Here is a 72,089-nt window from a genome sequence, read left to right as displayed (position 1 = left end):
TCACTATCCAATCCGCATCATATACCTTTCGCTTTACTCTGTTATGGGTTTGTTATTAAATCATCCATATTCACATTAAATTCCAGTAAATATTTGACACATTTATCCAACCAAAGGTCTAGGCACCACTCTGCTTTTTTGTTGCATACATAAAGTAAAGGCCTAACTCAAAGGGAATCAGGGCAAGGGGTGACCCCTCCGTCGGTTCAGCACCCAATTCCAAAATCTACCCTTTAAACTATCCCACATTTGCCAGGCAGGTTCAGTGCCGTCTCTGCCCCATATGTCAATATGGGAATTACCTTCATAGTATAGAAGGTAACAGTAGGTATCAAGGAGAATTTTCCATATCTCCTGTATATCACTGGCGCTTGGCATGCTAAGTTTTCTGCTTTGGATCTTAACCTATGATACCGAGGGGTTTCAACAGAGCTCTGATTTATGCAGACTCCAACATAGGTAATTGTATCTGTTTTCTCAAGGGTTTCTTTCCCCAATGCCAATTGAAGTTACTTCTGCCCACCCAACACCCTGGGTTGATGATCATAATCCTAGATTTTTGGAGGTATACACGCAGACCATTTTTTCCATATAGGTTTCCAAATGAGATAATCTTTTCTGCAAAGCTATAGGAGATTTATACAGCATTATCAAATCGCCTGCATGTATGACCCAGGTTATCGGCCAGCCATTTATGCTTGGTGGGAAGGCTCTTACCTTTGCTTGGTGTTCAGCAAGGTCCGAGGTAAAAAGGTTATGCAAACTTGGCACCAAATGAAAACCTTGTTTAAGTCCCCAGTAGATCTTAATTTCTATGGGTTACCCTCCTTGCATGCTTGTTTGTACATGCATCAATGTTCCTGAATACAGTTCTTTAACAGATTCCAGCAGATTTCTAGGGCAGCCAAATGATCTCTATTTTTCCCAGAGCTTTTGTCTGGATATCCCATCGAAAGCTTGTTCCAGGTCCACAAAGAGTAGATAGATTTTTACTTTTTTCCCTCATGGCCTGCAGCTTCAATAGGGGCATAGCTGATGGACCAACTCTCCTGATTAAACTTGTTTGGCGGGGTTCCAACATCTATGCCTCTCTGGCCCATCTCGTGAGGTGTCCCAGTATCAATGAAGCAACAATCTTTCCCAAAATATCAAGGAGGACGATAGGCTGATAATTCCTCGGTTTCCTCCTACCGCCCTTCTTCCAAATCGGCAGAATTATTGCTCTATTCCTGCATGAAGGGACCCTCCTCTTCTTCAATATTACCTGGAAAAGTCAATAGGCAAACTCCGCCCATTGCTCTGGGTTCTGTCTCAGGATACTATTGGTAAGCCCTTTTCAAAATGGAAACTTTGACATTTTAATCTTGCTCGCCAGTTTTTATATTGTTGTTTCCTTCGCTTTAGTTTTAAGTCGCGAATCACCCCAGTGAGTTTTTTTGTTTCTCTGATGTCAGGTCTGTAGAGTTTCCGGGCCTCAGCCAGTTCTATGTTGTAGCTGGGTATACCTTGTTTTGCCATTATTAGATTTCCTCAACACAAACTGTGCTAATAGTGTAATCCAGGTCACCTTCTCCCACCCAATAGTCCTCCCCCTACCACCTTGTCATATTTACAATATCTCTTGTAGTGATCTTCATTGTATTTCTACCCTCTGAAACAGATACTTTATTGTTAGCCATTGGTGCTATTTTCGCCGGGGAGGCACTTCCAGCGTAATGACAGCACAAGTGGTCACTGGATCTCATTTTAGAGGCCACTTCCCTCTGTACATTCGACAAAAAAAAATAATCAACGAAGTTCTTCAAATGGCCATTACACCACATATTCTTAGCAGGAATATCCCCTTTGGTTTGGCCATTGAGGAGATGTAAATCCCTGACCTCCATTTCCCTCATCCATCTTGTAGCCCTGTCATTAGTACTACAATCTGTTTTTTTCTTAGTTTGATCTTGAACTGTCACTTTGTCTCTACAGCATTTTACGAGTATTGTGTAGACAGAGTTTTTTTCAGCTCTTTTTGAATCAATCAAAATGGTAATACTTTGCAAAAACGCAGTTTGGTTAATCTTCGCAGGGTTCCAGTAAACATTCAGGAACTCGACTGATCTAGTGCGCTCCCCACACTGCTTCCCCATTTCCAGTGACACTACGTGTACCCGAGGATTTGGATTCAGATGTTCTAGGACACATTTGACCCTGCCCTCATTGATGGTATGATGGCATGGTATGGTAATGTTAATTTATATAGTGTTTCAAAGCGCTCAAGTAGGGAGGAAACAAGGGGAGAAAAACAGCAGTCATTCAGAGCCTTTGAATTTCTGAATGATACAAGTTTGCACAGGCAGAGTAAGTGCATATAGTACAGTTAACAGTATAGATAACAGAGAATAGGTCTGATGACGATTCTGCAGCTTTTCCAAGTGCATTTACGCGCCTCCATGCAAGGAGCGGAGACAGGGAGGATAGATTGGCAATCTTCAAAGGCATCCTATGTTCAGATCATGCAAGTACACAGACGTGGAGGGAGCGTTGGGTGAACGAGTGCAGGGGGAAGTAAGTGTGTATAGTCAGTCATAAACTGCAGTAAGTGCAGAGAGATTCCACTCTCATGGGTCATTGACCAAGTGCAGTAGTGACGAGGCGAGTGCAGGCCCAGAGGCAAGTGTGAGAGGACTGGGGAGGGTACATGAGACCTGTGAGACTCTGAGGTAAACCAGGTGGCCAGTTTGCAGGCTGTGTGGAAAAGGAGGGGAGAGGGATAGAGCAGAGAGAGAGATTAGCAGGGTAGATGGAGAGGGAAGGATGATGAGGAAAGGAATATCTTAAGGAGTTTCCGGAACTTAAGGAGATCAGGCTCAAGACAGAGGGCAGCAGGGAGGCTGTTCCAGAGTGAGGCCCCTGCTGAGGATAAAGATCTCCCTCCAAATATCTGCTTGGATAACCGGCTCACTCGCAGAAGGTTGAAGGTAGATGAGCGGAGGGCTCGGGAAGGACAGTATTTAGGTAGGCATCATTGCAGATAGGTCAATAGACCCGAATGGGGTCTCCCTTTTGGGCCTTCCTTAACATGGTTGAGGAAGGCTGCAAAACTATAAGAGATCAGCGATTCTCTCAGCCAGCACTCCTGGAAACATTAAATGTCATGTGTCCTTAAAATGAAATCTTGATTAGAAAACAGGTGAAGGAAGCCCCTTGTGCTTCAGCTTCCTATTATCGCCTCCTCTGACGATACTGGCTCCTTCGATTATGCATCCATTCCTTGAGATAGTGCCTTGCGCAGCCATTCCCAATATGACATTTGTTATTTTTCTGGAAGACTACCCTGTTGGTGAGATACACTTTGGGGTTCCCTGTGTGTTGCTGCAAAAGTCATGGTTTGATTTCCCAGGACCATGGCCATCATATGATGGAGGTTTCTTTATGATTTTTTGGAAAGATACGTTGGGCATATCGGTGTATCAGCTGGATGATTTCTTCCACACCTCTTACTGTCAAGTCATCCTTCCGGGTGCAAGAGTTTCCCCTTTATTCATTATTTGCACTTCCTACCTGTGTTATTGCTCACTTTCTTTTAAATCAAACCCCAATGGTTTTAACATTTCGGCTGCATCAAGAAGAATTTGTTTTAACCAATTTCGTTTGGAGGTGCAAGAGCACTTAGTCCATCCGTGTTTTCTTTGTAAATTCCACCACTGCAATGTTATCTGAAGAGATGGCAAAAAGACTTGGAATGTGGTAAAGCAGGGTCACTACATTTCTTCTATTTAGGATTGGGTTTTCTTTGGTTTGGAGCACATATCCCAGGGATAGGATCAGATTGTTATTGAGCAATAGGCTATTGGGTCTTTGATTTAGTTGTTTGATGTTTTTACTCTGTCCCATTTTTGGCCTCCTTAATTCGCCTTCCTTGTAGTTTTTGTCAACCACGTTTCTTTTGTCGGCCATGGTGCGAAATGTGATCCCCCTCAGCTGTCTATCTAGCAACATCGTAGTATATCCTTCTGCTACCCAGTGATCAAAGGTCAAGGTCACAGCCTATGGCCGATCCTCTGTTTCTTCATTAATTGTTCCCACTGAGTATAATGAAAATTCCATGGAGGATTTCGATGATGACTCCTCAGTTAGCGTCATTACGGTATTCTCAACAACATTGGTCTCTGAACACCCTCTTGTTTCGACTATCTACATTCCCTTCACTAGATGTCTTTTAGTATCTTCATTTATAATAGCTTTGGGCTGATTGTCAACCGGCGGTGGAGATTTCAGGTCCCTTAAGAAGGATTTTGCTGCGTTTGATTTCAAGCCTTTTAGAGCAGGCATGTTTTTTTTTCATGGTATGTCCTCCATTTTCTTTTGGCCCCTTGTCAAAAATGTAAAAGTTTCCCTTTGAGGTCACTCACTGTAGTATGTTTTTTGTTGTTGTTTTGACATTTCAAGTTGCACAGCTTTAGGCCCCCTGGCAGCATGCAACTCTTTATCTTAAATGTCTACTGGCAGACGGTCCTCGTCTTCGTTCAGTGTGACAGGTTGACCACAATGTTCCCAACAGCCCATTCCCTCTGTATTCACTCTCAGCCTCTGTTAAGATTTGATTCACTGAGGCTTCACACTCTTCATTCCGATGAATTATATCAACATTTCCGGGTTTCTCAATATTGGCATTAGCTCGGGATGAGCCTTCTGCTTCTTGTTCCGAGGCTGTTCCTTCTCTGACCTACACATCTTAATGTTGTAGCTAGATGTCCCTCCAATCAGATCTTTTTCAGGCTTCTGGATAAAATTCGACGTTGAATCAAACATTGATCACAGCCATTTTTGTGAGTCCAGCACAGCGTCCAGGAGTGCTGACTGGCCAAGTCACACAGGCGATTTTGCCATTGCGTGGATCTCTCCGCTTCTCTATCTAGGTGAGCCTGGACTGTCAAGGTAAAAGACTCCAGCAAATTAGTTTGGAGTGTAATCGCCAATAATGCGGCCTGGTCTTTGAAAGGTTCATTCATTGTTTCATATAATTTCATAAACGGGGCAAGAGAGAGGTGCAGGGCCAAAATTATTGTTCCCTGGAGTTGCAATGTAAAAGTTTGATTTCCCACATATCTGAGTGGCGAAATGTTTGGAGAAAAAGTGGGTTCATTTAGGGATGATTCGGTAGAGTTGTCCAAGGGAATAGTAGCTTCATTTCATTGAAAGTCAATTTCCTCTTCTCCATAGGATGAGACCAATTGTGTTTGCTTTTTCTTGTTTATTGGGGTTTCAGTCTGGCTCACTGTGATGCTGGAAACGCATAGGAAGGCAGGGCGTCCGTATCCTTGTCCTTTATTGCTTTATCATGCATTTTCTGTCTTGTTTCCTACGCAGGAGTTCAGGTGGGACTCCTGGTGCTGCGGCTCTTCCTGTATTTGTTTTGGAGAACAGACTCTTGGGATACTCTTATGGCAACCATGGGTGGGAGTACGACCCTGTACTCCTAGTGTATGTTTTTGGGCACCTGATTGTGGCCCACAGAGCAGGGTACGGACTGGTGGCAGCTCTGTGCTGAATTGACAGTTGCCCTGTGCGTCCTTCATTTTGGGATGCCCAGGCCCTGTCATCGGAATCAGTGGATTCCTGATAGGAAACAAGATGGCCCCTGTGGCCTCTTGCTTTCTATTGCCTGTTACCTTACTTTTCCCAAAGTCCCAGGAAGCCCTAACTCTTTCCTTTCCCCCTGACTGACTGTTGGGTGGAAGTTCCATATATGGTGTTGTGGGGAAGTCCAGGCCAGACCGGCTGGAGCCTTCCCATAGACTGTATGTTGTGGGTACGCCTGTGAGGTGGGACCTGGGTGAATGGAGTGTGTGACGAATACGCATTTTGTGTAATGGGTGTCTAGAATCTGGTGTTTGACACAATGACTGAGACAGCCCAGCCCGAAACTGGTATCAATGCAGTGTGTAGTGCTGAATGGCAGAGTGCTTGTCCGAATCCACATTCTGTGTTGTGAGTGTCTGGATGGAGAAGAATGGCCTGAATGCACCGCTTGACTGATTGGCTGCCTGACTGCCTGAATTCCCTTCAGAGTGATTGGTTGCCTGAGTGTGACCCAGCAGAGTGAATGGGTGATCAACCGTATATCTGGGGTCCTCAAATTGATACTTGATGCTTACACTCGAAGCCGAGCCAGAAGAAGAAGGTGAACTGCTGTTCCCTTTGTGGAAATCTGAAAGCTGCAGTGCCTTCAAGAACTGATCCAAGAGAGGACCTTGCTAGGAGACCTCTTCCTGAGCTATGAGGGACCATCGTGCACCAGCTGATCTTTACCAAAGTTCCCTAGTAGACAGACCTATGAAAGGCTGCCGGCCGTAGAAGGGGGCCGGTAAGGAGAACAGAGAGAAGCACCAGACAGCCGTCCACCGTCGCCGACCACCGTTGCCGACCGGAGCCGTATTGCTCCCCTTGCTTAAGAACATTTTCATCCAAGGACTCCCTTGTTCAACCTCGTCACCGCTTTTGTCCTGTCCAAGAAAGTCAAGGCTGCTGACAACTGAGGACAATCCGCTGGTGAGTTTCCCACCACCGGAAGACCTCAGAGACGCGAACAATGCTACTGAAGCCAGCCGTGGTCCCGTCCCGTTCGCCGATGCCAGATTCCGACGACCCAACGCTCTTGCTGGGCCAAGGTTCTTCAATGACTCTTTGCAGCAATGAACACTTGTCGAGGTGCACCGCATGCCTCAGCTTGCAGGACGTTTTCGACCATTCTTCAATGAGCACCGCAAGAACCGAAGCTGCTGCCACAACAACATTGTTCACCCTTTTTCCTCGTGGGATCTCGACGAGCCGTGGCTCCTGCCTTAAAGGGAGCTGATCAAGAACGATCCGTCGACAACCCGACGTTGAACTCTGCTATTCCAGGTACATTAGAGCTGTAGAACTATTTAGAAGGAAATAAGACTCTTGTGAACAATATATGGACTGGGTTTGTAGTACATCCTTACTTTACAGGTTGCCCAGGTGGGGGGATCTCCACACAGAAGTATGTCTAGTGGTAGGGTCCAGTATTCTGCCTATTGTTCTAACCAACTGCTTTTCCTCCTATGTCTATTGTTGGTTCTCTTTATTACTCACTTTGTGTGACATTTAAACTAAGTACAGTTGATGCACTTTAATGAAATCTAATAGTAATTGTGGTATCACATAGAACTGTGTATATATTTGCCATTGTAGATTAACTGAGTACAAAGTGAGTTATTGTGATTGTGTATATAACCTTGACCCTTAATTATATAAAGACTGTGTTTTCACTAATACCGTGTGTGGACATTCCTTTGTGGGTGCTTGGGGACTACACTGTACTTAAGAACCAACCCGCATCACCTCCTGAGAGCTAGGCCTTGATTGCTCCCCCATGTTTTACCAAATAGAGAATCTTGGCTGGGGTCCTCTGTGCCTCTCCTCTACCAGATAGAGAGCAGGAGTACAGATACCCCCCTTCAGTTTTTACACTCACTCTACAGGTGGATCACATCTTTTCTTTCCTGTGTAGTATTTTAAGACTCTCATCTGGCACGGTAAGGTCCATTTCTGTGGATCTTGATGGCAGGGCCCCTATTCTGGTCTTGGTTAATTTGGAAGGTGCAGCAGAAGGTGTTGAAACCACAGGGCTATAGATGCCCCTTTGCACCTTTCTGTCAAAGTTATCTTAGATGCATGCAATATCTTTGGATAATTACATTACCAATGAGAAAGTGGAGGAACCCCTGCTTGTCCGATTTAGATAATTTGCTTGAATTTGGGCTCGTAATAATGGACCTCTTCCTTAGATCTTGGAGCAATTGGGAATCTCTGAAGGGTTTTGTCATTGGCACCCGTCGCCCCTTCTTCATCTGTACTTGGATCGTGGGTCGAAAGTTGTAAAGGTTCTTGGAGGTCCGGGTCTTGTTCTGGGGTTCTTGTCCCTTATCATGTTTTTCGGTGTCTCCCAGAAAATCTCTTAGTGGGTTCTGGGCTAGCCCAATGGGGTTCTTCTAGGTTCCAGTGTTTGTCTCTGCATTCTCGGCAGCCAGCTGAAAGACCTCCTCTTCAGCAAATAGCATTTCCTGGTCAGTCAAGTCAGCCTGTTTATGATGATGCTCTGCTCAAGAGGCGGGGTCATGTCCTTACTAAATGTATTAGGAGGGGAGATTGAGGGAGGTGCCAGTCCGATATCAAACAATCCAACAGTGACACCCAGTCTACACCGCTCTGTCCCACTTTCCAAACCCCCTCACCTCAGTCACCTTGAGTTATATCAGAATAAGGTGCTATCCAGCTTCTATGCGGCAAACTCACACTAGTTCAGCATGTCGACGCAGGCACTCCATATGTTGTCATCACAGTTTTCAGAAGGTTTGGAAAGAGACTCATGTAGCACATGCAGCCCCTGCAGCCTGAATGGACTGCACAGACTGCCACTCTATGCTACCCTGTGCCGCTCTGCGGGCAGCTAGAGTGTTTATCAACAGGTCTGCCTCTCTGTAGTAAAGCTGGTAGACAGACTCCAGCAATAGGTTTCCACACACTGGAGGCGTTGAGGGTTACCGCAGACTGCCACTTTTTGCTACTCCACCTTTTGGGACTCTTTCAGTCCATGTAGTAATGGACTAGTGCATGTGGTGTATTTGAAAATCCAGACCCTGCCGTAATTAAACCATCCTAAAAACTTTTGCATGTCCATCACTGTCAATGGCTAGGAAGTGCTGCACACTTCTGCTGTACACTCAAGCGTTACCTTTTTACCATTAACGGAAATCAGTGGACCTAAATATAACACTTCCTGTTCACAGTACTGCCTCTGTTTGTCACCTTTATACCCTTTGTCAGTCAGCAATTTCAACAACGTTATAGAGTCCTCCCTGCACTGTTGTTCTTTTGCACTACACATTAACAAGTCGTCAACATATTGGATGATAATGCCGGGCACGTGAATGTTTCCCAAATCTTCATGGAGCACCCGGTTAAAAATGCTAGGGTACTCACAGTTTGCTGGAATCGCGATCCATGATAGGTAAACATATTGATTTATTGAGAATCGGGTGTATGGGAATAGAAAAGAAGGCATTCTTTCATTCAATAACGGTAAAGTGGGTCACTGTGATTGATATGTTACACAAAATTGTGTCTGGGTTTGGTACAACTGGAAACTCATCTTGTACTATGCTGTTTATGGGAGCAAGTTCTGCAGCATCTTCCAACTTGATTTATTCACTTTTCTAACAGTGTAAATCACTGTTTTGCAGGGGGAGTTTGATGGCAATGTAATGCCCTGTTGTAATAGGGATGTGACCATGTCATGGATATCCTCATATGCCTCTTTGGACAATGGGCACTGTTTGCTCTGGGCAATACTGATCTTGGTTTTAGGTGAATGTGTATTGGGGTTACCACATTGTGGGTATTGTTCATCCACAAACTGATGGGTACCTGGGCAAGATCATCCTGGGCCAAGTGAGAGACGTTCCCTGTTAATATCATTGGGACATTTCGATATTGAATGATATCTCACATGGGATGAACACTGTCAATATAATTCCCCTATCATTGTCCCTATTCTCGAATAGAGGATCATCGTACTCCCCACTCAATGGCTATGCTGGGTCTATGCACAAAACAGTGTGTCATTTCTCTACATCAGTATCTGTATCTATCAGTACAATTGTATCTTTTGACACTACCACTCCTTCCAGATCAATAGTTATGATTGTCCCTGCCACATGGTCTTGGGAGTGTTCTGGTCCAAACCAAATCTCTGATGGTATTGTTCACTGGCTTGTTCACTGCTTGTTGGCCACACTTGGGACTGCATTGAGCAATACGGCAGCACCATACACGTATAGGTCTGGGTGCACTAGTACAACCACTCCTTGCTCCCTCAGTCCCCCAAGCATGCACAATTAACATTGCCCTCACATAACACATACCTGGGGAGGAGCACACTACCCCTTCATCCGTGAACAATATGGTCATGTTTAATTTATGCAGCACGTCTCTACCAAGCAAATGTATTGGCAATGCTGTCGAATATAACAGTGGTGCTTGCACTTCTCTGCCCCTACCTTTATGGGCAGCTCCTCTGTGAATGGAACCGATTGTATCAACCCAGAGATCCCTTACATGTTCATTACCTTACCTGATAAGGGGGTGCACCTGTCCCGAATGAATGATTTCATTGCACCTTTGTCCACCATAAAAACAAATGTTTTCTTTCCTATCTCCAAGCCCACCAATGGTTCCTCTTCTGGTTTGGCAGTCACTGACAGGACTAGGCATGTTAAGGTTCTCTGTTGGATGTCCTAGTCTGTGTATGTGTTTGTCCCAGGGAAGGTAAAAGGATTTCCCCCTCACACGCTGGACCGCTGGTAATTCGTTATTCGTTATTGTGCCGTGAAGCACTGCATTGTTGCTTGGTACTTGGTGGTATTTGTGGCTGTGCTGGGTGCGTTGTGTATTCTGATTCATTGCCGGGTGCTGTGGCACGCACCTGCGGCAACTGCAGCAGAGGTGTATGAGGGGCCATCTACTGTGGTGCACCATATGTGACATTCAGAGGGGGTATGGTGTATGGCTGTGGTTAGGGAGGTGAAGCACCCTGCATGTACGGGGGCATTTCAGTCACTTGTCTGTTCCTACACTCCCATGAAAAGTGACCATCCACCCACATGTCCAACACAGCCCCATACTCCCTCCCCTTGTGCCCATTCCTCGAAACCCACTTCTTCCTCCCCAATACACTACAAAACCTCTTCTCCCTCTGTTGTAACCCCTCAGGGGCACCCGTTGATACTGTGCTTGGTACCCAATGGTATAGTCGTATCCTCCTCCCCATGTGGGTGCTGCTCGTACTTCTCCCATAATGATCTTGTATTCTGTCTGCCCTTCTTGCGGTGCAGCCACTACTGCCCCTTCCATTGACAACTTTGCTATTTTCTATTGCACCGTCTGTGCCTTTTCTTTCTCCGTCCCCGCCCACCCCTTTTTCTCAATCCCCATTATCTTATCGAGCACTTTCTGAATCCCCTTGGGGAGTCCTTTCTTATTGCATGGGTCGCCCATTTCTGCTCTCCACATTTCTTGTATTTGTAAGATATACTGAGCCAGGCCCTTGTCATCCTGCATAGTGAATTGCATTATTGACTGGAGATCTAGTGTTTCGGGGTATGCACACTGCTGCACCGCCCATAGTTGGGGCATGACATTACTAAAAAGGTCACCATTGTGGCTGTCACCCCCTAATTGCACCTCAGGATACCCTGTTTTTGCTCAAATGTCATCTGCCTGATCTCCCAATATTGCTACAAACACACTTTTCACGTCACCCACAGCCAGGGTAATGCCTGCTGTCTGCTTTTTGAATGTGTAAATCCATGTTCCTACTCATGCTGTTTAAATTAATTGTGTGTCTGAGGTGGGCTTAATGCCCAATTTATGTGATTAAACTCTAAGGAGAGTACTTTAAGAACCTATAAAAATGTTAATGTGTCGATATACAGCCCCTTTTAAATTTTGGAAATTATCATTATCAGTAAAAACAAAAAAATAGCCTAATCATGTCACAAAAACAAGTGGTGCGGGTATGTGATGTCATCAGTGATGTCATCAAACACTTTTGTGATGTCATCTTTCATGTCCTGGGTGTTAGTCTTAGCAGTGCACAGTGGTGGCACGAGTTATGGTTGCTTAGCTTACCATAACTGGCACATTTCTGAGGGGTTTCGGTTTTACTTGTAACCATAATTTCGCTTTAACAAAGTGTTTGCATTGAATTTCATGTTTTTATTAGTGCAACTTACTTAACCATAACGTTAATTTAATTTTTCAGTGAATTTCATAGGTTTTTATTAGTGCAACTTAACCATGATATCCCTTTAACCAAGTTTTTTCAGTGAATTTCATGGGTTTTACAGTGCATGCTAATTTTCTACAACTTACAAATATCATACCCCAATATAGCAACATTTTTGTCCAATTTGCGAAGTTTCACTTTAAAACTCCCATTCCCCAACTTCTAGAATCTTTTTTAACACTTCTATACACTTTTTGAAAGTTCTTCCACAGTTTTTTTGTTCGTCAATGTTTGTGAACATCTGACGACATTGCAGACTTTTCGGAGAGTGCCACGTGACCATGAGCTTGCGGCTTGATGACGTGTCCACAAACTCGTCTGCACTTTGTAAACAAGTCTGTGCTTCGCAAACAGTTCAGAACTGCACTTTTCAGCTCATCTTGGAACTTTGAAGCTCAAAATTTACCCTTGCACATATCCTATGTCTATTCTTACTCAATTTACAACTTTAAGTCCTGTCCTCTAAGGTTAAACTTGTTAATTACTTAGTCTTTTTGTATACTGTTCTGTGATCTAGGTTCACTTTTAGCTACTGCACTGTTCTTGATGCCTTGGTAACCTGATCTGCTTACTGCACTGCCTTATTTCTACATGCTCTTCTATTTGAGCTCCTTTCTACTTATTTAAATTGTCTACTATTGTCTGTCGTGTCTGCTTGCACACCTCCTTGTTTCCTCCCCTAGCGTCTCCACCCCTACCTTTCCCCTCCTCTCCTCTTCCCCCACCTGCTCCATAGTGCTCTCTGTTTATCCTATATTTTGAAACTGCTTATCTATTGACTATCCTGCTCTCCTCATTAAGTCTGTTAGGAAGAAGTTCAAAAGGGATATCCTGGTCTCCAACCCAGGTCTCCCTATCGCTGATAATTATACCAGTGCTTCTTCCAGATAGACCCTCACCAACATCCTCTTTGTTGTTCCCTCATCAGACCTATGAACTCTTCATATGGTCTCTATGTGCTCTCTGTTCTCTTCTTCTCCCATCAATGGTGGAACCGGGTGGGAGGCCCTCCTGGCCCCCTTCCACTCCTCTAAGGTCATCATTAATGTTTACCTGAATGGCACCATCTTGGTCCAAGGTGCTCATGCCAACCTTCTCCTCTTTTATAGATGCTTCCAGCACCTCATCAATTTCCATTCTTCTCCTGCTATCCCTTCTCGCCCTTCCACAGCTTCCTTGCCTCCCCCCTCTGCCTCCTCCTTGACTACCTTAGCTACCTTGACCTCTCCTCCCTCCTCTTCCGCCCCCCTCATGCTCCTTCTACACCTCTGCAGGGTGTACCTCTGATGTATACCCCTCCCCGGAAGTCTTTCAAGGCTGGGAACCTTCTCCATATTGCCACTCTTAACTCTCACTCAGATGTCAAACACTGCCCTGACATATGCCAGCTCCTGGAAGAACTTGACCTCAATGTCATCGGTCTCACAGAGACAGGGTTCACGGCCAGCTCTGTCACAAGCTTTGACACTCTCCTCCCTGATGGCTAAAAGATACTCTCTGCGCCCAGATTCAACCTTTCAAGAGGGGGAGTAACCTTGATCTTCCCGGTGTAGCCTATGTAATTCCTATGCAAGCCTACTCCTCTTTCAAACACCTTGTCTGCAGACTTTCTCTCTCTCCTGGCCACTTTCTTACCATGGCTACTATATATCGCCCACCTGGTCAGATCACCTCTTTCCTCTCTGAGTTGGCGGACATCCCCTCACCCTTCCTGGACTAGACCACTCAATTCCTCCTCCTTGGAGACTTCAATATCCACCTGAATGCTTCCTGTTCCTCCTCTGGACTCTTTTGCGACCTCTGCAACTCTCTCTCTCTATTTCTATTATGCCCTCTGGCCCGACTCACTCTGCAGGGCAGACTATGGATTTTCTGATCTCTTCAGACCTCCCACTCTCCATCCCTCTGACCACTCCTTTCTCCTGGAGTGATCACTTTCTGCTTTCCTCCCGTCTCTCCTGCTCTACCCCTCGGGCCAAGCCAACTCTGGCACTGCCACCTACCTTCTCGGTCATCTGACCCATGAAGCGTGTGTCATTTGAGGCTTTTTTACGCCACTTTCTCTCCCCCTCATCCACCTTGGGATGACTCACATCCTGACACAGCCCTCTCCATGCTCCACTCTTCTATCTCTGATACTCTTGATGTGCTTGCCCCTGTCATTAGGATCTGCTTGAAGCCCAAAGCCAAGTGCAACTCCTGGTACGACTCTGACCTCGTCACCATTAAACGCAAGTGCAGGGTTGCTGAGAGGAAATGGCTAGCTTCTTGTGCACCCTCTGATAAACTGGCCTGCCGCCTGTTCCAAAGGCATTACCGGCTCACTATCTGCTCTAAGAAGAGAGCCCACATCCAAGCGTGTGTCTCTGCGGCATCTAACAACTCAGCCAAACTCTTTAAAATCTGCAAGAAGCTAGCCAATCCTGCCGCAGTCTCTACCTCGTCTGTCCCCTCCCAGGCTCTCTGCATGGCCTTGGCTTCTCATTTCATCTCTAAAACCCAGGACATCTTGTCCACCCTCTCTTCCTCTGCCCCTCCTCCCTCTACTCTCCCCTCTACCTCTGGCCCCCCTGTGGCCACCCATCCTCCCTCTTTCTCTGCCTTTCCTCTGTTCTCCCCCGACAAGGTTTGTTGACAAGTCTGATCTATAAAAGTCACGTCAAGACAGGTTCTTCCCTGTTGTTCCAAAACCATCAAGGACCATATTGACACCCTCGCTCCTGCCCTGGCCAACTTCTGCAACCACTCCTTCACCACTGAAGCCTCCCTTCCCCCCTGAAGCACTCTATTGAGTACCATCTTCTCAAGAAACCCTCAGTCGACCCTCCCTGCCTGGCTAACTAACCCCAGTCTCGATCACTCCTTTCCTGGGGAAACTCCTGGAAAGGCTGACCATTTTAAAGCTGGCATCCCAGTTACATCTTCACACTGAATCTGTTGGTTGTCTCCATGACCATCAGTCTGGATTTAGAGCTGCAGAAGCATGGAACCTGCTCTCCTGAACAGCCATGAAGACCTGCTCTCAAACCTTGATTGTAATCTCCTCTCTGCCCTTATCGTACTCGATCTCTCCTCTGCCTTTGACACGGTCAACCATGCCACCCTGTTCAATCATCTCCTGGGTATCACCGATCAAGCCCTGGCCTGGCTGACCTCTTTCCTCTGATCGACCCTCTCAGGTCCAACTTGTGTCCTTCCTTTCCTCAATCTCACTCTCTAACTGTGATGTTCCCCAGGGGTCTAACCTCACTCCCTAACTGTTCAACCACTACCTGGCACCTCATGCCCACCACATTGCCGCTCTCTGCTCCAACTTTCAGTGCTATGTGGATGACACTCAGCTCGTTTTCAGGCTCCCCTCTGCCACATCTTCTCCTTCTGTCATATCTGACTGTCTGTCTGCTATCCAGGAGTGGTGTGCTGCCAACAATCTCTGCCTTAATGCCAGTAAGACAGAGATTCTCCTCATCAACACACCTGCACCCTCCTTTCCTGTCACTCTATGGCTGGACTCCCTTGACCCTCTTCCTGCTCCCACATGTGAGGCTAAGAACCTCAGGGTCATCTTCAACTCCACACTCTATTTTTCTCCTCACATTTCTGACCACTCTAAGAAGTCAAACTTCCAACCGCACCTCCTCAGAGGTATTCCGCCTTTCCTCTCCTTCCGGCAGAAGCTCACTGTCTCTAGAGCTCTGGTTCTCCCTAGGCTGGACTACTGCAACAGCCTTTATCTGAATAGGCGTGCTTGTACTCTCTGCCCTCTGTAACTCATCCAGAACAGGACTGTGAGAATTGTCTTTGGCCTCAAGCCCAGGCATCGTATCTCTCCAGCAGTGAACTCTCTGCATTGGCTCCCAGTGGCTATGAGGATTAAGTTCAAGACCCTCTGCATTGTCCACAAGGCCATCTGGGGCCTGGGTCCTCAATACACCAACTCTCTCTTCATAAATACCTTCCTACTAAAGCTCTTTGCTCCTCCACCGCCTAAACTCTCAGGGCAGTCGCTTCTCCAAACAACACGTCGGTGGAAGAACTCTTTCTTTGGCTGAGGACTCTCTCTGGAACAGCCTCCCTGCCACTCTAAAAATTGAGGAGAGCCGTCTCCGGTTCCGGAAGCACTGCAAGACCTTCCTCTTTGCTTCTGCCTTTCCTCTTCCTCTCCGCTGCTGAGTTCTTGTCTGATACTCTACTGGTCACCTGGCTACCCTCTGATTTTGGGCCCAGGTCCCTGCCCGCCAAGTTTCACACCTGCACTGCCTCCCGACAACCCTTGCACTTGGGTCTGTGTCTGTAATCCTACAGTCCCCCTACCTGCACTTTTGGACACCTGCTGTCTGCACTTACCCCTGCACCTGCCACTTGCTGGCCACATTTCTTGTTATTGTTGATCCCATGTACAGCACCGCCCCATCCCCCTTTCCCCTGGCACTTTTCCCCTCCCCTGCATTTGCACAAGCTCATTGTCATCTGGCCTAGTAAGATCGTTGTCTCTGTTTTCCCTCTGTTCGCCCTCCCTTGCCTCGTCGAGCCGCCTTGAAACACATGTGCATAGGCGCGTTATAAATGCCATATCTTATCATATCATATCATTATCCATTACTAATCTAGCACACAGCACATACTTTGAAAGATATTAGCAAAACTGCTATTTCTCATAAAAATAGCATCAGCTATTGCCATCCCCATCCCTCCTCCCCAAGGGTCAATACCAACAGCAGCTGGAGGACCTGCAAAAATAAAAGTGCAGTAATCCAAAAGACAATGAAGAGGACTAAGAAGATGAATAAGAGGAAGTGCCTACCTCTAGAAAGCATAGAGAATCATGGGTGTGGCAGTTCTTTCCCCTGTTGGGAATGTACCAAAGGCTAAAGCTACCAAAGTGAAATGCACTAAGTACTCGGTCGCAGACTACCTGGACAGTACTTCTATGTGGCCAGCTCCATGCATCACCACACCAAATCCAACCACTGAAATGCTATCAGAAAGGTTGTTCCTTTCTTAGCAAGTAGTAGGTTGTCTTCCTCCACCACATCTTCCTCAACTAAAACTATAACCACGCAGCCTACTTCTGTGGGACACAAAATCCCACCAGCTACCATGCAAATGATAAAAGTGGCTGTTGATCCATGTCTTTTGAAGACACCATCACTCCATATAGACTGCAACACACCACTCTGCAAGGGGGAGCAATATCAAAGTGTTTTTGAAGCTGTAATCAAGGAGCATGAGAAACACTAATAATGCCCCCTACCTTAGATGTAACACCCGTGCAACATCATCCACCGTCAACCTGCCCCTCCATAGTTGTGGTTGGTGCCTCTTCCCTCATTTCCCTGCCCACCTTACTTTCTGACCTCTCCTGGAAAATCAAAAAACACCAAAACCACCTTTGGAACCACCTTTCATATTTAAAAAAGAGAACTAAAAGAATAATCTTATAGATTCCATCTACTTTACATTTCTCACTAAAGTAGTTAGACCCAATAAGATTCTACAACATTTCCATTAGCATGTTTTGTTATGTTAATGGGAATAATGGACATATGTATACTAGAGAAAATATAAAAGGACGGAAACAATTTTCTGTCCCAAATACTTTTCTCTAGCATACAATAAGGACCATAATGAAATGACCTTTATAACTATACGTGGTCTCCACAGTCCCCTTTCCAGGTCTGACCTGGTGGCCATACCGGCACCCGCAAGCAAAACATGATGGTAGCACTGGTACCGTTATTAACAGTACCGGTGTTACCACTCTCCGTTACCATTGTGCCCTATGGGGCTCAAATGGGAATGGGGATGTCCCGGGCCCGGCACCTGTGAAAGGGCAATTACTGGGTCCGGCTGGGCCGGAATAGCCTGGTAATTGCCCATTCGCAGGTGCCAGACCCGGATGCGAGTTTGGAGGTAGCCTTGCTGATAAAACCGGCACGGCTACCTCCAACCTCGTAATGAGGCCCATGGTCTCTGTGTCCAGAGCCACACACTGCTCTGACGGCTCCATTTTGGATTGTCTGCAGCTTTTTTACATTAGCCATTGTGGTGCCGACCAGTAAGCCATTGCAGTAGTCGATCTTTGAGTTGATAGTTGCTGTCGCTATTAGGGCTCTGTTGCCTTCTGAGAGGTATGGTAAGATCTGCTGCAACAAGTGTGTTGTATAAGTACAGCTGAAACTAATATTGGCAATCTGCTTTTTAAAGTTTAAATTGCTGCCAAAGACCACACCAAGTGTCTTGACAGAGCTGGAGACCTAGATGGTGGCTCCACCAACTAAAAATGTTTCGTATTGAGGTTTGAGGGCCTTAAGTTTGGCAATACTGCCAACAATCAGGATCTCTGTCTTGTCATTAAGTGCTAAGAAGTTATTTTGCATCCAGGTATTTATGGCGTCAAAGACTCTGGACACCAGCAAGGAGTCTGCCTCATAAGGGCCTCTTAGTTCCAGGACGATCTGGGTGTCATCCGCATAGTTTGTACATTTGATACTAAGGCCGTCCAGTACATCAAAGCAGGGCTTGGAATAGATGTTATAGAGCAGTGGGGACACGCTGGAGCCCTGAGGGATGCCACAGCTAAGACCTCCTCTTCTGACTTAAAATCCCTGTGGACAACCTTCGCTCTCCTGGAACCCACGGAAGATCTAAAGCAGCTGATTTTGAGCATCTGCCTACCTCAATTAGCCTGTCCACCGGGCTATCCTGATTAACAAGATCAAACATGGCGGACAGGTCCAACAGCGACTGCATTGCCATTTTCCCCTGTTCATATTTGCTGCAATCCTATCCAGCAATTCAACCTGCATCCACAAGCAGATTTAGTTTTCCCATTCAAGCCTATCCCAGTTTCAAAAAATGTTACCACATAGCCGGTCTCTGTTGGCCATACCCACTTTTAAGTGGGCCGAGCTGGTAAAATAGCTCAGCGGGTTGAGCGCTCTCTGCTGTGATCTGAGCGTGATCTGCAGGTCGCAGGCTGAAATCCCGGAAAGGCCAACTGAGCCTTACATCCTTCCGAGGTCGATAAATGAGTACCAATTTTCGGATGGGTGATATTGTATGTAAATATGTGCTCTCTAAAGTGCTTTGGATAAAGGCAGTATATAAATAACACATTATCATTATCATTATTAACCCATTGCTGGACCCTCATGGTCATGGCCAGTAGCCAGATTGTCCAGGATATGGCCTTTGGCATGGCCGGAACAATCTGGCCACTGCCCATGTCCACAGGCTATACCTCAGTCTCCAAAGGTATATGTCACTATTTTTTGTACCTATATTATGACACTTTTCAAAAAATAAAACACAAACACATTTGCAAAACCATGCTTTCAGGTGTGTGCCAATTCTCCTTGCATGAGTTTTCTGCAAATCTGAAAAGTGTAACAATGTATGTACAAAATAGTCATATAACTTAGCCTCCACTTGACAAAATCCATTCAGACTTTGCAGAAACATTCAAGATTGGATTTATATTCTTTCTGAAAACCTTTGTCCACATTCATCAGATGGCAACAAAGTTTTAAGCCATCTAAAAATGTTGAGACCCCCCTCTAATTTTGCCCCCTCTTGATAAAATCCCACCAGACTTTTCAGAAAAATTCATATATAGGTATGAAATCATTTTGCAAGCATGTGTGCACATTCGTCCAATGGCACCACATTGATAGTCCCTTACAATATGTGGGACCATCCCTCTAATTGTGTTCCCTCTAGACAAAACAGCACCACACTTAGCAGAACCATTCAGTCAGGTCTTGAATGAGATTGTAAGATTTCATGCAGTTTCATAGAGTGGCGTCAAAGTTATAAGCCATCCTAAAACTGTTTTTCACCAATCCTGTAATGCAAAAATAGGCATAGATGTCCCCGAACATCTCAGATATTTTCCAACATCACAGGAATGCCCCGAAAATCCGGACTGTTTGCGGATCTCGTAGTTGAAAAACACCTGTTTTTTGGCTTTTTATCACCATATGCCATCCCATCCTCATCACCCCTCATCCCAGAGATTGTTGCATTATTTTGACAAGTGCAGTGTTATGTGTTTCAATATGTTTTCATTGCAGTGTTAGCAGACAATGGCAGCTGTCCACGAATAAACCATGGTGGGCGTTTCCCAAAATCTGACGCACCTCACCCTTTTCACCATCCAATCAGCCGGTGTGTCCGATGTCCGCAGAATAAACGCTGCCCCCTGGACCAATCAGAGGCCCGTCTGCGGAGCGAATAGGGAAGTGAGTCCACGGACCGAACCCAGACATCACACATTTATTTATTTCCAACTGTTTGGCCGCTTAAAAAAAAACGAAGGGATGGATTTACACCAAATTTACAAAGCACGCTTTCGGGACCAAGACGCCACTCCTGACACAAATTTGGTGAATATCCGTCCAGCGGTTTGGACTGTAGGCGTGAGCAAATTATCTATGGGAACATCCACACATTTTGGGACTCCCGAATAACTTTGGCCCCCCTGTACAAAACCGCAACAAAGTTTTGTGGGGATTCGTCCAGGTGGTAAGGGGGAGTGAAGTTATAAGCTACCCAAAAAAGTGTTCTCCCTATCGGTTGAGCAACTTAACCATAACTACGGCAGGCCATGTAATATATAAAAGGGATATAGGTGGATATGTGTGTGTGTCTATTCAAAATGTTCAGCATACAACACAACATGCTACAAACCTGAAATTTGGCATGTTCGTAGTTTCCATGGTGCAGACAATGTAAAAAGTATATAAAACATAAATTCTTCTATTTTTACATTTTTAAGCGGTCTGCAATGCTTGGATATGTTTGTGTGTCTTTTTGAAATGTACACCATACTTTTGAACACGCTTCAAACCTGAAACTCGGCATGTCGGTAGGTTCCATGGTGTAGACAATGTAACAAGCATAAAATATACCTTTTCTAAGATTGATCTATTATTTTAAGCTGTCTGCAATGCTTACCCCTGCCATATGGCCCTTCTCGTCGTAGTTCTGCCGTAGTTCTACATTCATTGCTCCTAAAGTTCAGCAGTTCATGAAAACTTCAGCAGTTCATTGGTCCTATACTTTCCACACTATCAGCATTCTAGTGGACATTAGCGGCACTCGCTATTGAAGTCATGCGGGTGACACAATATGCTTCGTTTGTAGTAATGCGGGTGACAGGAAATGGTACCTGTCTCTTCAATAGTGTCTTCAATAACGTCCTTCACATTGTGGAAAATCGCTCCTTCCAGATCTTTACGCTCCTCCGGCACCAACTCCCTGTGTGTCAAGTGCTTCGCTAAACAGCAAGTTGGTGGCGGATCTCTTTCCTCAGCAGGCTCCTTCCTATGGAACAGTCTCCCCGCCCTCTTTGTCTTAAGCCGGATCTCCTCAAATTCAGGAAGCTCCTCAAGACTTTCCTTTTCACCTCATCCTTCCCTACCTCCTTCCTCTGCTAAACCCCACAGTTGCTGAGATTGGTGATCAGGGCCCTTATGTGTCCTCTTCGATCCCAGCCTCCCACACCCAATTGCCTTCAGCCTCTGTCTGCTCCCAGCACTTGTCTTTGGCACCCACTGGCTTGTGATACCACACAGCTGAACTTACACATCTATTGGCATCTGACCACTCACCTAAGCACTTACAGCTGCTCACTTCCTAGCACTTCCCTCTTAGTCCACCTACCACTTACCCCACTCCCTCATCTCTTCTCTCTCACTGCCCTTGCACGATCTGAATGCTCACAACGCCTAGCAGGTCCACCTCTGTCTTTCATTGTTTGATTATCATCCCTTGTCCCCTCCCTGCTGCCCTGTGGGCTATTTGAAACTCAATGTAATTGATGTGTAAGTGCCTTACAAATGCACAATAAATAAATGAATTAATACAATTACAATTACGGAAACTTTATTTCCCACAGAAGGTGATGAATGTATGCCATCTCAACAGTACAAAGCTTTAATGCTTCAGCCGTACATGTACGGGTACGGTACTTCAAGCATACGCGCTTCAGCCCTACACGTACGACACCTATGTTGAGGTTGCTGCTGGCTCTGCTGTAGATCGGGAAACCAATAATGTTGCTGTGCAATCTCAACGCTCCAACTCAAAGGGGATGGAACTGATTGAAGGGATTGATGCTTTTCTCATGGTCAGCTTTATGTGGCTTGCCCCAGAGTTGTTCACACTAGTTCCTACAGGAAAGACTAGCAATATTGTCTACAAAGAAGCATTGGTTTAGTGAAGTAGGCATCACCCTGCGAAACACGGGTGCACCTTCTAGTTTGAATTAAAACTAAATATTCAGACAAAAACAGCCTTTTCCTTGTCCAAGATTTTGTGTTGACTTTTTGCATTGGGTGGAGTTTTAAATTAGCAGCATTCTTCCGTAAAAAGAATCCTTTGAAAAATGCATGTATTATGTAGATCGGTGTCTTTAAAACATCATGGTTTACAAGTAGATAACTCTCCAATTCAAGGCGCATGCAGCCGTTTGTGGCTGTATAAAATGAAAAAGGGTCTCCGATTGTTCGGTGGCATGAACAGAGAGTTTTGTATGTAAAACTGCTTCCTGGTGAAGTGTGTTCCATACTCACAATTTTACCAGAGAACTTGCCAGAATATCAGCGCTGCAAAAAGGAATTCTCAGAAGTCTTCAATGACAATTTTGGATTACTCAAGGGAGTTAAAAACGTGATCATGCTCAAGAGAAGTGCCAGGGCACTGACTCGCAATGTAAGCTCATTCCTGAAAGTGGTCAGAGATTAACTAAAAATGTAACTGGAATAGCTGTGCAAAGGTGAAATAATAGCACCCATTGAATTGCCAGAGTGACTCTCCCCTTTGTAGTGTGAAAGCCTAATTATGCAATTAGTATTTGTGTAGACCTTCAGGGGCTTAAAACATGTGCATGGGTGTAAACGCACCAATGCAGCTAACATTATTGAGACGCTAGCCACAGTGAGACCAGCAAAATCATCTTCAACACTTAATATGTCCTCAGATAGGTATAAAATCGAGATGTGCAAAGACCCCAGCAACTTCACTTCTTTTGTCACCAATTGAGGGCTTTCATTATCATCGTATGTAATCGGTTTGGATCCACAACTGCATACATTGACTGTTTGGGGACAGGATGATATGCTTGTGACTTGGAAATACATCAGAAAACATGATGCAAGGTTAAGAGAAGTGTTAAACATAAACAGAATGAAAGGACTTACTTTAGAATTTTAGAGATCTTTGTACGTGAAGTCTTTTAGTAAAATAACATGTTTTGGGCACTCTATTTGTACAAGGGGGATATGAGTGAAGAATGATCTACTAGACAACATTTTGAGGGTATCCAGACAACAAGATAAAATTCAGCTCTGGTGCGTTTTGGCCACATTAATATAATACCAAATTTTGGGCAGATGTTGCAAATAAAATGTCAAACATGAGTGAGTTATTAAAGAACACCAAATTCACATGGTCATATAACTGTCGATTTGAGTTTGAGCCATTCAAAGAAATCAAGTAAGCCAACACATGTATCACTGTGAATGCAAGTGAAAAATGACTTTCCCAAATATGGAACAGCTGAAATACCATGTACGTTCTCACGTCCAATTGTGACTGCGTAGCAATCCCAGAAATGTTGTTGACTGATAATGGCATCTCATTCAAGTCTTCAAAGATGCAAGGGTAATTCAAGGGTTACAGCACAACACATAGTTATGCCTCCTTTTATTATCCATCTGAAAATGGCTTGGTTGAGAGATTAAATTGGGGATGTTAAGATTCACATTCAAAGGAAAATGGCCAGGAAAATGTCCAGTAGCAGAAGGAACATTGAATGATTATGATCAAACAGAAGAGGCATCTTGACTATGGAGAATCACTAGAGTCAGTCTGGATGTGGAAATTGTGTTTGGTCTTTTTGGACTTCATGTTTTTCATCTGCTCTCCCACTACTACTGTCTTTTGCTGTCCGTCCCTTTAATATCTGGTCATAAGGTAACAGGGGGAGATATCTTGAACCTAGCATATAGCTGTGTGGAATTATGGAACTTTGGTGACCCAGTTACAGAGTAGAATGTATCTCTTATTTATTTATTTATTTTTCACTTGTGAGGTGCTCATACAGAAAGCAAATACTGTTTCAAAGCACCCACAGGGCAACAGGAAGGGGAGAGAGGATGAAAGACAATGAAATTACAACAATGTAAAATAATTAAATACAACAATATAAGAAGAGACGATGGGGAAGGGGAGACAAACCTACTATGCCCTTTGAGTGTTCAGAACGTGCCAGTGCAGAGGAGGGAGGGGTATGAGATAGGTGCTGTGGTGCTCATGCAGGACATCAGGTGAAGTGCTATGAAGAAAGGTAAGTGCAACCTCCAGTGGTGGAGGGTGAGCCAAGGCAAGTGCAGAGGATAGACAGCAGCAGGGATGACAAGCTGTGGGAGGTCAGGCCCCTGAGGATGCATAAGGGCCCTGCACACCAATCAAGCTACTGTGCATTAACAGGGGAGTGAGGGAGAGAATGAAGAGGTAAAGAGGAAGGTCTTGAGGCTTTTCTGGAACTTAAGGAGGTCCTGCTCAAGACAAAGATGGAGGGGGAGGCTTTTCCAAAGAAGAGAGCCCTCTGAGGAAAGCAATCAACCAACTGCTCTATGTTTAGCAGTACGCTTTACACACAAGGAGTTGGTGCCAGAAAAACGCAGGTGTCTAGAGGGGGAATATTTAGTCAGATAGAGTGGTCCCTCGGCGCCAGACAGCATTGCTAACTGCTTTTTGATTTCTCGTACATCTCTGCAGCAGCAAATCGTCTCCTGCAGTGTTATCCAATTAATTTGGCAAGAACCACTTCAATTGTTTTATTATGATTGTTTGCTTTTGTTCTTTTATGATTCATGTATATACTGCGACTGTCATGTCTTTTTCTTTTTCAATACTGTTATCGAATTTATGTCAAAAAAAGATTTGTAATCTCAAAGAATCTAAACAAAAACACGTTTTCTTTGTATTAAATTAAACTTGCACACTACAGACTTCCTTCGTTGGTTTTATGTGACTCTTGAAGCCCATTCTCTCTTCCTTTGAAAATAATTGAAATTAATGACAAGAGTAATGATTGTCATACACGTGGGTACCTCTGTGTTTGGACCCCGGCACCAGACAGCCTTGTGGATTGACAGTGGATGGACAGTGAGTTTGAGGGCACCGTCCTGTGAGCCGGATGGGAGCTGCAGGCTGCTATGAATAAAACGCTGAGACCTACCTAAGCTTTGTAACATATACCTCACTACAAAATCTCATGCATGTGCTATCATGGGCAAAACACTTGGTCAAATCTCTTTTGATTCTGGTCTAGCTATGCTCCTTTAAGTCCACGTTATTTACTTAACTCCTTTCTTAGCTTTGGTTCACTCCCCTTTTAAGTCTGTTGACATTGCTGGAACCATGTTTTGTATACAACTCACTGTGACCCTCTTTCCAGAGTCAATTCTCGAATATCTGCTAGACTTTCTCTCTGACTATGAGGGCAGTCAACCCATGCACCCATGTGCTAGTCTCTTGTCTAATGCCTAGTCAGTCACCTTCAAAATGGCAATGTGGTGCATTTGGTGCTGGAGCATGTGCTTCTCCATAGTATCCACCACTGCCACAGAGTTCAGCTTCTCCCACATGATGCTACTCTGGAAATACATACAGCACATGTCATTATGATTCATCATTCATCGTACTGGCAGTGCTGCCACCCTCAGAAAAAAAGAACTACAGTGGAGATGATGTTAGCCGCAAACATGCCCTACTGTTGGATGGTGTCACTAGAATGGTATGACCATGGCACCATCCACAAAGGAGAGATTTGCGTGGGAAGAATGAGAGGGTGGGGTTTTTTTGCAGACTACTAGTGTGAGTGCCCTGGGTGCCAGCATATGTGGGTCATCTTGTGAGACGACTCCTTCATTGCAGTGAACTGGATGCACTAGGACTTTTTGTAGTGCTGTGGTTCCCAATATGCAATACGTCTTTGATGCATTCTGATTGACTGGGTTATTTTATATTTAGTATAGCAAAGTTTCTTCCTACCCTCTCTCATTCTTCCTCTCTGGCAAGCTAAAGTGGGTACAGGCACATGACAAGCTGGGCAGTATCTTGGGTTGGGATGCCCCCGTTCTCACCTGGTTCTTGACAGAGGATCATTATAACTGTGTAGTGGCATCCACAAGAGTGAGCACATGTGCAGATGCCTCAGTATTTCCTCTCAATCCATCATGCAGCCCCCATAGTAATAGAGATAATGGTCCCCCAAGAATTGAAACCCTTCTTCCTCCACCAACTCTACCACCACAAGTGCAACTGCCTGCCCTACTTGATCATTCAAATTCATATATTTGGAAGGACAAGGGACATATGACTGACTAGGGCAAATTAGTGGATTACCACAGGTTTCTTGTACACACAAAACATGTGACAAACACAGAAAAGCTGGTTTAGGTTTGTTCAAAAAAGTAGGAATAGAAAAGTGTCATTTCATATTTATCTTTTTATTGGATATTTTTTACTTAAAGGTAAGGGTAGTTACACAAATGGAAGAAGTCACACCAGGATTCATAGACACAAAAACAACCTTATTGGTTAAGAAACAAAACACAATGTTGTTTTGTTCATTGTTAGACGTGTTACAGAAAGGAAGAAAAAAGGAAACCAGGGTAAGGACAGGGAAAACTACTTTTTGTTGCCTTTTAAAAAGGAAAACATTGGTAAATTACGAAATTTGAATGAGGGAACCTAGTAAACACATAAACAAACAAATAGGGAAATAAGGTTCAAAATCACGAGAATCATCACCCTGGCCTGGAAAAAATGATCACCAAATGCCTTTAAAGGGCCACATCACTCCACTAAAATGCATACTGTGAGCTTTCCCTATACATTCCTGCTCTTATAGCCTAATGAAACCAGCCAAGAGAAGTGATATGGTCCTATTATAGGTCAATCAAAACTACCAGAATACACCAAATCTACCCAGTCTGTGATTCTGACTGTACAGACAAACTGAACCCAGACGGCCTGAACACAAGGGATGGGCTTGAGCACTGTTATTTGATATCTGTAAATCCACCATATCCCAAGGGTACACTGAATTAAGAGGAATGGATTTGGTTGGAGCTGCGAGTACGGTTTCATGTTCACTCTTTCTTACTCTCCAGTGAGACTCACTTGCTGAATATAGCGTCTCTTTCATGATTGTCAGAACCAAATTCAAAGTTCAAACTGCAACTCTTAAAATACCACCTACTTTTGTGTGGAGGAAGTTTCCCCATGGTGTTGCAGGGATTTCCAATATGGAAAATAACTGAAACATCCACTTAACTTTACATACTGTGGATTAGTGCAATTACTTTGGGCATAATGCACCAGGAAGTTGTCGATTGGATAATGCAGCTTTTCATTTACAAACATAAATGTACCACTTTTAATTCCAATGACTCGCCACTACTTCCAGAGAAGCACCTGGCTGACCCATTAAAACCACACCATGTTATGATCAATGGATTTAATGTTAATGTTTTGTTAAATTATTCCTAAGACGCTGTGTATGCCTCCTAATACCTTTGCAAGTACAACAAAAACCACACCAAAAAGAGTTGATAATAATTAAATCACCAGGGCAACACATGCCCTGCTTTGGAGTGCCACAGTGTGGGCTACTCTCCCCCTTTTCCCAATATGTGTCTGGGTGTGAGTGGTTTCCCTGCAAACCTGATGACTACAGCTACCTTTTCAGCAGAATCATCACTGATTGATAACACCTGCACTGGCTATGCACTGGCTATGATCTGCACGCAAAGACTGCCTCCCTGATGAATTGCAGAGCACAGAAACTGGTAGGACGAGAACATCAGTGCCTGAGTAGGTTAACTGTGCAGGGAACCAGAGTGCACCTCACTTTCCTGGACTAATACAAATGAAACTGACTGACTGTCTTAGGTGCAATTTAATCATTAATTATAAAATATGCACCAACAAAGGACACCCACACAGCAAAAGCAGATTGTATATCCATAAGTCTCACGGGGCTGATCAATAGAATGGCACAGTGGACAGTCGGTATTATAATGAGGAAATTAAAGCTGATACCTGTAAAGTTGCTTAGGTTGTAGCAGTAAGTGAATATCACGTGATACAAGTCAAGAAAATGATTTTACAACAGGAGATTTTAAAGGCTCCAATGTAAAACAAGACAAGCAGTGAAGTCATCAGTTATTAGATAACATGAAATATTCCACTGCATGTGGATATTGAAACCATAACTGGCTTAAATTAAAATGTTACATTGCTCCTTTGTCAATATAGCGAGACCCACATGTTTATTGCTTTCCTGAAGCCTGCAGAGATAAATTGGCTCTAATGCGTGTGGAGAGAGTGTTCTAAATCCAAGCATCCAGGAGGCAGGTTTTAAAAACCACCAAATTCATGTCAGGACTTTAGGTCTAAGGTGTTTTGCTGATTTTTGGTTGGGGAAAGTTGTGTGTATATTTGCTTTTGATTGTAAAAAAAGAGGGATTTCTTTCATTCCCAAATTGAAAACATAACAAATGGATTTGATTGTGATTTCCTACTCACCGGGTGCCAATGAAATTAATAATGTCATGCAATATAAGTTCCCCAAGGTCAATTCGAGGTAGGGTGCAGGCTCCTGCATTTTACAATATGTTCAGTCTTGAAATAAGATATGTTGGGCTGGGCAGGTATAAACCATTGGCATAGTCCCATCTTACAAGACAGTAGCAACGATTGCTGTATATTTCTGGGGAAATGCAAGGATTCCCCATAGATTATTCATGTGTCTAAAAGCATGATTATCTGCTGCCATGATTTGAGATTCCATTGAAAGATCAAAATCCATGATCATTTCCCGACGTTTCATTTAGGTTGATGTGGTCCAGATCGGTGCAGAGTAATGGGTGCATAGAATCAGACCTAGAATCAGGCCTAGTTTTACTTAAGTAAACATTTTAATCATTTTCGGGATTTAGCAAAAGGTGGTTGTGTACGGTTCACTGCTCAATTTTCAGAATTGATAAATAAGGGAATGCAAGTGCTGTCATGATTTAGGAAGAACACAGTACATCTTCACTGTTAAGATAGGAGAGGTTTAGTGCTGTAGTGGAGGCAAGGATAAGGAGGAAATACAAATTCAAAATTAGCGGTGTGAGAGAAAAGGCTTGGGGAACCGCACAATTATGCATTTTTAAAGTCAGATGGAAATGTGATTATTGTGATGCATTGGGACTGGTGCTTTAGAAAGCCCAAGGATCAGCCTACAGTCCATTCTCTAAAGTCAAGTTGAAACATGCAACCTTTAACTACATAGTTGTCCAGTGTCTAGATCTCCAAATGTCATCAGGTAATCCAATACAGATAATTACACTGATTCCCTGTTATGCTCGGGTATGAAGCCAGCCGGTGCTGGATCAAGAAGGCAGTCATCATCAAAGAACTCTCTGCGTTGAGAATAGTGGGAATGCTTTGTCAAAATCTGCAATTAGAAATGGTCTGGACATGATTTATAGTTGATTGATCAAGTCATTGTTTCTTTAGAAGTGGTTTGGAAAAGGCTATCTTGAATTCTGGGGTAAGATCCCTTCTGGAAAAATATGTCCATGATTAGTTTACCTACAACAGTGTTTTGAAAAATAACAGCTATGTAGGAGTCCAATGGGGAACCTGCTGTAGACCTTTTGGAGACCAGGATAGTGCATTCCTGGAAAGAGAGGGAGGAGAAGGTTCTAAAACAACACTGGGTGAAGTGGAGTCTGAAGTGATTGGTGTGGCGAGGGCCCAGGATGTAGAAGGGTCAGGCAATCATGCCAATTTCACTTGAATGCATTGGTAAACAGTAATTTGTTGCAGGTAAAAAAGAGATACAAAAGAGTTGAAAAGTTCTTCCGAATTAACTTTGATGTCAGATGAAAAGCAGGGTTCCAGAATGCAGCAAGGCCTTTAAAAAGCTTCCCTTTGGAGGTATAAAACCTTCAGCAGGCAGTTTTAATAGAAGCTTAATTTGAAGTTCCTCATGGTAACCCCTTTTGTTTCTCAAGATGGCTAATTAGACCCCCTCATGTAGTTCCTTCTGCATTTGTGAATGAGATCATTTTTGATAGCATGGAGCTTCTTAAATGCATAATAAAAGAAACATAGTTTGTGCACAAACTGTTGAGAAGGTCCAGAGAGTTTTAGAGGCTAAATTGCACTGAGGATCCTATGATCCACCAATCAAAGTTATGTATTCCTGCAACCGGTCCCAAAAGAACAAGGGGCTGATTCATGGAATTTGTGTGCCAAAAAACGGGGATTTGTGCGCCATTCTGCCCTTAAATCCCCATTTGTTAAACAGGGATTCGCGGGCAGAATGGTGCTCAAATCCCCGTATTTCGGCGCACAAATTCATTGAATCAGCCCCCACATGTGCTAGGGTAGGAGGTAATCAGTAAAGAAGTTAAAGTGTCTGTGACAATGATGAATTGCTAGTAACTGATGGTAGAATTTGCAGCTGGTGGCCAGATGTTCAGGAAGAAAATAGCACAGCATGATCATCCCAAGGCAGTCTGAGCAGACGAGTGTCCATCGCATATTTCGGGGCATCGAACGTGTGACGCGAGGGCAGTTGTGGAATTACAAGAAGGGATTATTAAAATATATGCACATTGTTTCAAACGTATTATTGTTGGGATTACCCGCTAATGTTGCATTGCAAGGTCATTGCATCGTGCTTTCAGTGTCAGCGATATTTGCTTGGCATAGGGGGACATTGCCGGTACCGCTGCTGATTTATAATCCTCAAATGCGTGACAAGGTTTGAAACCTTTCCATTAATACAGATAATCTGGAATTTTAGGGAGATCTGTCTTACTAAAACAGAGATACAAGGGACTAAATATTATAGGCCATCATTAATTGACATCCCCAGCATGCCGCTGACAGATTCTTCCTGCGATGGGTGGCAACGCGTAGTTTATGCACAGCGGGCAGCCGCTCACTCTTCGGGGAAATGAAGGCAAATCTGGCAGGTTTGCATTATATAAAATGGCGCATCACCTATAATTTCTCAAAAAGCTGTTGTCATTGCTTCTGAAATAGACCAAACTATCACTATGACTGAAAACATTTTTAAAGCATTAAGACCCGGGTATCTGCTGGTGTTCTATAGACTCTCCCACGCGCCGCTGTTTTTACCAATGTAGATTCCTTTATAGCAGATAAATAACTCAGTCCAATTTTTCATTCTGACTTCTAATGAACGTTGCGTATAATTGATTACACGGGGCGTATAAAATGGCATTTTGCTCTATGGGCCCGACGTGAAGCTTTTCATGGTTGAATGTCATTCAGAAGCACACCAGGTTCCCTTTCGTAAATTCAAATGAGAAATAAAAACAAAACTAAAAAAAAGAAATATACAGTTTGTATAACAAAATAACTCAAGTAAACATTCGATGCCTTTTCCTGTTCATGCACCTCTTAAGTTATTTTTAAACGTGTATTTCAATTTCAAGCCGTGGTGAAGACAAAGGAGAAGAAGGCGCAAGATGCGAGAAGGGGAGGATGGAGGAATGCGGGCATGACTGCAGTTTAAGATGCAGAGCAATCTGCCTTTTCCGCTTGATGGCCCGTAACATTTCTGTGTAGTGCACTTTGCATGGCAGAACAGTTGCTCGTAATAGAATTCTCTCACAGTGGAGGTTAATTACTTTTCAGCTACAGCAAAATGCATTTCCTGTCAAGCGGAGTGACAGGAATGTGCCACTGTCACCATTTTGTACCTGCGGTTTTAATTCACTGTTAATATCTGACAGTGGCTCGCATTTAGAGGGTCGCCCGTCCCCGGGCCGGCCCCCTATGGAATACAATTGATTGGCAGTAATATAGTGTCGGGATGCTGTGTGTGTTAAGAGTGCACCCACCCACCCCTCCTCTCGTGCGCTATAAAGAAGATTAACTGGCCTGTCTTCCAGCATAAAGAACAGGAGAGCCCATCGCAGCGTCAAGGCTGTAATGACATGTTAAACATGCCTTAAAAGGTGGCTTCCTGCACGGGAGGGTCATAGGTCGCCTGACTGCGGGCTATGAATCCTGACACTTTTTCAAAGCAATTTCTCATTGTGGCGTTATTGGTCTGATGTGTCATTAATTGTGCTTTTGACATTTGCTATAATAATGCTAATTAGATTTCAGATGTAATTTAAAGTGAGAAATAGGTTTATGATAGGCAGCACAGCAATCTCGCGGGCTCAGTTTTAAATGGATGACAAAACATTTACTGTGGTTCAACCCAAACATATTTTTCACCTCCTTTGTCTTATATTTCTTTTGCAGCATTCTGCATTTTAATGTGGAGCAAAACAAATGAATAGTTTGAAAATGGTTCATTGTGTATTCAATGACACTTCCTCAGATGTGTGTTAAATGGCATTTTAGTGCATGTATGCACATTTAAACATAGGATTCCCAATTGATGATTGTACTATTTGTTTTTACTAAGACGACATGAATATCCGACATTAAATTAGTATGTGTTTATTCAGTGTCAGTGGCATGCTTAGAAATGTAAATAATTATATCAGCCATATCACCTGTTTTTTTAAATAAATATTTGGAGTTAACGACAACAGATCACACTAATTCTCTGTTGGGAGCTCATTTTCTACTGAGGCGTAACGTAAATGGATGACGTAAAACCCCTCCCTAAGGCTTTTACGGTGGCATACACATCCTAGCTTAATTGTGTCCATTTCCTCCACCTCCTTTCCTTTCGGCCATCATTTGTACATGAATGCACTTTTATGCTGGCACAAATGCTGGGGATCCCTATGGGGTCCACAAGCATTATGCCTCAGCAAAAATCTGGTTTTCACCTATAGGGGTCCGTTGTAAGCGCTGCCTGTCATAAGCACATAGCAGGCAGCATTCACTTGAGTTCCACATCACAGTACAAAAGTGCGAGTCAAAAGGGGGTGTACACGTTTGCACGCCGAATTCTGACCTGCACTGATGCACTCTGCCATGCAAATGACCAAAATTCGGCACAGGTGACCCACATACGTGTATGTCTACATGTAACGGGTCCAAATCCCAAATTACGGGACTCAAGAAAATGAGCTCCATGGTAATTTAATTTGGGTGTCATTACAAAATGGGTTGAGTGCAAAATAGAAAGCATAAAAGCAAGGTGTAAAGCGTGCTCGCCTTCATTTTGCGCTCCAGCTCATTTCTGTTCCCTTCCAAGCGTTGGGGAGTTTGCATCTACACCATGCTTTCCTCCTCCGCCTTGGAAAAATCCCTAGTTTGACACCTGCATGAGATTTACATGCAGGATTTACATGCAGGATTTACATGCAGCCGTAAAAAGAATGAATTCCTCATCTCTCAGAGAAGTCAGATTCCACAAGAATCCGTAACTAGATGCTGTTTGCAAAGCGTAATGTGATGCAGCATTTACTTTTCTGGCAAAACAGAAAGTAAAATTAAAGAGTAAAAGTGACGTTGCCGTGTTGTATTCCTTATGTTTGCACTCCGCCATTCAAATGTTGAAAACTGCATATTGCGGATCCAATAGCACAAAAGTGCTAATTTTGGCGGTCACCTGCATGCAATTAGCATTATATTTATTATTTTTTTTTACATTGAACACTTTTGTGAACTTACAAAACGCATTGCAAGTCATGGCAGTCTGGTACTGGTCCATGATGCAAATACTTGCTTCTTTATTTACTCTCCCCTGAATCTTCCTACCCACATGGAAGGAAGGATCGGGCTTGACTTCTGGACAAAATACGACCAGCGACATCTCCTCCATATTGTATGACATCCCGGGTCTACCTCTCCAAGCTCCCCTTTTTAATGATTGTCATTTGCATCATTTACAAAGCCATTCAAACCAACACATCAAAATACCAGGTGGAGGAACTTCCCTTTTCCATCATTCTCACTCCACACAATTGACCCGACAAATGGATACACACTTTGTGCTTTCATGCTCATGACCTATGAGACAATCTCCATCGCTTCTGGAGAGTAGGTGTCACCCTTCAAGCCTTCTATTCGCCCACAACATTTGGTAAACATCCTGGTGTGTGAATTCCACGGGTAATTCCCTTACACTCATATATTCAGTGTGGTATGAGACAATAGTTTAGGTTATGAGAGGCAGAAGGGAATTAGAGAGCAGGTTTGTACATCCCAGTAGAAAGCATTAAATGCAGCCGCTGATGTTTTTACTGTTATCAGTCATTCACAAGCATTAGTACAGAGAACCCCCACAACCTCCATCTTCCCCTCGTCCTTTCCTAGTCCACTGATCCATGTGCCTCCCCATACCTTTATTGTGGTTTATGTATATCCTGTGTGTATTTTACTTTTAAAATCTCCCAGCATGTAACGGTGAAAGACACATCACAGGTTGATAATGTTGTCGTATGCAAACTCTCCCCTTCTTAGCAAGGCAAAGACTGTGCTATGTGTCAACCAACTACAAAACAAATGATGTCATTATGACATGTAAAAAGCTCATTTTTTTCTCTACACTTAGGTTTTTTAGTGGAGTAATTATAAATATTGTGAGGGTTACTAAATATATAATTACTATACGCGAGGACTGTAACTGGTGTCCGACACCTGGGTATGGGGGAATTAAATATATCCAAACCATGATCATTTTCCAAAAAATATATACAGGAAGTTAAATATATGTACATCGTACATGTTAGTGATATCAGTTTTCCTATTTTCATGTCATTTTGCACAAAAACACATTTCTCCTATCTTGACCAAATATTCCATAAATTAAATATGGTTTAATCTCAAAATATATAAAAGTAAAATGTGTGGATATGTGTGTGTGTCTATTCGAAATGTTCAGTATACTACCAACATGCTAAACACTATAAATTTGGCATGTGGGTAGGTTCCATGGTCTAGAAATGTAAAAATGATAACATACGTATTTTTATATTTTTTTTAAGCAGTTGCTTTAAGAAATCTGTAATGTTTGGATATGTGTTTCTGTGTCTGAAATGTTCAGCATGCTTCCCAACATTCTACAAACCTTAAATTTGGCATGTGGGTAGGTTTCATGGTATGGGCAATGTAAAACGTATAACATATATATTACAAAGGAGAGTGTCAACTCTGTTGCGTTGCACAGCCCTAAAACAGATAATTAACTTCACAAATAAACGATCGATGATATTATTGAGAAACAAACGTCCAAATTGTACTAAAAAGATGAAGTCATCAGCCTGAGTGCTTAGTCCAAAGTTTATGTGAAACAGAACTGCCAATGTGTGTGTGTGTGTGTTTGAAATGTTCAGAATACTGCCCAACATGCTGCAAACATGACGTTTGGCACGTGGGTATGTTCCATGGTGTAGACAATGTAAAATGTATAAAATATAAATGTTTCTAATTTCTGCGGTCTGCAATGCTTGCATGTGTTGTCTGTTCGAGATGTTCAACATACTTCCCAACATGCTGCAAACCTTAAAATTAGCATGTGGGTAGGTTCCATGGTGTACAATGTAACTAGCATAAAATAAACCTTTTGCTTGAATTTTTATTTTATAAGTGGTCTGCAATGCTTACCCCTGCATTATGGATCTTCGGGCCATAGTTCTGCCGTAGTTCTACGTTCAATGTTCCTAAACTTGAGCAGTTCAAGAAATCTTCAGCAGTTCATTGTTCCTAAACTTTCCACACTATCAGTATTCTGTCTGACATTAGCAGCACTCACTTTTGAAGTCATGCAGGTGACACAATACAGTTCTTTTGTATAAATGCGAGTAACAGGAAATTGTACAAGTCTCTTCAATAGTGTCCACAATTACGTTGTCATTCACATCATGGCAAATCTTTCATGATAATTACAGAAACTTCATTTCCCACGGAAGTTGATGTATGTATGCCATCTCAACATTATGAAGCTTAGATTATTCAGCCGTACACATACATCACTTATGTTGAGGTCTCTGCTGCCTCGGCTGTAGATCGGGACACCAATATTGTTGCTGAGCAATCTCAACACTCCAACTCAAAGTAGCTGAAACAGGTATACAGAATTCAATGTTTTCTCATGGTCAGCTTTATGTGGCTTGCTCCAGAGTTCGAAACAAAGACAATTTGTTCACACTACTTCCTACAGGAAAGATTAGCAATATTATCTATCTACAAAGAAGCATTGGCTTAGTTCATTAAACAAACTTCAAATTAGGACTGAAGTAGGAATTACTATGTGAAGCACAGGGTACACCTGCTTGTCTTCAATAAAGGGGAATATAAGGAACTAGTTGACCATGTTATTTCAATATTGTTTTCTAATAGACTTAAACAGATTTCTATATGCTATTCAAACATGGAATGAGTAAAGATGTCAGAAAAAATTATTAGGATGGATCACTAAACATCTTGGGATGGCGGTGATTCATCAAATAGCACTTGGATGACAAAGCAGTGAAAATAAGAAATGCAGTCGAGCAAATGCCTTCTTCAGCCAAATAAACCCATTTGCCAGATTTGTGCAAATTGCACAATCTTTACATTTATGTGTTCAGACTGATAATATTCGTGATGATGCCTTGCATATGATCAGACTGCTTGAACACAAGCAAGAGCTCTTGTGGAATACCTAGCAAAGTTATAAACAGGCAAAGGGATTGCAAATAGAACCTATGTATGGGTTGATTCATCCTTCCTTAGCAAGCTGACTGCACACAAATTGGGTCACATACAATATCATCAATCACAATGCAAGACATAACGAGAGTGTGGCATGGGGAATAGGGCACTGCCTGTGCAAACCACAGAGAGCATGTATGCATGGTAGGATTGCCATCTGTGAAGACCGATTTCCAGATGTAATTTGGGTACATTTGCATAATGGATACCAGTTCAAAATGGTGTACAATAGCAGGCTGACAAAGAAAATTGACTGATCATTACAGTAAATGTATTATTGTCCAAGCCTTGATCTTTGTAAGTTCAACAGAATGACAAAGTGACATCAATAAAGACATGTTTCACTTCCTACAGCACAGTGAATAAACCCAACAAAACTGAATCACTTGTTGAACTGGGAAAAAAGAACCTCCCAACTGCATAGAATGATTTTAGAAGGAACCATTTCTACTCTGCCACAACCTCTACAAAGTACAACATAAATATTGAGGATTGGAAAGATGACGTTGTCCAGCTGACGGCAATATCCCATCTACAAGCACCACATGGTCACATCGTATCACTGAACTACCCAGTGGACAATATAACTGAAAATGTCATTTTGCTCTTGGTCAAACTCTAGTTATGTTGTCTACAGTGTAGTACAGTTATACAATGTGTCTTTGTATCTACTTTCGGAACAGAGGTAGCCTCGGATAAACAATGTAAGGCTTCCATTCATCAATCTGTTGTTAATACTTTGTAAATATAGCTAAAATAGGAATAAACATTCATTCTAAAATGTCTCCACAAAGGAGAAAATGTGAGGATTAATTTGGGAGGCTAACTTACATACTTACATGTGATTTCATTCTAGAGCTCAAGGTGCCACCCATTATTACTTCTAAATGTTGAATAACATATTACATATTGTATCACTTTTTTAACCCGGAATGTTTTTGATATGTGTTGACTGACACAAAAAGGATAACAGAAAACAAGGAAGAAGTAGATGAGTCCTCTGAATATGTGTAAGAAACGTACCCTATCTAACTGTTATTTGAAATGGAGTTCATAGATACAGAGATATTTGTAATTTTTGTGAGATCAAGAAAAAAGAAGACGTTTAATAACTTTCTTCTAATCTTACAATGTACCGGAGAGCTTATAGATGCTTAGATGAAGTCCATGCATTGTAGGCTCTGAAGATTGCGGATTTGAGAAACTTTGCGATTGGACATTAATTTAAAATATATGGTTCTGATGTACAAAAATGTTTTACAATGGCACAATCCCATTAAAACAAGTTGTAAATCAGGCTGTGTGTGTGTTACATTTAACTTAACAGATATGTTCTCATTATTTCTGCACTCTGGAATATGCCAGACCTAGCCAATCAGAGGGCCAAGAAAAAGGTAGGAAAAGGAAACTGAGCCCCGCCCAATTCCACGCCAGCAGGCAGACCACATAGACCACTAGTCTTGAAAAGGACTCATAGGGGTTGAAACACGTGTCGGCTGACCACAATGATAACACTATTAAAATACACAAAATAACTGCAAACAAAATGTTAAAGAGTTATTTACTGTTCTCAAGCGCAAGGCAACTGGACCCAAAAATGTCCAACCTTTACACGAGGTGTGGGCAACTCTTCCACCACCAATAGCCTTGCAGCTCAAATACAACTGCTGCAATCCAAAGAAACATTCAGTACAGCACAAGTTTAGTCAAAACTAGTCCCCAATACATTTTTAGACTAAATCAGGAACATCCTATACTCTATATTCCTCCTCAAGCAGCCCTGCCGTCACCTCTAGTGGCTCCAATTGTAGATTGAAATCCCCGTTCAGGATTATTTTTCCTTCATATTCATTGGAGCTCCTCCAAACCTCCATACTATCCTGCACAAGAGCAACAGTAGAAAGCCCTTGTACATATGAGCGTCTATTGTAGACATTAATTAGCAGAATTTCTTATGCCTCCACCATTTAGAAGTGCAATTCCATCATGTCACCATTGGAAATCTTTACCATGGACACATTCAAATGCTCCATCTATCCACACTAATAAGCCTCCACTAGGTCTACCTTCTGGCCCTTTCTGGCTTTCATACTGTTAGGCAGAATCATATCCAGTACCCTTTGGGAACACCACACACAATTAAGACTACAAGTGTAAGTACAATTTCATCTTTGGTACAAGCCCGTACTACACGGTAAAGTGGTAATGATGGCTGAGCAGCCCGACTTATCTCAAGAGTAAAGTGAGCAGTACAACAGGTTACACAAAGGACAACAATTACTATGGTTCAAATATACACTGATTCCAGGTTTCTGAGTAAAAGAATATACATTTATATACACCATCAACAGTTCACTATCATAAAGCAGCAGAAAATCACAGTCTTAATATACTACAATAACACCAAATCAATTCTGGACAAGTTAAACTCAAAATGAAGTGTGAGCAAAATGGCACACCAGCAATTTAAAAAGGGAGAAAAGACAAGGATATCCAAAATCAACAGCACCAACAAGTTATAAACAGGGCGATCTAGAAAAGGCTACTACAACTAGGATTCAAGTCAAAAGGCTGGGCTAATGTTAATGGTTCAGAGTCTTTGCAGAGGATCACGCAGTTCAAAGTAGGTCACAGTTCAGTCTTTGCAAAGAGTTCAAAATGAAGTTGGTGGGAGGAAAAGTTATTTAAAGGAAAAGAGACGGACAAGCCTTCAGAGAGGCAAAAGATTTCCCGCACTTTCACTGTGGTCGGACGAACCGAACAACCTAATTTGCACAATACCTTTAAAGAAGAAGAATGCTGTAACTGAGGCAGTTGTTCCTGTTGTTAGGCAGAATCATATGCAGCACCCTTTGGGAACACCACACACAATTAAGACTACAAGTGACAGTAAAAATTCACCTTTGGTACAAGCCTGTACTACACAGTAAAGTGGTAGCGATGGCTGAGCAGCCAGACTTATCTCAAAAATAAAGTGAGCAGTATCAATAGTTACACAAAGGACAGCAATCAATATAGTTCAAACAAACACTGACTCAAGGTTTCTGAGTAAAAGAATATACATTTATTTACACATCAGTTGTAAAACAATTCACTAAAGTAAAGCCGTAGAAAAATCACACTCTTAATATACTACAAACCACCCAATAGATTCTGGACAAGTTAAGCTCAAAATGAAGTGTGAGCAAAATGGCACTCCAGCAATTTAAAAGGGAGGGAAAGAAAAGGGTAGACAAAAATTAAGCAGCACCAACAAGTAAATAAGCAGGGCAATCTAGAAAAGGCTACTACGGTGAGGAAATCAAATCAAGCGGCCTGAGCCAAAGTCAAAGGACCAGAGTCTTTGCAGAGGATCACACAGTTCAGAGTAGTTTGCGGTTAAGTCTTTGCCAAGAGTTCAGAACAAAGTTGGTCGGAAGAAAAATTACTTTAAAGAATAGAGAAGGACAAGCGCTCGGATTGGCGAAAGATTTCAAACACTTTCACCGTGGTTGGACAGAATGAACAATCGGAATAGAACAGTACCTTAAATGAGGAAGAAGGCTGTGGCTGAAGCAGAAGTTCCTGACAGGTCCTGCAGGCTCACGGTTCCTGAAGCGACTGTCGGACTGACACAATGGGGGTAATTCATAGAATTCAGCGCACAAGTGGTGCACGCGGCTGGCGCACAGTGTGCGCGTACGACTGTTTGCGCCAGCTGCGTGCGCCAAAATCCATTTGCGCGCACAGCGTATTCATGGATTTCAACATCCATTACCAGCGTAGCGAAGAGTGGCGCAGCGACCCAGCAGCAGCGCCAGTTATGCCCCCAACCCCTCCCCGTGCGCCATGCACAGCGCACAAATCCCGTACATGGCGCACAGGCCAGTGGACCAGCATACAGCCCCCAACCCGAAAAGGCCTATAAAACTCGCCACGCACCCCTCCGAATACATGTACACTCCTGCGCGGGAAGTTTCACACACGATTGGCCCTGTGCAAGTGGGGTACGTGTATTACTGGGGTTCGTGGGGAGTTTCACACGCGATTGGGCCTGTGCGAGCGGGGTACGTGTATTACTGGGGTTCGCGGGGAGTTTCGCACGCGAATGGGCCTGTGCGAGCGGGGTACGTATATTACTGGGGTTCGTGGGTAGTTTCACACGCGATTGGCCCTGTGCGAGCAGAGTACGTGTATTACTGGGGTTCGCGGGGAGTTTCACACGGGATTGGGCCTGTGCGAGCGGGATACATGTATTACTGGGGTTCGTGGGGAGTTTCACATGCGTTTGGGCCTGCGCGAGCGGGGTATGTGCATTACTGGGGTTCGTGGGGAGTTTCACACGCGATTGGCCCTGTGCGAGCGGGGTACGTGTATTACTGGGGTTCGCAGGGAGTTTCACACGCGATTGGCCCTGTGCGAGCGGGGTACGTGTATTACTGGGGTTTGTGCGGAGTTTCACACGTGATTGGCCCTGTGCGAACGGGGTACGTGTATTACTGGAGTTTGTGGGGAGTTTCACACGCGTTTGGCCCTGTGCGAGTGGGGTACGTGTATTACTGGGGTTCATGGGGAGTTTCACATGTGATTGGCCCTGTGAGAACGGGGCACGTGTATTACTGGGGTTCATGGGGAGTTTCACACGCGATTGGGCCTGTGCGAGCGGGGTACGTGTATTCCTGGGCTTCGCGGGGAGTTTCAGACGCGATTGGGCCTGTGCAAGCGGGGTACATGTATTACTGTGGTTCGTAGGGAGTTTCACACAGGGTTGGGCCTGTGCAAGCGGGGTACATGTATTACTGGGGTTCGGGGGAATTTCACACGTGATTACGCTGTCAGAACGGGGTACGTGTATCCAGTGGGGTGCGTGGGGAGTCCCACACGTGAATTGGCAGTGTGGGTCCTCCCAGGTGTGCCCTCTACCCCCTCTACGGCACCTCTGGTCATGTTCCACATGCAGCCCATTCACCATGGGCATGCTCCCCAGCCAGCCCACATGTCATCTTGCATTAGTGATCACCAACTCATGTCCCCCTGGACCCCCACCCACCCAGCATTGACGGGCACCTGCCAGCAGGCCCCGACTTATGTCCCCCAGCACCCCCACCACACCCAGGAGTCATGGGCACCTGCCAGCAGGCCCCGACTCATGTCCCCCATCACCCCCACCTACCCAGCAGTGATGGCCACCTGCCAGCAGGCCCCGACCCATGTCCCCCTGGACCCCCACCCACCCAGCATTGATGGGCACCTGCCAGCAGGCCCCGACTCATGTCCCCCAGCACCCCCACCCACCCAGCAGTGATGGGCACCTGCCAGCAGGCCCCGACTCATGTCCCCCATCACCCCCACCTACCCAGCAGTGATGGCCACCTGCCAGCAGGCCCCGACCCATGTCCCCCTGGACCCCCACCCACCCAGCATTGACGGGCACCTGCCAGCAGGCCCCGACTCATGTCCCCCAGCACCCCCACCCACCCAGCAGTGACGGGCACCTGCCAGCAGGCCCCGACTTATGTCCCCCAGCACCCCCACCACACCCAGGAGTCATGGGCACCTGCCAGCAGGCCCCGACTCATGTCCCCCATCACCCCCACCTACCCAGCAGTGATGGGCACCTGCCAGCAGGCCCTGACTCATGTCCCCCTGGACCCCCACCCACCCAGCATTGATGGGCACCTGCCAGCAGGCCCCGACTTATGTCCCCCAGCACCCCCACCCACCCAGCAGTGATGGGCACCTGCCAGCAGGCCCCGACTCATGTCCCCTGGACCCCCACCAACCCAGCATTGACAGGCACCTGCCAGCAGGCCCCAACGCATGTCCCCCAGCACCCCCACCCACCCAGCAGTGATGGGCACCTGCCAGCATGCCCGACTCATGTCCCCCTGGACCACCACCCACCCAGCATTGACGGGCACCTGCCAGCAGGCCCCGACCCATGTCCCCCAGCACCCCCACCCTCCCAGCAGTGATGGGCACCTGCCAGCAGGCCTGACTCGTGTCCCCCTGGACCCCCACCCACCCAGCATTGACGGGCACCTGCCAGCAGGCCCCGACTCATGTCCCCCAGCACCCCCACCCACCCAGCAGTGATGGGCACCTGCCAGCAGGCCCCAACTCGTGTCCCCCTGGATCCCCACCCACCCAGCATTGACGGGCACCCGCCAGCAGGCACCGACTCATGTCCCCCAGCACCCCGACCCACCCAGCAGTGATGGGCACCTGCCAGCAGGCCCCGACTCATGTCCCCCTGGACCCCCACCAACCCAGCATTGACGGGCACCTGCCAGCAGGCCCCGACTCATGTCCCCCAGCACCCCCACCCACCCAGAAGTGATGGGCACTTGCCAGCAGGCCCCAACTCATGTCACCCTGGACCCCCACCCACCCAGCATTGACGGGCACCTGCCAGCAGGCCCCGACTCATGTCCCCCAACACGTCATCATGATCCACAATCATGTGCCTCATGGCCTCCCAAATCCCTCCGCACGCCACCCCTGTGCAAAGACCCAACCAAGTATCCCATCCACCCCACATTGAAATGCCCATTACATGATACAACCCAAATGGCAAGAATGTACATCAACACATGTCTGTCACAAACCCACAATGGGTGGTGGTGATTGTGAAAACCTACACCGTTACATGCATGAAACCAATGAGAGAATACCACACATCAAAGTAATAAAACAACATGTATTGGACAGAAAAATAATGTAATTAAAATGAAAACATGAAAAAAATGTATCAAAAAAAGATGAAATGCAGCATGTCCAAAACACAAACAGAAAAACATGAAGCCTGAATCCAAATTAATCGAAATGAAAATGTGTCCAAAATCTCCGGCCAACAAATCTAATCCAAAGTAAACGGAAACAGTAAAATCCATTGATCCATGGTGAGAAAAATAATAATAGATAAATCCACTGTTCAACTATGTACAAAGAAGTAATCCAGGGTCCATGAGCCCAACGAATGAAATGAAACCTAGCAAAAAAATACCTAATAAAGAACTATATACAAAAAGGCGGGGCATAGTCCAATTGCCCCAAATTAATGAAAAAGATAAAGGAAACCTAAAACTACAAACTATATACAATGGCGGCAGGCTAGTCCAACGGCTCACTTCCCGATTTCCCGGGCCAGGGCATCATCGAACTCCTGCTCGATATCCTGGAGGCGGTCCTCTTCCATGGCCCCGAGGGTTCGCAGGGACGATGACATGTTGACCTCCAACTCCCTGCGAATTGCCTTGAGGCACTCGGCCCCCCTCAGTATACTCTGCATGGAGTTCTCTGCCCTGACCATTGTGAGCTGTGCCTCTTCTGCCCGCCGCAGCTCTGCATCTATGGCGTGGCCCAAACGCTGCCACACGGAAGACACTTGTAATCCTGGGTCCTCCTGCCCTCTGGCCGATGCCTGCCCCTCTGATGTCGATGGCCCCGAGCCATCATGGCTCCCACCTTGTTGCTGCTGCTGCTGTGCCTGTGCCCTGGCTCTTGCTGCCTGCACATGCTCCTCTGGCTGGGGTGCAGTTGTTGTGGTGGCCACCCTTGATGGACGTCTGACTCCCGACTGTGGCAGGGATGTGTCCTCCACCAGCCTGGCCGCTGGGTCAGAGGCAGCTCCACAGGGTACCCAGGTGATACATGGGTGGGAAGATGGCATGGAGGACGACTGGCGCGTAGGGTGTTCAGGTGAGGAGGGGGTCGGAACAAGGTCCAGCATACGGAGGAATCCAGCCCTGGTGACCAGTCCCAGTAGGTCAACGTGGTCAATGAGGCATTCGAGATGACATGCAGTGTCTTCACGAAAACACTACAGGTCACCTTGCATGCCCCGTTGACACAACGCCATCCCACTCAGGACAGGCTCAAACCGGTCCTGGATAGCCACGTCCGCAGGGAGAGGAAGGACAGTTGTTGTAAGCGGATCCCCTCCCTGAAAACGGGTCTGGACGTAGGCATCCCTGCTGATGCGGGATGATGCAGTCACAGGATCGGGGACAGGATTACACACAGGCACCTCCACGGCGGCCTGTGCTGCCTCCTGTCCCTGCCCCTGCACTGCACCACTAGCACCAGTGGAATCCCCACCTCCAGACCGCGTGTGTGTCCCTTCCATGGCCTCCTCCTCCACCAAAACCCCAACCAACCTGAATGACTCTGTGCCATTTTCCTCCGTCGGACCCTGTGGGGTCTCAGCTGCCCCTTCTGCTGCCGAGGAGTCCACCACCAACCTCCGCCTCTTGGACATACCCTCGGCAGCTGCTGCCTGGGACGCGGCACCAGACACCTCACTCCCCGACAAGATGGCAACCTGGGAGGGGAGCCGGGCCTTGTGTCTCCGGCTGGTGGTGCGATCCCTGCCGCTTTGCTCCACAGCACCCTCTCCACCCTCTTCATCAGTTGACGCTGCAGACAGGGAGAGATAGAACACAGGCATCAGGGCACTGGACAATGGACTGATACACACATGACAGTTGTACATGAGTGTCAGTGTCAAACTTCAGACATGGCATCACACTCCCCAACACACATGTCATTTCAACTCACACACATGAGCAATTCAACAGCAATATTGCACCAGGCAGCACCATCCATACAAAAAGAACAGCACGAGAAGCCGAAGGTGAGCCTGATGTCACATTAAACACGGGGAGTGCACAACACATGCACACAGGCCACCACACTTACATGCATGTGTACATCTCCACCAACTGTCGCAGTGATGAGATTGCCATCCATGTCACATCTGGCATTCAGCCTTCTACATGTCAGTGTTACATGCATCCATGTTGCATCACAGTTGCACACTTGTCAAATACACACATATGCACATGTACACAGTGCAGATACATGCAGCTGGAACCACCATCCATGTGTGACACAACAACCATGCCAACATACATACACAGTAATTCAAACATGTGTGCTCCCACAGCTGCATTTGGCCTGCATGCTTACCAACACATACACCATCCATGTGTCTCAAACATGAGAGGACTCACATGTGTCAGCCTCATGCCCCTGTACATACACATCCATACATGGCCCTACAAAAACACATGTGCAACCTGCACACTAGTGGCACACCACAACACGCACAGTGTCCAATCAGTATGTATGTACACTTACCATTCAACTCCAAATGGGTCTGCCTCTCAAGGACCTGGACATGGAGCGCTGGGCGTATGCGTTCCAGGACCCTCATTTGCTCGTCCGACAGGTGGCCCCGGCGCCCTTTGGCATCCGCTGCCTTCAAGAGGCGCTGGGCCTTGTCGAGGTTCCTGGACCTGAAGTTCTCCCAGAGCTTCCGTACATGTTTGAAGTCACGGACTGCCACCCCCTCCTCGTTGATGGCAGTCACGATGTACAGCCAGATCCTGGTCCATCCTTCATTGTAGGCGCGCGAACTTCAAAAGAGAGCATCATACTTCCCCAGGACTTGCTGCACCAGACACCAACTTCCCTGGCACTGAAGCTGGTGGCCCTCTGTCTCTCTGGCTGGGGGTTGCCAGTGGTGTCAGATGGTGTTGTGCCCAACATGGCAACCCCAGAGGCAGGTGTGGGTGGGCACCTGGGTCCTGGGGCTGGGCTGTGGAGCGATGGTATCCCAGTCGGGAGTCTTCCGTTCCAGCAGGGGTTGTCACAGCAACTGCACACCTGGCTGACGTGCAGGCAGCAAATAGCAGGGCACGTGGGCAGCAGGCAGTCAGGCAGCAGCAGATGGCAGGTGGGAGCGTGCTCGGGGTTCTGGGGGGCAGGAAAATGGTCTTCAGGGCAGGAGCATGGTCTTCCATGTGTTTTCGCATGGCCAGCTTGATACGGAGTGATTTGGCATGTGAAAAAATTGCACGTCAGTGTGAAATCCGAGGAAAGGCCCTTAGCGTGTAAGTGCGTCTCTGACGTTACGTGCGTGGGCGTTTCCCTCATGATGGCTGCATAGTGATTCAGCACGTGAAATAACTGCACATCGGCGTGTGAATGCGTGTAATCTGAGGAAAGGGCCTAAACGCGTAACTGACGTGATGCGCGCGGGCGTTTCCCTCAGCACGGGTTAAAGGCGAGCGGGTCCCGGCAGTTCGCTGTACGTGCCTTTGATGGCGACCGACGTGTGTGTTGCTACTTCATGTTGTTTCACCACCATCACAACATCACAGCTATCAAGGACGTATCTCTTCTTTTGGTGGGGGTATTGGCTATGCATGTTTTTCTGCATCGCGCTAGTCAGACGGTGAGTCACGCACGCTATTTTCCCACTGTGGGTGCCCCTGTGTATCGCACCAGTTTACGAGGTCATAGTAGCCTGCGTGTCCCATGCGTAAGTGTTTTTCGTGTTCCTGGGTGACACCGTGTACTGCGGGAGGTTAATTCCACGCACGTAGGCTGCAGGGGTTGCGTACACGGTTTTACTTCAGTTTTTCGGTGCCTGAGCGTTGCGTGACCTGTCACTACATCACCGGGGTCACATACAGCCTTGCAGGTGCAGGGGTGCTGTTAACATCTTGCACCCCACCCCCTTCACCACAATTACCCAGGACCATTGTGGTGTACACCTCCCATTGGCACTACACCATCTGTGCCGGCACTACTTCATCTGTGCCATGGTTGGGATGCCACCAAAGGTCAGGGGCGCCTCATCTGGACGTACTCCGCATGGCAGGCATGGTCAGGGACGTGGCCAGGGTGACCAGGGAGTAGGGGGACTCCAGGGTGTCCAGGGTGGCCGCAGAGGGGGAAGAGGCAGGAGTGCGCCACTTGAGCACAATGATGTGCCATGTGTTGGTGCAGTCATGCGTCCACCCCCTGTGGTCTGGGAGATGCAGCTTCTGCATCTGGCACTGGCACCCGTGTGACCCGGCAGTCAAGTTCATCGACCGCCACGGGCCCAAGGGGAGTGGTAGCTGCAGGTGCAGCTGTGGACACCACCACCCAGGCTCAGTGTCTGCCAGCTCAGGCTGCGTTGGCACTTGAAGAGTCACTGGAAGATTTCCAGCAGGTCAGGAGGAATACCGTAGGTGCATGCAGGGCTGCCCTGACCGAGAGACGTGTCCCTGGGGCAGCAATGTCATCTGCTGCTCCGACCAGCCGGGTGTTGGCAACTGCAGGGGCAGATGCACCCAACACCCAGTTTGTGAGACTACCAACCGGGACAGTCACGGTCAATGACCCTGGCACAGTGGATGTTGCTGAGCAGGGTCCATTCCAGGGCACCCAGCAGCCACTGACGCAGCACAGCCTCCTTCACGTCAAGGAAGATGCCTTTCTGCAATGAGGAACTGAACTGCCTTGTGGACTACGTGAAGGCCCACAGCCATGACATGATAGTGGGGCCGAATTGTCATACTACGGCTGCCCATCGGAATACCCACTGGACGCATGTTGCGGATAATGTGAGTGCATTCAGCCATGAGGTGCGCACAGGTGCCGAGTGCAAGAAGCGTTGGAATGACCTCAAATGCAGCGCTATGGCCAAGCGTGCCTCTAATTACAGCATGAATGTGGTGACTGGCGGTGGGCCACCACCTGAGGAGGATGACCTCACTCCGCACAAGGCACTTGTTGCGGAGTTCATACCAGAAGAAATGGTTGAGGGAGTGGGAGAGATGCAGGACTTTGATGCCCAGTCCAGTGAGTGTTGTAGCGTGTATGTCCAGCCCATGTGTGTTTTGCCTGTGTGATGTGTTGTGCTTGACTGCCACACATGTGCTAGTCATGCAATGCTTCACTGATGCGTGCTTGCTGTGCAGGATTGTGGACATGTAGAGTAGACGGGGACTGTCCTCATCACCACACTTGCACCCTACTCACATGCTAGTCACCCAGACGCCCCTCCGGTCCATGTTCCTCCTCTCTGGCACTACTGCATGTAGCCCGGGGTGGTTTTCCTCTCAGCACTGGGACTATGTCATGCATGACTGACGTGCATGTGTCCTCTGCCTGCATGCGGGTACTCCACGTGGGCATGCCCCCTTGCCCCTCCACCCCCCTGCACCCCAATTACACCATTTCACTGTTATGCAACTTTTTGCGCTACTGCAATGGCCTGTTCAAGCCGCCTGTGTACATGCTAACTTCCACCAGCCAACCTGCCAGACACGCAGTGGGGTACATCCTCTGCCGTTCGTGCAGGGTGTCTCATTTGGACTGTGCAGATGGCAGATGCTCCGCAGGGACATGCGTGCCCATTCATGCTCCATGTGCATTACATGCATGCCTCTACGTGTCCTTGCCTGGATGATCATTGTAGTACGTGTCTTGTATGAGCAACATTTCACGGGATTTCTTCAGCCATCCCATGCCCACTCTGGCCCTGTCCTGCATCGCACAGATGTTTAGGGTGTCACAGTCTCTGTGGGGCACATATCTCCCCCAGTTTCAGGCCCACTGGCACTGTCCAACTGGTTTAGTGGCTTTTGCACACTCAGGTGTACTACTGAGGGTTCGTCATGGGTCCTGCTTACTGTCCCATCATCATCTGCTGTGTTGTCAGTCGACTCAGATGATGCCATAGATGCCAGTCACACTGTCTGCCAATACACAGGTCTCTGTTCAGCCTTTTGCATGCACATTGCACGTGATGCCTGAACTAGCCCTTCCACTGGCTTCAAGATTATTGATACACATCATGAAGTACTTGTTCATGTCGATAGTGAGTAACGTACACATGTTGTGCACTGCATCAACCCGCTTCTGAGCCATGTAAAACCGTTCTACATGCCTACTCACTGATGCTATGTCAAATTGACCAGGCATGCATGGCAGGTTATCTTTTGTGTGTGACATGTCTGCTTCATTTGTTGGCTGTTTGTGTGATGTCTATGTGTATGTGTGTCATGTGCTTCTGACATGAATGTATTTTTTCTCTCCACTTTTCAGATGATGACGCAATGGAGCCAGAGGATGGTGTTGTCATGCCAGGCACAGGGTTGTTATCACAACCACAACCTGGCACAAGTGGGGGTCTTGGGGTGGTAGTCCACAAAAACCCACGTGTGTTTCAGACCATCTTGTCTTTGGCTGGCTATGAGTCCTGCCCAGATGACCACTCTGACAGCCATGTCGAGTTGTATGAGCATCAGGTCCAGACGTCAGGGGTGAGTGTTTCTGATGTGGACACTACTCTGTCTGCTACACCTGCACTGAGGGGCCAGTCAGTGGTGGGACCTCCACCTGCGGTGGATCGGGACGCAGGGTCACCCTCCACACCAGTTGCTGATATGCCTGGGGCATCACGTGGACGGGGGCATGTAGTCGTGCAGCCGCGGGCGGTGCCAAGCCAACAAGGGCGGCCGGTCCTTGGGTCCCGCAGGTGTCAAGCCCAGCAACACGGTGGCCGCGCGCCACCGAGGTATACTGAGTGGGAGCAAGACATGACTGCCAATTCAGAACGTCAGGGCGCAGCACTGGATAACATCGCTGCGAGCATGGAACGTGTGGCCCAATCCATGCTCCCCCCTGCTAGAAGGTGCTTCTCCAGTGGCAGGCGGCACAGTCCATGGCCCGCTCGCTCAGGCTGGGCATGGCGGCCTCTGACAGGGCACACCAGGCTGAAATGTTGTCTCTGCATCAAGCAATTAATGCTCACGCAGAGGCACACATGAAGGCCTGAGGGCTGAGTCTCGGTCCCTCAGATCAACTCTGGATGCCCTCTTGACATCCCAGAGGGTGCGGTCAGAGGAGAAGTTTGAGAAGCTTGAGCGTACCTACTCGGCTGAGCTACATGCTTGCCGGGAGGTGCATCGGTTGTCCAGCCAGACCACGCAGGAAGAACTCCGTGCTACACGTGTTACCTTGCAAGAGGAAGCACGTGTATCACGGGAGGTTCTGCATGCAGACCTGCATGTCATTGCCGCACAGAACAAAGCTCACCCGTCCGGCAGACTTGCTGCCGACGAGGGTCAAGCTGCGCCTAGGCGTGGTCAGGCTCCTGGCCCACGCCGTCCTTTACAGGAAGAGGCAGACTCGGACGACAAATTATCTTCCACACAGGTCGTGGTGTGCACGCGTTGAGCCCATGGAGGATTTTTTTTTGTCTCAACATCATTGCATGTGGGTGTTCAGGTGCACCCTGTACCTCCCCCCTCCTGGGTGCCTCTCCCCCGAGTCGTATGTGGCCATTTTTGATTTTTCCTTTTATGTTAGTTAGTTAATATTAACTATTTAGTTATTTTAATTAGGTTATGTAGGTTGTTCATAGTTAGTTTAATTAGTTAATATAGTTTAATATTGTTTGTCTATTATGTATTCATGTGACGGTGTGGTGCATTGTGGCTTTTGCAAGCATCCACCGTCTGTTCCAGCTGGGCCCTTCAAGCTTGTCTTGTGTATGTGTTTGCAGCTTGGGGTCCTGACTCACATATGCCACTCCTGCTTCCCTTATCCATGGGCTCGCTAGGATGGTTCGGTGTTACAAAATATTACACAAGGGCTTTTGACTTGCCTCATAACTGTGGCCTGTCTGCTGCTGTTGTACTTGTGTTAACACCCCTAGTGGGGATTGGTTGCGTTTCATCCACCCGATGTCTGTAATGAATTTGGGTGAGTATGTGGTTGATTTATGCATTAATTGATGTGGATTGTGATGTATGTCATTTTCTTGCCTGTATATGTGCTTGATGCACTTCATGCTGTAGACAGTAGCCTGCACCCTTGGCCTGTCAATGATGGTGGGAGGAGTTTGGATGTAGCTCTGTGACCTGGACCAGTGACAACCAGCATGAAGACACACACACAGGGAACTTTCATGTCTTATTGATTTCTTTAATGCCCTTTCTGCAGGAAGATGAGCCTCCAGTCTACCTTTGCCAGTAGACACAGGGACGACAAATCCAGAGAACTGGGCACATTCAGTGGTGCAGACGTGTGGATGTGTGTGCAAGCACAGGCACAGGGCTTGTTGAAGACGTCCAACAGAATCAGACGTGTTACCAGGATCTCCGGCCAAGGTGAGCAGCACAAGGGCCGACAACGCAGCCAACCTTCCACCAGGCCACTTGCAGATGCATGCTAAGTGGCACCAGTGCTGGGGAGCTTTGCCAGGCTTTGTTGGAGAAGCACACAGTACAGCTGGCATGCATTGAGGGCCAAATGCCAAGTGGCTTTACAAGTTGTCAGGGGCACACGCAGGGGCCATCAAACATTTCCTGGAGTACCCCCTGCTCCATTGAAGCATAGTTATTAGGGTAGTAGCATTCCTAGCCAGATACTGATACGACACACAGGAACACCCAGCGAGGCACAGACTCGTGGCCAGTGCATGTCATTTCAGTGTGCTAATTGCCAGGTGCACTACCTATTGAAATATGCGGCTGACAGAACACAACTTGTACTGAAGTTGCACCTTGCTATATGCGTCTAGCAGCTCACCCAGGGACCATTGTATCATGTGTAATTCTTGACCCATTGGTGTTCCATTTCCCAAACGGCCACATGCGCCTGCCTTACTGCATTGACAGTGTATGAACCATTGGTGGGCCAAGCTAACGTATGGATACAAAGCAGCAGACAGGCGTGTTTGTTTGTGGGGAAGTCACTTACTTTGGGGCATGGAGGTGGTTGTGTGTGTGTGTTGTAATCACACAATAAGATTAGTAACTCACGCTCTCTTTGCAGCATTGAAGTTCTCCTGTTACCGGACCTGAGAGTGCGCAGGCAGGAGGCCAGCACTCACCCCAGAGATAAGTCTCTCTTTGGCTTACATTTGACTGTTTGGGTACAATGTGCATGATGAACATGTTTTCTCTAATTGAGTATGTGTTTTTGTGAATAGTTGTATTTTGCCTACTTTCCCTTGCAAATCCACATCCACTCTCCTGACCCTCTTTCCGGTTCTCCTGATTACCAATGCCTTTCCATGCTACATATCCGTGACCCTCCTTCCCCGCCCGGGTCTCAGAGGCCTGTGTAAGTTTGACCTTGCAGGCACACAGACCACGGAGGGGGTGTTTGGTTTGTGCAACTTCAGCGCCTGGACACCAGAGCTGTGACACTACCCATCAGTTGTTGCATCATCATTGTATGTTATGTACGGTAAATGGTACCCATCCTGTTGGAACATTGTTCAACTGTGCTACCTTGGTTGTTCTATCATTGTGCTTGTACATGCGCTTTGACATTTCCTGCTACTTCTAGTCATCTACTGGAGGCTCTCCCTGGGTTTTTTGGTGCCTACAGGCTTTTGCCCTGGTTTGGGGGTTTGGCTCCTTGGAGTTCTCTGAGATTTGGTATTTTTACCAGTCAAGATGGCCTCTGAGGGGGCTGGACCCTATTTACACGCAAGCTGGAACATGGAGAGCAAGGGATAGGGTGATCCTGTACCCAGGTAGACTTGAGGGAAGAATGCTACATGCCCCAGAGACAGATGTTCTGAAGGTCAAGGTGATGTGTAAGGGAGGGCCTTTTGTTGTTGGACAGTTGACTTGGGCTACAGTGTTTTGGGCACTCTGACATTGTAATTGTGCGGTACTATGTACATGATGTCTTGTGCTGGTCAATGCCTGTCCCTGTGTTGTGTTTACTTTTCACGTGTCAGGAGATTGGTGTGGTTTGACATGCTGGGGGGTTCACATGGCCAATGTTCACATGTGATGTGTACAGGACACTGAGGGTCACTTAATTTCACATGCATGTATTGAGTGCATGTCCCTAATGACACAAACAGTTGATCAATGATCCATCATACGTACAACCACCCTTCCATGGCCACAGGTGCACACAGATTGCATTCTCAGGCCCACTGTGTCCATGTCCATGCAGCACATGATCTATTACCATTTGTGTATCCTGTACATGTGTCATTTGGTTGTGGATGTGATTAGTCTTTTTCATGTGATGCTCAAGGTGTATCTGCAACACAATGGCTGCTCAAATTGCTGTGTGCTGAGCAGTGTGTTGCAGGAGACACACACAGCACACGGGTTCAGGAGTAGGGATTTTGTCTTGCCCAATGTGCATGTGAACAGGCATTCAGTGTTGTGTTCATGGTAGGACTGGTGGATAGCATTTGTGTATGGCTTGGTATGTGTGGGAGGCTGTTGGTCAGACATTTCATCTGATTCCATGTCATACGTCATTGTCTCGGGACACTTTCCATTTATCACATGTCACTTCGTATCTTATTGGACATGTGTTGGGCTTTTGCTATTGCATGTCATGTCATGGTGTGGCAAACAAGGGTGATTTGGGTTGGGAGGGTTTGGGTGACATACCAGGGATTGTGATGGCCTGTTTTGGGGGGTGGGGGGTGTGATACATACCTTGCATGTGTTCCTTTTTTGGTCACACAGGATTGGTTATGTTTAAGTAGCTAGGGATTCACACATTGTAGCACTTCCGTGGCAACATTCTCAGGGTGGTAAGGTTGTGACAGTTGACTGTCTCTTTGTCATCATCGATTGTCACCTGGTATGTGCCAGGCCTGTGTGCACTCCACTGGGGTGGGAGTTTAGGTGAAGAATGTGGCCACAAGCTGGGTCCGGGCTGCCTCGCCACGTACCCCGTTCCCGTCCCATGGGCAGCGCCTGTGCCTGTGGTTGGGGATGTGGGGGCACCACCATGTCCACCGGTACCTCCCGCCGTGTTGCAACAATGTGCAGGACACATGCTGCCACAATGATCCTGCACACTAATGGGGGTGCATATAGTAGCTGCCCACCAGAGCGGTCAAGGGAGCGGAGGCGTGACTTGTGCACTCCGAATGTGCGCTCCACTATGCCCCTGGTTACAATATGGGCATCGTTGTATCTTACCTGGGGTGGTGTGGTGGGGTTCTGGATTGGCGTCATCATGTGGTTGCTCAGAGGGTAGGCACTGTCTCCTGGGGAGGTGATAATAGTTGTGATTATTAGGGTTTTGGTATTTGTCTGTGTGTGACATGCATGCATGTGCACAGGCATTTGTACTCACCTTGAAGCCATGTGTCACTATGCTGCCCAGCTTCCAGGGCCCGGCTCAGGGCGGACATTCTGTATATGAAACTGTCATGGCTGGAGCCAGGGTAGTTTGCATAGACAGAGGTGATGATTCCTTTAGCATTGCATACAACCTGCACGTTGATGGAATGCCAGTGCTTGTGGTTCCGATAGATGTGAGATGTGCTCAGCTGCCCTAGGTGGACGTAGGGCCACATAGGTGCAATCTATGGCACTGCACTTTGGGGAAGTGTGCCACCCTGTAAAAGTCCCGGACCACGGCCTGCCTTTCTGCGGGTGTTCTGGGCATTTAGATGTGCCTGCGGACTGAGGGGCATGCAGTGATGATTGTCAAGACCTGGTATAGGCAGTGTGACTGTGTGGCCTGTGAGACCCCCCCACTATGGCAGTTGTCCGCTGAAATGACCCAGTGGCCAAAATAGGCAGGACATTGAGCCCCTTCTGCAAGGGGCTCAATGCTTGGGAGCACAGGGTGGGTGATGTAAGGTCATCTTCCCACTCCCTGCCGAGGTCTAGGATGATATGAGGTGGAAACCTATACCTGCCACAGACGTGGTCGTCAGGCATCCCAAAAAGGCTGGTCCGTGGCAAAAAAATGCGGGCCCTGGGGCATTCATTGTAGCGGTATATGCATGTTTGTTGTTTGCACGCACTTTTATGCTGTGCGCGGGGACGCTCCCGCCTGCCTTCGTGTGGTGGACGTGTTGACACCTGTGCACGTCTTTTGCTGTGCGTGGGTTGTTCGCGTGCATGTGGGCGTTCCGTGTATTTCCCTGCAGTACTTCCCCTGTTACGCCTTCTTTTTCACGCGTTGTTCCCCATTCCGCATGTTACGTCCCGTGTCCTGTCCCCTTTTTGGTGTGTGCGCGGACGTTATGCGCTTTCCCTGTGCATGTCGCGCACAGCGTTCGAGCTGTTGCAATGACATGTGCGCCCGTGTATGCCACGCACAGGTTTGGCGCACATCCCGAGGAAAACACGCGCAGGGACTTCAATGAATCGCACACGTGCACGTGCGCCTGTTTTTTAACGCTTGCGCCTGTTTGAGCCAAGATTTTCTGCGCATGTCTGTTCCATGAATCGGCCCCAATGTAAGAAGATTGGAGGGTCCTGCACTGCCCAGGGAAGAAACCAGCAGCTGAGCAAAGCAATGAATAAAATGCAGGGTCCAGGCCTCCAGGCTATCCGGTTCACTGTAGCTGTGCACAGCAAATTCGACCAGAGGAGGGAGGCCTGGCTTGCAGTTTGGCAAACTGGTTGGTTCCAGCAGCTCAAGGGAAGAAGATTCCTTCCAGATCTTCCCTTTCGTCGAAGTTTAGAGATTCAGACCCACAGCAGGGCTTCACTGGGAGGTTCAGTCGTGGTAGAGGTCCTCTTCTGTCAGCTTTTCTTCGGTTCTGTCGATCCAGTGGCGACTTTCCTTCCTAGTTTCAGAGTCCTGCTTTTTATGCAGTTTTCCCCCATTCACACAGCCTGGCTGTCAATCACACAGCACAGTGGCTGTCCTGGCGGGACAGTCACCACAGCCAATCATACAGAGTGCGACATGGGTCTCCAAGGAGACCCTGTTCAGGGAGTCTCAAACCCCTCCCTCAAATCCTGTCCCCCTCAGACATTCAGGCACCTAAGGAGGGCTTCTGTGCAGAAGCCTGCCAAAGGACGCCGAACAAAGGAACCAAACCTGGTTTGGCGCGCAGAGTAAAACACGAGAAAGACCTTTACAAAAAGAAATGGTGAATAAACCCAGCCGGAACCAAAAAAAAGTAAATGGGGTCCAGCAGATTTAAGTTTGAGGCTACTACGTAGCCTAAAACAGTCCCAAGGCTATTTAAATAGACCGCTGTAGAAAAAATAGGGTAGATACTACTGCCACCAGGCAAATATTAAAGAAAGGGGAACAAAATAATGTTCCATGAGAAACAGACAAAAAGGGATAACTATTAACCCTTTTCAGAAATCTATGTAAGATAGTTTGTACTGGGTCTTTGAATTTAAAAAGACTAATAAAGTCAATGGCAACTTTACATGTTCTGGGAGACAGTAGTCATACCCAGAAAATGGAGTTTAAAGTGGGAAGTCTGAAAAAAAAAAAACAGTGTCACTGCACTAAAGGTGCTGTGTAACACACAGTAAAAAGATGATGCCTATGGAGTAGGTGACGCTCCACAGTCTATGAACAAAGAGTAAGAGTAAGAGTGGCAGAAAAGGCTCACACTCTTACCAGGTGAAAAAAATAAATCCTAGAAATCCAGCAAAGCTGCTGAGGGACTCAGTAGGTAAGTGAAATTAGCCATTCTGGAGAATTCTCCCTAACACCTGGCAGTTCCTGCAGGCTCACGGTTCCTGAAGATTCCGTCATGGGGACAAGAAGGAGGACGGCTGGAGGGTCCTGCACTGCCCCGGCAAGAAGCCAGCAGCGGAGCAAAATGATGAATAAAAGGTGAGCTTCTTAAAACCCAAACTGGTTGTCTTCCCACTGGCTATCCGATCTACTGCAGCGATGCACAGTAAATTCGACCAGGATGAGGACCCGTGTCTGGTGTTTGGCGAGCTGGTTGTTCCCACCAAGCTCAAGGGGAGAAGTTTCCTTGCAGATCTCCTCTGTCATCCTAGTTTCAGACGATTCAGACCTGCAGCAGGGCTTCACCGGGAGTCCAATAGTTGTAGCAGTCGTCTTCCTTCAGCTTCTCTTTGGTTCTCTCGTTCCAGTGGTGACTCTGCCTTCCAGTCCCAGAGACTCGCTTTTTATGAACCAAATCCCCATTCACAAAGCCTGGCTTACAATCACACAGCAGGGTTGCTGTCCTGGCAGTAAACAGGAGGTTAATGTGATTGAATCTGTCTGTCTGGGTACAATTCTTTAAGAACAATGTTTTCATTAAATTGCCTTTGATCATATATGTCAGGCCCCGTACAAAATTCTCAAAACAGTGAAAACAACATTCTTATATTTAGTAGATTTGCATATGTCATACACATCTGAGATGGAACGTGTATGCTATTTGAGGATCCACCTTTCAGGCACTAGTCCCATACCACCTAGATGGGGGCAATGCACTCCTTAAAGGCCTCCCGTCATCCTCCCTTGTGCCCCTAAGAAGTGCCCTACATGCAGCACATGCCTCATCAAGGGTCTACGCATATGCAACCACATCACCCCAACCCTCATCCACCTTCACTGGCTCACACTGCACGCAAGAATCAACTTCAAGTCTTGCTGCATCATCTATAAGGCAGTCGCCCTCAAGTCACCCAGCTACCTTGCAGAAGAGCTCAGCATCTCTGGTGGACAGTGCACCACCAGAAGCCAGGACACATGCAGAGTTCAAATCCACAGCTGTAAAAAGAATTTATTTTTTTGTTTTTTTTAAATTTATTTATAGACTTTTAGTTTTGTAAAGAAAAACAAACTTTTTGTCAAGTACATTTATACTCCTCAGCCCACGTCATTGCATTAATGCATTTTTCCATTCGGGTTATGCAAGCGTGGACATAATGATTCGTCTGAGATAGTATCCTTATTCTGCTGGACCAATGTTTTACAATAATTAAGTCAGTACCATGTCCAAGAAGTTGATCACGTTGTAGGTTAACTGCACGTTTCTTCCCGTTATCAAATATGACCACCACTCTTCCATATTGCCATTTTTAGGGGCATAACGTTCAAGATGGAGGGAGCGCTGTTCGATAATCTGTGTGCATTCGATTATGAGATGTTTGATAGATTCAAGTTCCTGCTTGCAAAAGCGACAATTAGCATCAGTAGTCATGGGATCTTTTATTCTCCTCTTGTATAGCTTGGTGTTGGACAAATTAAGGCAAAGCCTTAGAAATTGATTTCGGTGATAATAAGACGGAAACTTAGACAGGTATTTCGGTAGGGTGCCTCTTTCCTGTTCGCACATACCAAAGCCTAAGCCTGTGGATAGTGCTGCTCGCCTTTCCGCATTTTTAATCCACTTGGATTGCATGAATTTTATTTTTGCCAGTTTCGGCGACCGTAGAACCAGAGGCATTTTTATATTTGCATCTTCCAGGATGCCTAGTAGGTTCTCTTCCCAGCTTTTTAGCATGGATGCAGATATATCGTTTTTTTTGTTGGCCAAGATTGTGTAAGCAGTTGTTACCGGCACCATTGTCATTTTCCTCAGCAGTAGTATGGATTTCCATAATACTGTTGAGTGCAGGGAGTCAAGACCCAATTCGTGCCTCACGGCCACCATTGAGACACATTGTGGTAGTTGGAGGACTTTGCGCCAAAAGCAACCCTCAACTTGGGCCCATAGGCATGCCCTGATGTTCCACCCTGTTTCGCTACCAAAGCATATTGCAGGGATCACTTTCTGGAGGTAGAAAGTCGTTACTGGTGTGAGGGAGAATTTCCCGTAGTTTAAATGCAATTTGCATCCTTGTAAAGCAAACATTCGCATACGCGAGATGATTTCGTTTGTCCAACTCCATTCTCTGATTGATACATTGAATGAAACACCCAGATATCGGATGGCTTCTGTTCTTGATAGTGTTTCCTTATCAATGTACCAGTTGAACCTCGCTTTTCTTGAGTTGTTTTTTGGTCCAAAAACCATCACTTGAGATTTGTTTACATTTATCATTAAATTATTTGCCGTTAGGTAGGATTCAGTGCTACCAGTGATCGTTGTAGGCCTATTTCGGTACTATCAAGCAACACTATGTCATCTGCGTAGATTATATGCGTTACATGCATGCAGTTGATTTTCGGAGGAAAGCACCTTGTTAGTAAAAAGGCTTCGGGTAAATCTGAAATGAAAAGGTTAAACAGTAAGGCTGCAAGCGGGCAGCCCTGCTTCACACCCTGTGTGGTTTTTATTTTGTCAGTTAGTTCTCCTTCTGCATTTAGACGTACGCGGATGCTGGTTTTGGTATGTAATGCCATCAGTGGGGCTAGTAGTTCATTTGGACATCCCCACCTTTTTAGTTTTTGCCACAACAAGTTCCGGTTTATACAGTCAAAGGCTTGCTTTAGATCAATAAATGCTAAAAACAACCTTTTTTTTTTTGTTTTATTGCGTTTAGTTTAGCCAGGTTTAGCAATACCAGATTAAGTTCCACGCCGACTCCTTTGGTGAACCCAGTTTGTCTCCCGTCGTAAATCTTTTTCAATTTTGCCCATTTTGCAATTTACTCTTGGAGCAATGTGGCAAAAATCTTCCCCATAGTGTCGAGCAGCGCTATGGGGCGATAATTTGCTGGATCTTCTTTGTTTCCTCTTTTAAACACTGGAACGATTATTGCTTTTGTCCAGGAATAAGGAATTTTAGATGTATGGGCAATCTGATCGAATAGCACCTTGATGAAATTTGCCCAACTAGCTTTATTTGTTTTTAACATGATGTTAGATACTCCATCGGGGCCAGCGGCGCGTGATGACTTTAACTTCTGAATTGCGTGTAAAATGTTCTCAAGTGATTCTTTTACATCCCAGATACACTCTTCTATTTTTAAATTTGAAGTAGTGTCATCACCAATGTTGTTGAAAACTGCGCCATAGTGAAGTGTCCAAGAGGCTGCGTTCACACCATTTGCTAGATAATTGGGTTGAGTCAAACAGCCATTATTTATTATCTTCCATATGTTGGAACTGTCTTTTTGGATTAAGAGGCGCAGCATTAGTTCTGCTTGTTCCTGTTTTCGAATGATTTTAAAGGATTTCAGCCAATTCCGATAATTTTGACGCCTGGTGGCTAGTTGTTGTGGTAAGTTAATCCCTCTGATAGATTTTAGTTTTTTTAAGTCCCTAGTGAGTAGTTTTTTCACTTCGCTTAGTTCTGGACTAAAAGGATGGGTGTGGTCTCTGATCGTTTTCTTATTTGTTTTTCTGTGCTGATCCAGGAGAGGAGTATATTCTGTATATAGGTTTGTAGAACATGCCTCCATGAAGGCCAAAGTCATGATATCAATTTGCTTGTTGTTTATTCTTAAACGATTTTGGGAAGAATGAATGTCCAATTGCGTGGGTTAACATTGATGCGTTGATGTAGGACCCATATACCAAGATAAGATAAGTGGATTGTGATCGCTATTGGACGCTTTTCTTACTTGTAGGTCAGAAATCAAGGCATGTAGATTCTCGGATACCCATATGTAGTCTAAGGTTTTAGATAGGTCATCACGTTGCCACGTTGCAGCAGCTGGAATATCTCCTTTTGTGCAACCATTCAACAACACACAGTTACGGGATGATATTTCGTATGTCCATTTCATACTACGATCAGAACCTTCTGATGGAATCACTTGTGTGACGTCCAGATTGGACTGATTGGATTTATTGAACCAAGAAAAGTTTAGATCACCACAGATTAATATGAATGGCGCAACAAATGATGCATAGCAACTGTCTATTTGGGTGGTTACTGACCGCAGATAGTCATCATCAGTAATCATTGCGGGATTCCAGTAGGTGTTTACCAACAGCAAGTGTTGTTTTCCTTCTATTCTGTGTAGAGTATGGGAAGACGCTTCAAGGGTAATTGCTTGAACAAATAAATTTGGATTCTGGATGCCGATTACTTCCCATCCTGACGAGTTTTTTATCATGGCAAGAAGGCCGGAAAAAGGCTGTCCCAGTTTGTTTTTGCCAGCTTCATTTAGATATGTTGTATAGCCATCACAGGAGGGCGTCTTTCTAAGCCAAGTTTCCTGAAAACAAATAAACAAGCTTTTGATGTCATGTACTCTTCCTTCGAGAAATAGATGGGCGAAGCCTCTGGTATTCCATGATGTTAATAATTGGGTCACATGCCTAGACCCTACGTCATCCTATGTGTTGTTTCTTCGTCTATGTGCTTCAGAGACCTGTGTCGTTTGTTGTTTAAGTTCGTTTCTCAGGTCTTCCCTTTTTGTAGCAGATGTCTTTTGATATTGGCCATTTCCGTGTGTCGATTTAGTAAGGACTAGAGGTACTATTGCAGTGGTTAGATTAAAGCCATAGAACAGTAAGTCATCTTTCGCATCAAGAACTGGGCGCGCTACTGTTTTAACCGCATATGAAAGATTACCCAATCTGATATGGATTCTTTTTTATATTCAACGATACTGATATCATCGGATCGGATGTAACTCAAGGCAGGTATGTTGTGCAGCAGTCTCATCACGTTTGCTCTGTTGAGATTTATTTCGTTTTTATCTTCAAGTATATTTTCGAGCTCCAGTTTATACAAACTTCCTATAGATAGTGTCTGTTGATCAACTCTGCATTGAGTGCCAGGTTGGTTTAGATTTTTTGTTTGGGCCTTTGTGTGTTTCGGGTTTAGTTTCAGTAACGATTTTTCAGGCATTCTCTGGGACTTGCTCTTTATTTCTGTCTTATTCATACCAAACATGTCCCGCCATTTTTCAGCTTCTTTTGGCCATAGCCCAACGGGGCCTAAAGGATAGCGATCCGAATGTGCGTCTCTTTCTTCTCTAGTAGATGGTTTTAAACTGACCCGTTCTCTTTCCGACAAATCGCGCGCATTAGAGACATTGTCGGTTTCTTGCTCGTCATCAACTGAGTAGGTTGATAAGTCACAAAGTTCAATTGCCCCTTCTATGGATTGGTCAACTGATGGACTGATGTCATCTCTTCTGCGTTTGGTGGGTAATTCCTTGTTATCTGTGAGGCGAACTGCTCCCGCCATGGCAGTTTCTTGGGCGTCAGATTTTTTCGGCGCAACAGTGGTTTTTGGTACCACTGGCCGCGGCGGTGTAATCAGGTTTCTTATGAATTTTTTTGCCTCGTTAGTTCATGGACGTTTTGGAGCCGGACCTCTCTTTACAGTTTTCAAGGCATTGGATTGATTTGCCTTCGATTTGTCTGATGTTTTTGCGGTTTGTATTGTTTTCGCTGTACCTGAGAAAATGTCAAAGGAGATTTTCTTCTCTATTAGTACTGCTTGATTCGCCGGTGTGATCTGTGATGTTGGGAGCACTTCAGTTTGCTCTGCTCCAACTATCACATCTGATGCCTCTTTGCTTGTGGTAGACCTTCGTTGAACATCGGTCGAGGTAGAGGAGCCCGCTGTATTGTTTACTTCGATGGTGGATTCCACGACAGAGGGCATGGCTTTCTCGAGTGGGATGGTTTTCTCATTCTTGTTTACAGTTTTTACACCGCTGATCTCAGTGTCTGTGAGATTTTTCTCAGGGTCGATTGATTACATCCGTAGGTGATCACAGCTCCCTTGTTGCGTAGGCATCGGCCCATGATCAGAGTGGCACCGGCTGCCGGCTACAGGCTCTCTCGTTAAATTGCTGAGTGGTTGTACAGCGACATTATGTCTAAGCCACTTGGTGCACTCTACTAGGGCTTCAGCGAGGTCTAATTTTTCATGTGCCTCCCTTCATGTGATTTTGTTTAGGCGAGAGTGCCATTGATGAGTTGACGCAGCTTCAAGGTCCAAACGATTGCTTAGGTATTCGTTACCTTTTTCCAGTGTCAACAGTTTATTGTTTAACACTGCCAAAATAGAATTTTGGTCGCGTACAGATTCATTTAATGTCTCATATAATTTCATAAATGGCATTAATGCTATTGAGGTGGCCGCTAAGACATTATTGTGAATCTGAATTCCAGCCGCGATAGAAATGTTTCCTTTGCAATTCATGTAGTTTTCGGGACCTTTAATTTCATTTGATTCCAATGGTCCATTTTCTGTTGAGTTATTTGCAGTGTGATCAGCATTATGGTCATCATGTTTTTTGTTCTCCGTTTTATTCTGTCGATTTTTTCATTGGTGGTCATCAGATGCCTCCAGGTTCAGAGGACCTACCATGGGACCAGGGTGTGTGTTTTTTGAGAAGTATGTTTTGCTTCTTTGCGAAGAGTGCTTGCCTTGCAACCAGGTGTTAGCACGTTGACATTGTTAGTTGAGAAGCTTTCGTTTAAGCGCTCACGCATTAGATTAAAGTCTGATTTGAGTCGGGCGGTTAGCCGTGCTTCATGCGCGGCAATGTCGAAAGACATGGATGTGTTCACATTAGGTATCAGCTTTGATTTTGACTTGGGTATTTTATTCTCAGATATTGCCCAGGCATCTGACGATACACAGTTTTCTACGTCATTTGGTGCACGTCCAACTACCTTGTTTGCAGTGCAAAAGAAATATTACCAGATGTCAAGCCTTCTCTGCCTACACCCCAAGTCTATGGAACCTCCTCCCCATCAGAATCAGACTAGCCCCCATGCTTCTACAATTCAGAAAAGAACTCAAGACCCACCTCTTCAAGGAATTTCTACTCCGCAACACTTAGGCCATCACATCACTCCTCACACCACCTGACTTGCTAGACGCCACCCTTCCCTTCCCTCTCCTACCCACCACTCGGTCCAGCTGTACCCCTCCTCTGTGCCTTTCTGTATCCCGACTCCCGCTGTATATCTGCTCTGTTGTCACCACTGAAAAGTGTCCTGTTATGCATCTGTCCTATTGTATACCTCTGTGAAGTGCATACGAGATTCGAATTCAATTGTGCAGAATGGGCAAAGGTTGGTGAAACCTCACTACTATTTGTAAATGCAGCAAAAGGGACAATATTTAGTCTGAATTTAATGCTTAAAGCTCAATTTGAGCTCAGGAACATGCATTTGAGGTAGGATTCAGGACCCAAGTTGGATTTAAATATCAAATAACCTTGGAAACCTGTCAGATTGATAGATTCAAGGATCAAAGTTTCCAACAGCAAAGTCTTGAGTTTAGATTGTATTACCATGGTACACTCTTCCGTAATGGAAACATGTTCAGTCTTCTTTCACTACCATTACTGTTTCACTGCCCAATGTTGCATTTATGGTAACACTGATATCTACACACAATAACTCATCTCTGGCTGTTACATTACATATTATAATTATGTGATACAACAGATGATATTTGATCTATAACCATTATAAGGACTTACGATTCTTGAACCAACCTTAATTGAAATAAATATCAGTTTTATAGTGGATCACATTTTACCTGTTCAATGATACCCATTCTTTTGCAGCGGATTCTGACTTTATGACCACAACATGTTGTGTGAATCCACATGGGGCACTCCCCAGACTAATTCAATACACAATTCACAAGAGTCCACTGGGTCGGCGTCCTGAAGAAGGCTTGATTTAAAAAGGCTGAAACATGTTTTAGGATGCTTGTGGTCTTGTGCAGAAGGGATGTGACCAAGCAGTTTGGGCTGGGCTGCCCCTTTTGGATTGGGACCAAGCCGTATTTGCATAAGGTCTTTCTCCATATGTAATTGTTTGGCAGGCAAATAATGATTCTCTAGAGAATTGCCCAGAGCACTGCCAGCGGTTAAGATTAATGTTAACCCTTCCAGTCATCACCTCTGGTGTTTTGCTATTGACTTAAAATGAACCATTCCTTGCAGCTGAACCATTCCTTGCAGTAAGTGAACTTAAGACACACATTAAAACATCATTTATACATTGGGACGTTAGCAGAACAAATCACATTATTCATATCATTGATTATATTTAAATGTTGATAGCCTAGCCATTTCACATTGGCAATGTCTGATCAAAAATGTCAATTTTTATTGTATTGCATTTCGAATTTCATGTTTTATCGTTGTTATGGTTTATTGCATGTACTACTGTTTTTGAATGTCATGTTAGTATTTTGTATCTTCCAGTTGAGTTTTGACATTTTTCTATAACTCTGTTTGTAAATGTTATGATGCACTTTATTGTGCATATACCTGCTCTCATTCCTTCTATGTTACAATTACTGATATTAACATTTGCAAGTTCATTTTTATTTAATTTCCGATTTGTCAACAATATATATTCGTGTAACTTGTTGTTTGTCCATTTGTAGGTTGTGTCGTTTGTTTATACTCCCTCCACTACCGTCAAAGTCCTGTTAAGGTTGGAGAGAAATGCTTCTTTGCATCCTGTGGGTGTGTATGTTAAATCTATTTCTACGTTCCTGTTTGGAAAGCACAGCTTGCTTATCAAAATTCTGCATTGTCATTCTGTCTAGGTTTTGGGCATATTGTAAATTAGAGATTTATGTGTTGGGTCTGCCTTCTTCTCTTTAGAGGATTTGAAGTATTAGTTAATCTTTAGAACCCCGTTTCTGTAAAACGTATTGGTTTCTTTTTTGTATGTAATTCTGCAGAATCAGACCAATCTCAAGTATTACATTCTGCATGGCATTACTGTTTCAGCCATTCATATTTAAGTAGCCTCTTCTTACTGGATCCGTATCAGGGGTGCGTTGATGCATGTTGGGGTGCAGGGTATATTCTAATTATGAAAATTGTATGTGGATCATTGTTGACATCACATGCATAATTTGGAGATATTGTTGATATCACAGGCCTGATTCAGAGATCAGGACTCTATTAAAAAGTGGAAAATTGACCACATCTAATGTCAAAGTTAGACTTCCTTTGCCATATTAGTTATTTCTATAGGCTTGATTATATGGACTCATCATGCAAACAATTTTACTTAAGAATGAGTTTCCATATTATCATCCCTGTAGAGTACAGTCACTCGCTTTATGGAAGAATCATCCACTTTAATCTACATTTGCATCCATGTTCTTCTTCGAAGATTGGTGATTGAGCTTGTCTCAGGTTTGAGGTTTGTGGCTTCTGTTTATATTTATTCGTATTCATTTATTTTAGCATTTATAGCAGCGCACCAAACCCTCAGGCATCAGTGCGACAGTTACAGTAACCAGTTACAGTAAACGTAACTTGACATTCTTCAAAGTGCTACATAAACATAATACCATGTACAGGTGGTTCTTAAAAAAACAAACTGGCAAAGCAACACCTCATGGGGGCTACATCAGTCCTACAGCATTGGGTACAGGTAGGTGAATTGCAACACCACTCCCCACAAGTGCAGGGGGGAAAAATCAGATCAACAGGTACAGGTAGGTTAATTGGACAATAGTGCATCATCCTACAACCACAGGGAGCTTTATCAGAACACCAAGGCCAGGTAGGTAAAATCCGATATTGGAGCACCTCCCTACAAGTGAAGGGGGTCTACATCAAATCAGCAGGTACAGCTATGTAAATTGCGACATTGGAACACCACCTTACAAGTGCAGATGGTCTAGATCAAATCAGCAGATAAAGGTAGGTAAATTGCAACATTGGAACACCTGCCAGCAAGTGCAGAGGATTGCATCAAACAGCAGGTGTGGAAAGGTAAGACAAGGGGAGAAATAGCCAGAATGTAATAAAGTCATAGAAGTCCCGAGTAAGGCAGATGGCCACAATGCAGCAGGAAGAGATGTTGCATATGATGTACGGATAGGTAGGGGACGGGTAGAGGGTTACAGAGAAGAATATAGCAGGCAAGTGTGTGGGGAGATGTACCAAAGACAAAGACAAATCAGGTAATAACAAAAGTCATGTTTATCATGCGCCCGACCTAGTCCCAGTGAGGATGCTCAGATGATGAAGAGTGGCCAGAGACATGCATAAAGCACTGCCATGCATAGGCATGAGGGCTCAGAGCACCAAAGTTGGCAGTCCCAGAAGGGGGAGGAGATCCAGCAGCTGGCTGAAGCAATTCAGAGGTGCTGTGTGGCAAGGCAAGGTGAGGAAAGAATGCTGTAGCATAGGCAGCACGGTGACGGTCATCACAAAGGGTGTCACCTGAAACTGGGGTCCCTCGAATGCTGACATGACCTGGTGATCTCATAGAGGTAGCTGTGAAGGTGCCCGGGAAGCAAGAAGCATTTCAAGGTGGTGAAAGAGGAGCAGCACTGTGGCAGGACCCTCAATGTCCAGACAGGCTGAACCAAGCCCTTAAAGGTGGCCCTTCGATAACATATCATTTCCTGATCATCTTCCAAGTCTTCAAAATCTCAAGTCTTGCGGTCATCCTTAAAAATCATTTTTGTGAGGTGAAATACAAAATATTTAACACATTTGTATGATTTATTGTTAGTTTTAGGACCTATTTTCCCTGTGCAAATGTCCTCAATCAAACTAATTTGCATTGACTTTTCCCAAAATCCTTTTACTAATAAGTGCTCACCAACCTGGACTCTAACATTCCCTCTGTCCTCATCCTCCTCGATCTCTCTTCTGCCTTCGACACGGTCAACCATACCATCCTGCTTAACCGTCTCCGTGATAACCTGGGTATCACTGATCAAGCTCTGGCCTGGCTGACCTCTTTCCTCTCAGATCGACCCTCCCAGGTTCAACTTGGGTCCTTCCTTTCATCTATCTTCCTCTCTACCACGGTGTTCCCCAGGGGTCTAACCTCTCGCCCTGGCTTTTCAACCAATACCTAGCAACTCTCGCCCACTGCATTACCATTTTCTGCTCAAATTTCCAGTGCTACGCTGATGACACTCAACTCATTTTCAGGCTGCCCTCTGCCACCTCCTCTCCCTCTCTCATCTCTGATTGCCTAACTGCCATTCAAGATTGGTGTGCCGCCAATGATCTTTGTCTGAATGCCAGCAAGACGGAAATCCTCCTCATCGGCACACCTTCACCATCCTTTCCCCTCACTCTCTGGCCGGCCTCCCTTGGCCCTCCTCCTACCCCCACCTGCGAGGCTAAGAACCTCGGGGTCATCTTTCACTCCACCCTTTCCTTCTCTGCCCACATCTCTGAGGTCTCTAAAAAGTCAAATTTACGACTGCACCTCCTCAGAGGTACTCTGCCTTTCCTCTCCTTCCCCCAGAAGCTCATGGTATCTCAAGCTCTGGTTCTCTCTAGCTTGGACTATTGTAACAGCCTCTTTCTAAATATACCTGCCTCTACTCTCTGCCCTCTGCAACTAATCCAGAACAGGATTGTGAGACTTGTCCTTGGCTTCAAGCCCTGGGATCGTATCTCTCCAGCTCTGAAATCTCTTCACTGGCTCCCAGTGGATGCAATGATTAAATTCAAAACCCTCTGCATTGTTGTCATGCCCGCGCCGCTGGCACACGCATTGGCAACCATCATGGACTACTTGGTACTCATTTATCCTCCTAATACTCCTTGAACAACTCCTTTTCACGCCTTGGTCTTTTATTTCCATTTGCTCAACTTTGGTTCTTTCTTATTTTATTCAATTAACTACATTTACCATAATGCACCTGGCTACAGTCCTTAATTCCTGGCTATTCTCATTCATCGTTATTGGGACCACAATCCCCAGAAGCCCTAGCGGCCAGTGCTGCTTCCACCTGCTCAGGACCAGAGAGGGGGGAGGCAGATTGTCATCAGGTGTGCTGCCCCAGGTGCTGTCAATTAGCCTGCCTCCTAACAGGGCAGGGCTGTATATAAGCAGCTGCCTGCAGGAGCACAGTGTCTTGCATCTTGAGATCTCCCCGCTCCTGTTTGCCTTGACCCGCTACTTTGTATGCTGTTCCTGTTGCTGCATTATCCTGTTTTGATCCAGTGCCCTTTCCGGGCTCCCTTCCTTGCAGCCCATCACGCTCTGCTGCCTTCTACCTACAGCCCTTGTCCTCTGGGCTTCCTGCCTTGCAGCCTACTACAGTCATCTGCAGCCCTCTGCAGCCAGCGGCCCTGCTCCTCTGGGCTCACTCCTTGCTGCCCTGCTCTTCTGGGCTCCTTGCCTTGCAGCCTACCTCACTCTGGCTGCCTACAGTCCTTGTCCTCTGGGCTTCCTGCCCTGCAGCCTGCCTCACTCCGGCTGCCTACAGTCCTTGTCCTCTGGGCTCCCTGCCCTACAGCCTGCAACCCTCTGCTGTCACCCAGCCCTTATCCTCTGGGCTCCTTCCTTGCAGCCTGCTCCCTCCGCTGCCTACAGCCCGTGTCCTCTGGACTCCCTGCCTTGCGGCTTGCTACACTCCTCTGCAGTACAGCCTGTTTTACACTTAGCTGCCTACAGCCCTGCTTCTCTGGGCTCCCTACCTCGCGGCCCTATTCTTTTGGGCTCTCTGTCTGTCGCCTCCTACTAATCTTTCTCTGTCCTGTTCTTCTGGACTCCCTGCCTTGCAGCCTACTTCAGTCCTCTGCAGTCCACTACAGTTTGCCTGCACCTAGTCCCACTCTTGACTGCAGACCTGCTTCCTACTTTGCAGCCCTTCTGTTTTCCTGACTGCTGCTCCCTTGTTCTCTTCCTTGAGTCCTCTGTACTCCACCTTAGGTTATCTACTTCAGTCTAACTGTCTTTCCTTCATTTCCTTCTGCTAGATTGCTCATTGACTTCCTTTTCGCTGGATATATCTGTTCTTGTCTTCTCATGTGTTTTATGTAATCCCTTTGTACAGAGCTTGCCTGTTGGTTTCCGGCAGGCAACCTCTGCCCCTTCCCTTGTCGCGTTTTCAGTGTTACAGACACCACTGCTGTTGTTCCCAGCCATGAGCATACATCGAGGGCCTCTGTTATAGCAATCTGTGCAGAAGGCTGGAGTTTCCTAAGGTTCGTGGAACACTCTTTCCCATTTCAGCATACACCCCAAGAGGGAATCCAGTTTGTTTGTACCTTTGTATCTTTTGTCCCTTTTGGCTCACAGCTACAGTTTCCTACTCTTCTTTCTTGTTTAACTCCCTGCTGTGTGTGCTTATCTGCTACCTTACTTCGGCACAGCCACCCAAAATCTACCTGGCTACCCTGTGCCACTCTTGACAGAGTGCCATTCCTGAGAATTGTCCACAAGGCTTTAAGCAGGGGGTAGATCTGTCTTCGGCTGGGGCCTCCCTATGGAACAGCCTCCCTGCCACTCTAAAACTTGAGGAGAACCATCTCCAGTTCTGGAAGCACCTCAAGACCTTCCTCTTTTCTTCTGCCTTTGCTCCCCCTCTCCCCTGCTGATCTGCTCTCTCTTGGCACCGTGCACCTGGCCACCCTTTGTCTTTTGGGCCCAGGTACCTGCTCATCCTGTCACCCTCCCGCACTGCCTCCGGGCCACCCCTTGCACTGGGGTCTGTATCTGTACCCATACAGCCCCCCCTTTTTCTTCCTGCACTTATCGGACCTACCCTGTCTGCTGCCTTAAACCTAGCACTTGCTGGCTGCATTACCACTGTTTGTTGCCTTTATTATTAATGTATTGTTTATCTGTTTCTCCTCTGCTTCGCACTTTCCACCTCTGCCCTCTTCCATGCACTTTTCCTCTCCCATGCACTTGCGCTTTCTCAATGTCACTGGGCCTAGTAAGATCGCTGTTTTGTTCTCCCCTGTTCCCCTCCCCTGCATTGTCGCGCTCTGAAACACTTGTGTACGAGCGCGATAGAAATAAAATATCAATCAATCTATCAACCTTTGACCTGCTACAGTTTGGCTGGCATTTTCAAGAAAACATGCCTGGCACAGGCCCCTCTGCACTTGCATGGTTCAACAGGTAATAAGAAAATAATAAAAGGCTCTTTTCAGTTTACTATCGTTTATTTTCCCATTGAGAAAAAAAGTGCGTCCACTGGATGGATTTGCAACGAATCTGAAGCAACCTGAGGACAACGCACTGTAGATGTGCCTTTGTATAGTTTGAGGTAAAACTCTGCAGTTTTATATTTAAAAGATTGATAGGGAAGGCCTGACAAACCTGTATACATCTCCCTTGGTGCATTAACGTACTGAGACTTTTCAGAAATGAAACTCCTCCGTTTGTATTCCCTTAATTCAAGCGTTTCCTTGATAATTCCAAGGAAAGCTGAAAAAGAAAAGGGCTTAAAGTGATATTTGAATAAGGTTAAAGGGTGGTTTTATATCAGGCTAGAGGCCTGGAGGTGGAAGGGAACCAGAAATGAAGTTGAAGTGTTACAGGTTTACATTGGAACAGCTTTGTGCCAGACTTGTTTAGCCTTATCAGGGGAATCCTGTGGGATTTCATCAGAAATCCTGCTGAAAAATGTCGCAAGACTCTCTAAAAAAATGCATCACAAGAACAAGTGAGAGAAAGGAGGAAATTGGAGATGGTGAGGGAGAATATACACAAGGTGGGGACCTAGAAAGGTGGGGGCATAGTTGAGGGGTGTCAGGTGTCTTGACCCACGTTTGAACTATGATGCTACAACATTTGGTGCTGTGGGCTTAGAAAATCCAAGATGGCTGAAAAGCCCACATTTTCGCCAGAATTCAGGAAAGCCGCGCAGTTTTTGCGCACACCAAAATGGTCGCCTGACCTGCCACCCACCAGTGCGAGCGTGATGGGCCAGAAGCGCTATGAGTGAAACGTGGTGCCAAAGGAAAAACAACAGTGCCTGTTAGCTCAAAAAGCGCTTTGAAATCACCTTTGTTTCTCTGAATGAAAGCTCAAAATGCCTATTTCAAACATCGCAAGATATTCAAAAATCTTACTGAACACCAGCAGACATCTGGCAGAATGAAGTCTTGTGTGCATACCAAATCTGGAAGGATGAAGAGCCTAAAATAATGTTCAGAACAAAACTGGCTGAGCTGTGGATGTCAGCAGCTTAAGTGAAATGGGATTAAAGCCACTAAAATCAAAATGTTTAAAATAAATGAGTGATTTACTTTGGAGTGTCACATAGGTTGCAACTGTTTAAATGTCATAGTTTTGAACTTAGAATCAGCGTTCTAGCTGCATGTGTCAAAATTGTAAGTTTGATTTGAATGAAGAAAAATGGGAACAAAAGTGACATTTGGCTGAAGCCTGGCTTAAAGGGATTGAATTCTGCCCG

This window comes from Ambystoma mexicanum, chromosome 2q (genome assembly GCF_040938575.1).
Source record: "Ambystoma mexicanum isolate Mex_15411 chromosome 2q, UKY_AmexF1_1, whole genome shotgun sequence".
Taxonomy (NCBI): domain Eukaryota; kingdom Metazoa; phylum Chordata; class Amphibia; order Caudata; family Ambystomatidae; genus Ambystoma; species Ambystoma mexicanum.
This window is presented reverse-complemented; position numbering follows the sequence as displayed.